This window comes from Periplaneta americana, chromosome 1 (assembly GCF_040183065.1).
Source record: "Periplaneta americana isolate PAMFEO1 chromosome 1, P.americana_PAMFEO1_priV1, whole genome shotgun sequence".
NCBI classification, from domain to species: Eukaryota; Metazoa; Arthropoda; class Insecta; order Blattodea; family Blattidae; genus Periplaneta; species Periplaneta americana.
Genome location: NC_091117.1, coordinates 27,898,233 through 27,970,321, shown reverse-complemented (window position 1 = coordinate 27,970,321; position 72,089 = coordinate 27,898,233). Strand labels below are relative to the sequence as shown.

The 72,089-nt window shown below is 35.9% G+C and overlaps 2 protein-coding genes across 2 annotated transcripts in view; one reads left to right on the top strand and one right to left on the bottom strand.

The window, feature by feature from the left end:
• Nucleotides 1-19,289, bottom strand: part of Nup107 (nuclear pore complex protein Nup107) — a 47,529-nt gene extending 28,240 nt beyond the window's left edge. Inside the window, exons 1-7 of the mRNA XM_069817409.1 lie at nt 18,969-19,289; nt 14,603-14,767; nt 11,196-11,362; nt 7,505-7,702; nt 3,785-3,904; nt 2,698-2,802; nt 1-120 (exon numbers count right to left, since the gene is read on the bottom strand). The exon at nt 1-120 is cut by the window's left edge and continues 83 nt beyond it. Of these exons, the coding sequence (XP_069673510.1) occupies nt 1-120; nt 2,698-2,802; nt 3,785-3,904; nt 7,505-7,702; nt 11,196-11,362; nt 14,603-14,767; nt 18,969-19,125 (1,032 nt within the window). The 5' untranslated portion in view covers nt 19,126-19,289. The remainder of the gene's footprint in view (nt 121-2,697; nt 2,803-3,784; nt 3,905-7,504; nt 7,703-11,195; nt 11,363-14,602; nt 14,768-18,968) is intronic.
• A 5,638-nt stretch (nt 19,290-24,927) lies between these two features.
• Nucleotides 24,928-42,398, top strand: LOC138708972 (uncharacterized). Its single transcript, XM_069839385.1, has 6 exons — nt 24,928-25,177; nt 25,919-26,007; nt 32,141-32,729; nt 36,224-36,352; nt 37,078-37,283; nt 41,976-42,398. The coding sequence occupies exons 1-6, from the start codon at nt 25,043-25,045 to the stop codon at nt 42,166-42,168; spliced, it is 1,341 nt and encodes a 446-aa protein (XP_069695486.1). The 5' UTR covers nt 24,928-25,042; the 3' UTR covers nt 42,169-42,398.
• The last annotated feature ends 29,691 nt before the right edge of the window (nt 42,399-72,089 follow it).

The window sequence follows — 72,089 nt, the reverse complement described above, 5'->3', positions numbered from 1 at the left end:
ACCCTCCAGAGCAGCTGCCCTCCATTCTTGTCCCGTGTGCATGCACAACAACTGAGCTTGCTCTAGGCGTCCACAGCGAATCTGAACAAACACTTCCTTCTCAAGACGAACTTCATCTTCCTGCAGAATAAACAGAGCCAAATATCACACTTTTTATTCAACAGCAGAGAACAAGAATTCAAAACAGAAAATGAAGTGAACTCATGCCTCAGCTAGCCAGTGATAATCCTCCCTTGATAATATGCTAAACTGCTCAGTCTGAACACATTCCCAGGCCCGCTCATTCCAGGTCTTCGTAAACAACACTTTCTTCTGTCAGTAAAAACCCAACACTTTTCTCCCACATACTCTATAGTAAATCCTTATTTTTCATCTCGAAATTTCTTATCAGACTATTATAAAATATCCATCATCTCTCTGGCACAAACTCTCTACAGCAAACAATCCTTTCTTCTCATCCCGAAATTTCTCTCAAGTAGATTCTTCTCAAAGATCTATTTCTCCTGGCACTCCCCAAACACGCATACAACATAACAAACACACACTATATGAAAAATATATAGTATTATTAGAGACATCCTAGATTGCGCAAACCAAGGTTTGTGAAATACAGTGTTTTCGCTGATAAAAGCAAAGCAATTTTATGTCTCAAGACTTTCAAGATCAAAATATGTTTAAACCCGCGAAATTTTTGTTTTTAACATAAATTTATTCGAAATTAGTGCATTTGAAGATATACTTTTATTATTATTTTTTTTACGAAATTTTAATTGAAAGTGTCCAAAAGATATATTTATGTTGTTGTTTTCTAATGCCAGGCGTTTGACAATAAAATCATTTGACCTGTTGCACTCCAATATGTTTCAAAGATATTATCATGGCCAGCCACTGAAGCACAGATTTTGAGGTGTTCCAAATCCATTTCTTGGTTTGAGTTGCACAATGGGCAGTTAGGGGACTGATATATTCCAATTCTATGCAGGTGTTTGGCCAAACAATCATGGCCTGTTGCCAATCTAAATGCAGCTACAGACGATTTTCGTGGTAGATCGGGAATTAACTGTGGATTATGATGCAGAGAGTTCCATTTTTTCCCTTGAGATTGTGTTATCAAATTTTGTTTGTTGAAGTCTAAGTATGTAGATTTAATAAATCTTTTTACAGAGTAACAGGTCTGTAAGTAGCAGTGCTGCCCTTCTTTGCTAAAGAAGTCACATAAATATGTGTGTGAATTAATACAATAAGTTATGATAAAGCTAAGTTCTCTGCCTGCTGTACTGTTGGCAGGCAAGGCAGTGATTAGAGGTAACTGGATTTACGATTTTGTTTCAATTGTGTAGTGGAATTGTCTTAAAAATTGTGATTAATAGAGATACCTAGTTTTCACAAACCATGAATTCACAAAATACAGATATTTCAGCTAATAAAGGCAAAAATGGTACGTTTCAAACCCTTCCTGGTCAAAATATCTCAAGTTTAAACCCGCAAAATTTTGTTTATGCACGACATTTTTGTTCTTAGCTCGAATTTTTTCGAAATTTGTGTTTTTCAAGATAACTTTTCATGAACCTTTAATTTAAATTGCCCAAAAGATATGTTTCTTGGAAGTCAAATATGTATATTGGTGAAGCAAAGTTCTCTCAGAGCTGTACTATTGGCAGACATGGCAGTAATTGAAGTTAGCAGGATTTACGATTTTGTTTTAATTAGGTAGCGGAATTTCCTTAAAAATTGTAAGTGATTAAAATATAATCTCGTGTGCATTTGTGATATTTATGTGCAAAATTTTGAATTCAATATTCAAACGCTATTTCAATACAGAATTTCGAATATAATATTCAAATCGTATTTCGAGTGACTTTATTTTTAAATACAAAGCAGAAACAGCCTGAATGTTTTGTGCTGCTTATTATATTATTCACACACAAGCTGAGAAACTTGTACAAATTTCTCTACACAATTGGTAAGTTCCAACAGAAAACTAAGTATTGTTAAAATATACAAATATCATTGAGTTTCCCTTCATGATACAGACCTAAAGCCTTTGTAGAAATATTCAGTTAAAAAGTTATTATTTTTCTTTTAATGTGAAATAACACCGAATTTGTTTGTTTTTTTTTTTTTCTTTTTTGGTGAGAAATAATACTAAAATTAACCAAATTTTATACCGAAATTTAAGATATAAAATAGAAACCTTACATATATTATCTGTTTCAGTTCCTCTGTAACATTCCAACAAATCCCAATTATCATCTCATTGCAGGTTTAGTGTAGCCCAGACTCCTATGGCACAACCTGGTCAACGACTCTGTCTGTAAGTTGGTCTACACAACTGGCTTCCTATGGATCAATGACGAACCATCAAGTACCCACAATTAGTAAATGTGTGTGTGTGTATATGTGTATGTGTGTATATATATATATATATATATATATATATATATATATATATATAAAATTTATCACGCTGACTGTTAGCAAGTAGAAATAACCTACATTAGATTTCCCCCAGCTTAAATTCAAAATGAAATCAGGTATAAAACACTGGACGAAATCTATGTAGACGGATTATTTCGAAGGCCAATTGTTTCCCTTTATATTTTACATGTAACACTAAAGTATTATACATGATGTTAATGACCATATATTATCAATGAAATTACGTATTCATAACTATATGAAAGAGAATTACCTTACCATATCAATATCATGAAGAGGTTTGTTTTCTCTCAATGGTGCATCTGGATCAATTTTCGACACTATTGGGCGACTGCTTCCGTATGGTATTTTATGTGATTTGTTCTGAAAGAATGATTGTCAAATATCTTAATTAAAATATGGAAATACAACAAACGAAAAGATCAGATCAAATACAATGATCAGGATGTATGCAGCGGTGTCCTCAAGAATACATTGAATCCAAAATTCTTTGTATGAGAAGACAGCTACATGCAAGATTTTACTGCAGTATCTTAAAAACTTACTGGGTTATGACAAAAATGTTTTTGAAAAATACAAGTTACGGGAAATGGGCATTTATCATACCTTATGTACGGAGAGCTAAATATATGGACGCTCTTACATTTATGGTCATTTCTATCAAAATATTGTATCATAAAAATTCCTTCACTTACATAAAGATAAATGTCCAATTTTTATATAATAAAAAAACTGAATTAAAAAATATATTTTTTTTTGACCCTCAAACCTGCATATACCCCTTTCAGTGGGCATCTCAGCTCACTTACTTCATTACTCATTTATGGATGAGGGCAACTAGGAATACAAAATGAATTTGAGTGCTGATGTAAGTATCATTCACTACGAATTTGGTCCTAAATCTAGTTTTCTATTGCCATCATTCCACCATTATCTTCTTTTACCACCAACATCAATCTTGATGCAACCTAGATACAGCTCCCCACATCCACATGGTGTACTGAGTAACATCTGAGTGAATAACATACAGATTTCACAAATTATTATTTGAAAGGAACACGTAGTTCAAAGCTGTAATTATTTCAAACATTCAGGGTGCTATTCATAGACATTTCGCTAGCCTGCATTACGAGCATGCTAAACTAGCCCCGGCTATCGACTGGTTACTTGTACAGGATACTTATCATATCATATCGCTAACACTGGTTCATGAATACGAAAAATGTTAGTCCGCTGATCATCCACCGGAAGCCAGCGCTAAGAATGTCTATGAATGCAGCCCTTAGAGATAATCTCCAATCTAAGAAACATTACTGCCATTTTCATTGTCATTCTTATAAGCTACCTGTAACTGGTGAAGAGTATTTTCCCAAGCTATAGTCTTGTCTGTGAAGTGTTGAAGGCAAGCTTCATCTCGCATACTGTCCAATGCATTTTGTTCCAACCAATCAATTACCAATTGACACTGCAACAAAAAAGAATGCTTTCACAAGATATTCAAATACAAACATATCTACTGTGTAACTGTAGTAAACTGCATTTGTACGTTTTTATTTATTTATTCTGGTGTAGTTAAGGCCATCAGGCCTTCTCTTCCATACCACCAGAAATACAAATACAATAATAGAAATAAAAAGGAAATAAATACATTATAAACAAAGTAAAGCCACACAAAAATATACGCAGGTTGCAGTCACACAAACTTTAAATGAATGATTAAGTATCATAATTAATTGTATCCTAACTAATTAATTAACATAAACAAGAAACTTGCAATCTTAATCTAGAGTAACAAATCAACACTTCTAGCAATACCTAAAAGCATTAGTTAAATAAATAAATAAAGTCTTGATGTGAGTCCGAAGAAAAAAATAAAATAGGCTACGTGAGAAAAACATGTAATTGAAATAACGTTTAATAACACCTGAAATAGTATTTCAAGACCACATGGGGAGAAGAAATTAAGTCAATTTAGTGAAATTTTCACAAGAGAAATTAATGTCTGAGATTCAAATTAGGAAGATATAATTGTAAAGTATGTGTTCATACAAATTATTAAATAGACATTCTATGTTTCTAAATACAAACAAAAATCACTCATTTTGGTTTGAAACACTTTTCATGTCTTCACATACTACTCACAATCCAACAATATTACTGTACCAATAATCATGCACAACTATTGCTTGGAAATAAAATTACTTTTAAATGAAACAGAGACAGCTAGAGGTTTGAATTATTTGCTTCATTGTCACATTTCTAAAGACATTATGTTCATAATTCTACAACATGATATTCGTACAAAAAGTAAAGGAAAAGAGTAACAGTGAAATAAAAACCACTGGCCATCTGACAATATCTGTAAATGTGGGATTTTTGAATTCCCATGTGGATTTCATATGGAACAAGTTTTTCAGGCCTCAAATATGGGACATCCCTTACAATATGGGATACATGGCAACTCTACTGTAAGGAATATGCAATTTCAATGGCCCACTCATGAATTAAGGACTTCAGAATACGACAAACTTCATGATATGTATGGAATGGATTTTTATGTAAATAAATAAATATAGGATATATATATATATATATATATTTTTTTTTGCTTATAGATAAAAGATTGCAACTAAGACAAAAATTCCGAATCAGAACACAATAATTTGTATAAGAAATTTTATTTCACATAAAAAAATACATATTTTTGTAATATTTTTATGTAAATACATATTTTAAATAATTTGGCTATAACTACATAAATTGTCATTTTCTCTTTGTTCTCTTTGTTTTCTCTTTTAAATTCAATCCAAAAACTTGTACATACTACATATTAATGAAACACAAGAATGGCCACTTCACATGCAACCTCTAGAAAAGTTCTTTTAGGTGAAACAGCTGTCTCTTCACATACCCTATTTTCAAAAAATTCTGATTATTACGTATATTTATAGAAATTTTTTTTATATAATATTCCTTTATATGAATTTAAAAGTCCAAAGCTCAGAACGTTTCTTACAAAATACACAAATTTTGAAACACCAGAAGAATCAACAGTAAGAAAAATCTATGTCCCTGCGTGTTATGAAGAAATGTTAGGAAAGATCAGAGCAGAATGTGAAAATAAAAATTTGGGTGAGCATGGATAAATCACCGAACTCTATCAGTAGGAAAGTGGAAAGCGTTGTGGTAGGTGTGCTACAAAATAATGAAATAGTTTCCAAGCAGTGTTTTCCATTAGAATGTAGTGAAAGATCAGCATCAATTCATGTAATGATGCCGCGCTTATTCAATAAATATCTCTTTTCCCGGCAATGTGCATTCTTCCAAGACAACGAACATCGGTTTGTGAAGAAAAACTTGGAGAAAGTCTTCATTGTTCAATGCAACAGCGAACCACCACTGTCTCAACATGACTGGTGAATGATTTTTTATAATACAAACTTAAAATTTTGTAATATTGAAATACAATATTTTTACACATTTTCTATATTTTATACATATTTTCCATTTTTTTAACACATAAGAAAATGAATATTTTCAAGTTTTATAGTACATAAAAATCCGTTCACTTATAATATGTCACTGATTGAAGTCAAAGTTCTCTCCTGTCACTACAATAATTAACTGACAACATATAAAGGCAATGAAAAAACAAGTAACAGCAATTCTGTTAAACAAATGACTATATTAGCTATAATAATAACCAGTTAAATTAGACTCAAAAGAACTCAAGGGATTACTAATTTGTGTGTAGTGTAGTGCAAGCTATTGAGTTTTTTCTGTTTCAGAATAGTGTAACAAGTTTTTGTAGATTTAAGTTATGCAAAAAATGGAATAAAATATCCGACAAGTCATTTTTGAACCCTTTGCAAGTCGAGTATTCCAGAATAATCATCAGAGACGTCAAAAATGTATTGAAACAGAAGGAGAACACTTTGAACATCTTTCGTAACTCTTGTATTAATTTTTAAGTTCTTTTTAAACATTTTTCCCATTAAACAGATTTTAAAAATTAAAGTTACTAACATAAAAATGTCTGTCAATTTTACAGTAAATGCTACTGAGCTTGCAGTGTGAGGGAAGTGTCATATATAGAGGATCCTATATCTGCTAGAAGCCAGTTTGAACAAGTTAGAACCGATTCTAAAGTGAGGTGAAACTAACGGATTTCATTTAATCACATTTTACTTGTTTGATTTATGCTGTGTAGACAGAAGTCTATACTTTGTATTACAAAGAAAGGTACGGTCACACATCGCTACTTTTGCTGCGCAACTTTTGTACTGCAGCTTGTGTTCACATGTAAGCCAAAAGTAGTATGCTGCATGCTACTTTTCGTGCTGCACAACCCAAGTGCAGCAAAAGTTGCAACTGAAAGTTGCGAGTCTGTTCACACACAAGGCGCTACTTTTGCAGCTGCAGTCATGCTGCAGGTTTCCATCTCCGTGTTGACTTCTCAATATACATTTTGTGGTTATGTTCGCATTATTAAGAAACTCATGCGAAAGCTTACTTATCTGTTATTTCCTTTTCTGTCCTAACTAGTATTCAGAAATTGGCATTATTTTTACTATAAAGCTTTTAAAAACGCCTATATACTTAAATGATAACCAACAGCATATTCACGTAATCCTGTTTGAAACTACGCTACAGAAAATTAAAAAAGTGAATTATATCGTCAGCAAATATGCTCAGACTGTGTTGTGCATTTAATAACTGTTACAAATAATTTATTTTCATCACATCTAACATTAAAATACATCCAAACAATAAAAGTATCATTGGAACATATGGGTAGCAACACTGGTCGCAACCGCAGCAAAAGTTTCAACAAAACCGATATCAAAAATGCTGCGGCTACAACCCTGAGAACCCTGTTCACACGTCGCTACTTCTAAGCTGCGCGCAGCATGGAAAAGTAGTGAGCAGCAGGTTCGGCAGCCGCTACTTTTCGGGTTGCACCGTTGTTCACACGTCGCAATACGAGAGTTGCGCAGTTTTTTGTACTGTAGCGCTGCAAAAGTAGCGACATGTGACCGTACCTTTAGAACTCTTAGTAACTCACCTCTCTTGTAATGTTATCATTCTTATACAACTGCTGTACTATTTCCTTCTCACTCTGTTGGACCTGTGCTATATCCATTATTTCTTCACCTGTTTGCCGATGACCATCCGCAGATATCAAATGTGAGCTAATACGATTCTGATACAAGCAGTATACCAACCGCCATGTATTTCTCTCTTCTTGAAGCCAATCTTCACTCTATAGAAATATAATAAATGTCTATTAACCTGTATCATTTTAACACAGTCACGTTAATTGAAGTACAATGTTGATTATTATCATTAATTTGTATGATGGTTATCAAAATACGATAATGAAAACACTGAAAGTTATGTTATAGCAACAATTTTATCTGAAAATGAAACCCTAACCCATAAAATAGTCATTCTTTAACACTATGACAATGAGTAAATTTAATGGAAAAGAAAAGTAAGTATATTTCTCATAGGACTTCAACAGAGAAACTAGTATTACCTGTAAAATTCAATAAACACCGAATTGCATATTTTGATAGTAAATACCACGATTTAACTCGATGCAAGATGTGTCACTATACAAGTTTCTTAGTTTGCACAATGTCAGCGTGTCTGGCCGCGAAACCAGGTGGCCCGGGTCGGGGCAAGTTACCCGGTTGAGGTTTATTCCAGGATTTTCCCTCAACCCAATATGAGCAAATGCTGGGTAACTTTTGGTGCTGGACCCCGGACTCATTTCACCGGCATTATCACCTTCATTTCATTCAGATGCTAAACAACCTAGATGTTGATACAGCGTCGTAAAATAACCCAATAAAATAAAAATAAAAAATAGTTTGCACAGTGGGCACGGAGAGTTGCTCTCTGTGTTCTAATGGAAAAGATGGAGGGAAAAATTGGTTATTTACAGGATTTTCTAGTTTTATAGCATTCATGTAATTATTGGAGAATAAAATCGTCTTTTCGTATTAACCAATCTAGAATTTCTGTCAGATACAAAGTAGCAATATTAGTCACTTTTATTCAGCTGCTCAGCGATTAAAGTTGGCAATCCTGTTATGTTTCAATGCAAGCGTTGTTGTGAACAGATTGGGTAGCACAGGAAATGTGTTGTCAATGGTTTTCAGTTACATTTTCAACAACAACAATAAATAAAAATTAACAACAATAATAATAATAATAATAATAATAATAATAAAATCTATGGCATTATAGCACTTTAGGAGCCCAGATTGATCATGTCCACATGTCGAAGCAGAAGTGGACGATCATCCGACCAGAATGGAGGTATCATATGGTTAACACGATTCTCTCAGCAGTTATAGCCGGTTTTTGTAACCAAATTTCACTATCTATCATAACTCCTCAACTGCATCACGAAACTGGGTAGGCATCGATCATATACACTGGCCCAAACTTCAAGAGAATATTTCTTCCCCCATGAGGACTCGAATCAGCATGCATTCCGTAATGCAATTCCTAGGCAGGATACCCAAATATCTTACTATAATAATACCGGACAGCTGTATACTAGCAGCACTGGCGTGAGTGCGAAATATCGCGGGCCTGACATCTAGTGGAGAGGGATGGAATTACGTCCACATATACAAATATTAACATAGAGATTCGGACTATTATTTAAAACGTGAGTTACTAATTGGAATTATATATGAAACACTTAAGAAATGTTGAATAATATTTAATGTAAAATTATTATCTTATATCAAAGCTGCATATTATGAGAAATATTGCATACTTCATATTACTTTCCGTAATTAATTGTTACATATTTTTTCTTTGGTTTATCGAGACAAAATCAATAATGTAATCAGTAATGTTTTATATACACATTGCTGACAACTGCATTTATATACACATTGCTGACAACTGCAAAGATAAAATTGATAGTAATCTGATGCTTGTAATAATTAGTAAAGGCATGTGGACAACAATAAAACTTAATTTGATAAAAACCTTAAAATCCAATACATTTTAACTTCTATTCATTTATTAGGTCTAAATAAAAAAGCTAATTTGTATTTTTCTATCAACACAAAGACGAAGCAATTAGGTCTACTAAACAATGTTGTTGACTCACGTTTTATGATCCCTCAGAAATCGACGATTTGGAGCAATTTGTAATGCTGCAATTGTCACAATTATAAACAGCACATAGACACCCTGGCATTTTAACACAGCACTAATTAATAAAGCTATTAACTAGCCCAGCAACAATATACATTGCAGTTGATTACAGCTTGTTTTGCGAGTATCTCCACACCGGCAGGTAGGTAGCAGCACCAGCGTCGTTCGCACGCAAAACTGCTAGCTGTCCGGTATTATTATAGTAAGGTATTTGGGATGCCTTAGACAATGATGCCACAGTGCAAGAGATTATATTCATATATATATAGCCTAGTTAAACCAAAAACCATATATGGTAGGCATGGTTACCCCTACAGCATGCAGAGGCCACCAGACCATTGGTTGAGCAATGGCATTTAGTCTCATCCACCCAGCAGATGATTTTCCTTGGAGCACTCCTACTTCCCTCTTCAATTTCACAAACTCTCCAATTCCTTTTATTTCACCTATGAACTACATCAGTTAAAAATAGGCTAGGGTAAAATCTTGGGGGTAATACGGGTTTCTGATGATGAAATAGAAAGAGTTTTGGTTCCTGGCCCTGGGGTTTATTAAGTACTCCTCTGAGGAAGGGACCTATGACCCACCTGTTAGCATCAGATACATGAATGTCACCGAGGCTACCTATTGGTCTTGGATAATCACTGTATATATAGGGCACACAATGTTTAGAGGCGAGGATTGGAAGAGACAGTCAGATAGTGGTTACAATGAGGTCGGAAATCGCATTTTAAAAAAGGCTTAGGCAGTAGATTATTTAGGAAGCAGGATTTCATACACAGGAAAAATTCAACAAGAAATTACTAATAGGATTGGACTGGGTGCTAAATTTTATAACACATTTTGTAGAACTGAGAGGTGTCAAAAGACATCAAAATTATGATGTGCAAATGTTATTACATGCCTATGTAAGGTGCTGAGACCTGAATTGTGGCTACGGAGGACATAGCCTAAGTAGAATCTAGGCAGGAGAAGTGAAGTTTTTACAAAGCACAGAAAATAAAACAAGAAGGGGACAAAATTAGAAATGAAGTTATTAGACAGACATTAGTGAAAATGAGATTAAAATGGTGTGACCATTTGAAAAGGATGAATAAAAGAAGAATACCAAGAAGGGCATTGGAAATGAAAATCAAAGGTGTAAAAACATTAGGAAGACCCCAGATTATATGATTATATTAAGTACGCATAGATTTAAAAGGGAGAGGCTATGATTGGGAAATAATTCAAGAGGAGAAATTGTGGCAAGACAGGACTTTATGGAGGAGGCTATGTTCAGAGACGACTCACAACTGAGTGAAAATGTCTACTAATGATGATGATGATGATGATGAATGGAACAATGTAAGTGCAAGTGCACGGATTCGTCCGAGATTAGGTCCTCAAAAAGCCATCCCAAAGAAATGCTCCAGGAGAAAATCCGACAAATATAGCCATTAGTAGAATTTACATAAGTTAACAATCGAATTTAATGGTATTAAAAAGCAAACTAGAATTATTAGAAATGGTGACAGTTGAAGATGGTCATAATCGAAGCTTCACTGTACAGTATGTATTATTTTTATACTTACTTGGGGCAATGAATGTATCCTTTGAGCCATTTTCCTTTCCATATTTCTTAGTACTTCTAAAGTATCTGTACAGTTTTGAATGAAATCGGCCACTGTATCAAATACCTGACGTTCTGTACCATGAGATTGCAGTGACTCCAAGAATTCCACATACAACTTGTTTGTTACTGAAATACAATAAACACACGTACATCTATAAACTTTACTTCAAAACAAAATTAACAAGAACAGTTCAAACATTAGCTCCCAATAAAATGATCAAGTTCAATCATTAGACCCCAATAAAACGATCAAAACTGGAAATGCAACATTTTAATACAAACTGTACAAAGACTTCAAGAGTAGATTTAAAAACATCTCAGTTACAGGGGCCTATAGTCAACCATAAGGAAATCAGTGTCATACATGAGAAAGAATTTTTTTCTTAAATTTTGAGTAAAACCACTATTGCTTCCACATTTGCAAATGTTATTATTGATTCTATAAATGTAAAGAAAGCAAACAAATATACAGGCCATTCATTATCTCGTGAAACCAAATGCATGAGTGCGCTGTAGCTCATAGCAAGAATCTTATGGTGGGGATTAGTTTATACCTAGCTGCAAGTGGAAGTGTAGTGAGAGAGGGAAGTTTCCCAGAATACTTTCTTCTTCCCTTCACGCACAAGATGGTTTCACAAAATAAGGAATGGCCTGTATTAAATGAAAATTTATTAAAAGGTACTTAAAAAAAATAAAACACTGAAGCATTTTTACTTTCTCGTTAGATGAAATAGTAAATATTAGAATAATACAACACACCTATTTCGAGATTTTTGCAGAAATACAATTTTTCAGCACCCCCCAATACTTACTTGCAAATGGCTTTTAAGGAACTCGAAGGTTCATTGCCGCCCTCACATAAGCCCACCATCGGTCCCTATCCAGAACAAGATTAATCCAGTCCCTACCATCATATCTCAACTCCCTAAAATCCATTTTAATATTATCCTCCCATCTACGTTCGGCCTCTCCAAAGGTCTTTTTCCCTCTGGCCTCCCAACTAACACTCTATATGCATTTCTGGGTTTGCCCATCCTGCCCATCTCAAACGTCTGGATTTAATGTTCCTAATTATGTCAGGTGAAGAATAGAATGTATGCAGTTCTGCATTGTGTAACTTTTTTATTCCCCTGTAACTTCATCCCTCTTAGTCCCAAATATTTTCCTAAAAACCTTACTCTTGAACACCCTTAACCTCTGTTCCTCTATCAAAGTAAGAGTTCAAGTTTCACAGCCATACAGAACAGGTAATAAAACTGTTTTATAAATTCTAACTTTCAGATTTTTTGAAAGCAGACTGGATGACAAAAGCTTCTCAACCGAATAATAACAGGCATTTGCCACATTTATTCTGCATTTAATTTCCTCTCTAGTGTTATTTATCTATTGCTCCTAGGTACTTGCCTTTTCCCATCTTTTCAAAGGATAAATTTCCAATTTTTATATTTCCATTTCGTACTATGTTCTGGTCCCGAGACATAATCATATACCTTGTTTTTTTTCGAGGTTTACTTCGAAACCTAACTCATTACTTGCTTCAAGTAAAACTCCCGTGTTTTCCCTAATCATTTGTGGATTTTATTGTAACATATTCACATCATCATGATATATCACATCTTCAATCACCAATATCATAAACATTAATCAAAATCTAAATCAGTTAGCCTACATTTACATAAGCCAACTATAAAACATGACAATAAAAACAACAACTCAATAATAGTAAAAACAGCCTATTGATTAACCCAAGGATCTACGCTATTACCACGATGTTAAAGTATGTATAAATAAACTTATATTATATAAAATTTATTGCTGTTCCTAATGAAAAAGTAGGAAAGGATGACTGTATCCATGGTGATAATTCTCCTTTACCAGTTTTAATGAGAAAAACACACAAATTTTGCAGTAATAGGGCTATACTGAATTAGATGACATCACCTTAAGAGAATTGTGACGCTAGACTCTTCATATAAATATAAATATATATATATGATGATACATATGATATATATTTCTTCACAGCACTTCTTTACATGTAATGGTGTACCTCACATTTCTGTATCCGGTGACACCATTAACATATTATTACAATAACACATTATTTGCAGTACACGTCTACACACATACTCCCAATTCCGCTATGTACGTTTTTTTATTACTTGGTCAATCTCCCCTTCATTATTTCCCTACATTTCATTTGCTATTCTCTATTTGTTCATTAATCCTAATATATCTAATATTATATACTCCTTTCACACCCCCCTTTTCCTCTAACTACTATTCACTAAAATCTCAATTTCAATTTTTCTCTATAAAATAAATTATCATATTGAATTATTTGCCTATTTGTTCTTTGACCTTTTATTCAATTACTGTTCCCACATTCAAATGTTAGTACTAATTTTATGCTGACACTTGTTCATTTCTCTAAACCCTTTCTCACTATTTTCACTCATTTCTATTTGCGCTCACTTTCGCTTTCACACTATTCTGCGTACACCTAATCCATTGTCACTATTCTCACTTCCTATAAATACTTATATTTTATTTTACACATCTGCTTATACACTTTCTCTCTTCCCTATACTTCTCGATCTTTTCCAGTTTCACTATACTTGCACTTTCTGACCACAACCCCACTATAAATATATATATAACTTTGAGTATAAAAATTTGCTCAAATTGGGATCTTCTGGGTAATGAAAATATCGCTACACAACTGGACAGCACTTACAGAAGAATGCCACAGAACAAATATTTTTGTTTAGATAGATATGCTGTAGGTCTGTTAATTTTTATTAATTTATTTTTTTTATTTTAATAGGTTATTTTACGACGCTTTATCAACAGCTTAGGTTATTTAGCGTCTGAATGAGATGAAGGTGATAATGCCGGTGAAATGAGTCCGGGGGTCCATTTGCTCATATTGAGTTGAGGGAAAACCCCGGAAAAAACCTCAACCAGGTAACTTGCTCTGACCGGGAATCGAACCCGGGCCACCTGGTTTCGTGGCTAGACGCGCTAACCATTACACCACAGGTGTGGACGCCTATTAATTGTGTAAGATCTGTATGAGTGAGTGACTCTGTATGTGCTTGCGCATGCAAGCACTTGTTTGTATGTGCATGTGCAGATTGACAAGGATTTGAATGGTGCTCTAATGCAATCTTTCTGCATGTGAACACATCAATTATTACTATTATTATTATTATTATTATTATTATTATGATCATAATAATAATAATAATAATAATAATAATAATAATAATAACAATAATATCAGTGACTATTGAAAATCATATAATTTAGAATGGATATGCAATATATCACAAAATAAAATACATTTGTAAACTGTGTACTTACCATTTTTCCATGGTGCTTGTTCACGAAGTAAAACTCCTGTTGTTTGGTCGTGAAATAATGCGTTCATGTCGTCAGGTCCACATGTAATGGACAAATCATGAATATTCCTGGCCCACCTAACAGATGTATTCCCAGTACTATAGCGGTCTGAACCATAGTTACCACCTGCAATAGAAAAGCAAAGTATTTTGAAGGTTCAAAGGGAAACGTAAATATACAGGAACAAACTCCTTGTTAATTCAGAATATAAGATGCAAGAATCATTAACAGAAGATCAAAAATAACAGAAGCATTTAAGTGGGGAACATACCAAGCGAGGTGCCTCATGCGTTACACATTGGACTCGCATTCGGAAGGTCCGTGGTTCAATTCCCGGACCGACCAACTTGACTATGGCTTTCCACAGTTACTTAGGCAAATGTCGGGTTGGAATTTTCATTACCATGGTCCATTTCCCTTCCCCTCCCGTGTAGAAAAATAATTTTGATTTCGTATCATTTATCTTCATCTCATACCATAGACATATTCAGGTCAAGACGCATGTCTTCATCTGCTTATGGGACGGTGGGGAGTCTTCTCCACAATCGTTTCTGGTTCCCAGCCTTCCACAATATCTGTACGTGTCCAGGTCATTTGGTTTCTTTTGTACAGACTGTAAAATTTTTCCTTTGTCAGAAGAGAGCCAATTGTTGAGCCATAGGTTTGTAAAATGAGACTTTACTGAAGCAAAAGCAATATCTGTTAAAATCATCAGTACCAGTTGCAGCAGACACAGCCCTGCAGTATATATTGACTACACCCCACCTCTGGCTACTAGCAACAGGCATCTATAATGAACACCAGGGGCGGATGCAAGGGGGGGATTAAGGGGATATATCCCCTCCCGAAATTTTGAGAAAAATACGAAACAAGAAACAAAAATAATATTAATTTTAATTCATACTGCTAATGGCTTCATTGCCAGATGCAAGGCACTAGACAACAACAATTCGTGAATGTACATAGGAATTAGAGGGTTTTCCACGTAAATTCTCTTTGCTAAAATGTTAAATTACAAGAACTTCAGGAAGACAAACACAGCATTCTTACTTCAAGAAGAGAGTCATGAAGAGTATTTTAGGCTCTTAATTTTCCTTCTCTTCTTAGACTATTTCATTAGTCAGCTCAAAGACAGGTTTTTAAATCATAAGGGAATCCTAAAGTCCATACAAACTTTTCTGCCTAAAAACATAGTGCGAGCATCAGATGAAGATTTAGAAACTGCTGTTGAGGCTATAGTAAATCAGTGGCCCAATGATGTTGATGCATCACCAGAGTCTTTCTCCAGTGAATTGAAGATGTGGAGAAGAAATTTCCTTGATCAGAAAAATCTTCGCCTAATACCTACTGATTTTATATCATCTTTGAACAGGTGCAATGAAATTATTTTTCCCTGCACTCTCAAGGCACTGAAACTTTTCTGCACATTGCCTGTAACTACAGCAACACCAGAACGGTCGTTCTCAACATTGCGGTATTTGAAGACTTACTTGAGGAGCACGATGGGAGCAGACAGATTAAATGCACTGGCCTTGATGTATATACATAAAAATGTAAAAGTAAAAGCTCATGAAGTACTGGATGAAATGTTTAAGAAGCCTCGTCACCTTCTTCTGTAAATGTCATTCTGTCATTGTTTTTGTACTGCAGTCATTATAAATGTTAAAATTAAAAAAATTATGGTTTATTTAACAACGCTCGCAATTGCCGAGGTTATATCAGCGTCGCCGGTGTGCCGGAATTTTTTCCCTCAGACTTCTTTTACATGCCAGTAAATCGACTGATATGAGGCCTGTCGCATTTAAACACACTTAAATAGGCTACCATCGAGCTGGGTTGGGGTAGAACCCGCAACTTCGAGCACAGAAGGCTATACAGACTACGCTATTCAGGCCAACTTGTAAATACGATGAAAGAGTAATGGAACGGAGAAAAATTCTCTCTTTCATCGTATGATGACGCAGAATATCTGAATGGAAATATCATATGTACTTCGGTACATTAAAATAATATATACAACTTGTAAATGTTTGTGACTCGGAAACAAATTGTGAGTATATAAACTTATTTCTCATTACTCCATTTTTACTATCTCCACAAATCCCTCCCTGAAAAAAAATCCTGCGTCCGCCCCTGATGAACACCAATCAAAATACCCCTCATTTCTCGTGAAAAACAACAACTGAATAGACTACAGTGGACTTTATGTTGTCACCAAACAGCTGGATACATTAAGAAGATTGATTGATATTGGTTCCACAATATTTGTCAGGATTCATTCTTTAAGAGCACTTTCAAGGGCACAACACTTTGGAAGGGCCATTGGAATTAATCCTGTGCTGCTTTGTCACCTTAGTGACATGAACTTAGGGTAGGAGGGTTTGGGAGCCGCCATTGGGTGAGGGTCATATGCGGCCGGTGGGTTGGTACATTCATCCTCATTCATCCCATAAATTCGGAGTGCACAATAGGCCTCAGTATGGCAGACGTGCATAGGATTGTCCCTAACTCGCCCCTAGCCATCGTTGCCTAACCTAAGTGCAGAACAGAACAGTTTAGAAAAGGTGAATATCAGACAATGTATTTACTTCTCAGCAAATAACAGAAAAAAGGCGAGAATACAATTTACAAATACATATATTGCTTCTATTGACGCTGAGAAGGCTTTTGTTAAAGTAATGGGAACATGCTATGAACTACACTGGACGAAGAACACTACCCTAAACAATCCAAGGGTATGATCGAAAAAGGGGATGAGTCAGATTTTTTGAGAAAAGGAGTTATTGACGATTTCATGCATTTCTAGGGTGTACTCACCGGCTAGTACAGAAATAACACGAGTCTCACTGTCCATTTTTAAGATAACAATACTTGCGACTTCATGATGTAGTAGTGAAGCGTGCTTCTCTATTTGGAAGCATAACAAGTTTTTATGCTTTACCAATAGTATGATATTCTGTGTGTTCAGTAGGCCTACTGGTGCAGCCACCAGTTGTATGGTTGAATTCATTCTGCTATTGAGACTGTATGTGAAGATATGGAAAAAGACCTAGTGAACTACGTCAGGTTTAACTTTGTCAAACAAAACTACTGAATTCCAGACTTACATGTCTACTTTCTAACCTACCATCCCATTGCTGTGCCCACGTTGAAAGGCATGCAAAAGTTGAACAAAATTGTTCCAGCTCTTTACCACCTAGTCTATGACTCTTGATCAGCAAGGTTGGTAAGCAGAACTCTGCATCGGAAGAATCAAAATAAAAAAAACAGTACAAGTCAGACGCAGATTGTTCGATAGGTACTGGTTTGGACAATGTGCAACATCCTAGAAGTTTGTAATAAAACAGACTGTTAAACTCATGTCGCATCTGGCGACACTGAAAGCACCGTCACAGTCAGGAGAATATGGCCGATTTTTTAATTCACGCACGACGAATTTGGTATAGCCTATAAGCAAACTACATATTTAGGGTGAGTTGGGTGGCATACAGCTCTTCCAGTGATCACATCCTACGCATTACAATTTTATCTAGTGCCAGGGACATAAGTAATCTTCACCACAACCTAACCTATCACTCATTCCACCTTACGAAAACTCGCCTTTTTTCTGTGATCAATAAGGTAACGTACGACAATTAGATGTATGTGCTGCCCCTTCCTACCGTCTTCATCTTCCATCTCGACGGAGCAATCCTGCCTGCCCATACCTGTACGCCAGCCACAGCAACTTTTTACCCTTATTTCGGTGCGAAATTGGTGTCGACACTCGATTTTTCTTTCGTTTACGGTACATATGACTCGACTAGAAGTCAAGTAGGTACGTATAAATATCTACATAACGTGGGAACGCAAATTTAGAGACATACCCCTATATTTCGAAAGTAAAAACCGTTGAATTTATAAGGGATTTTTTTCTTTTCGTGGATATTCAGTTGATACTAGGTTAAACGAGCATTGAGAGACTTCCGCCGATCTTGGAATAAACACCGACCCACTTAGGTTAATTTCAATTAAGAAACACGCCAAAAGAATTATCTTTGCACCAAAAAACGGATGCTCCCTGGACCAAATTATCGTATTTTATAATTATTTGAATGCAACAGAAGTCAGAAGTCTTGCTAAAAGTCCCTCAACGCTCGTTTCACCTTGATACTACATGCAAGGCATAACATTCCGAAAACCTAAACGAACCAAACCTAACCTATCACGAAGCAAGGTATAAACGATTACAAAGGGAACTAACTCAGCGCTAGTTTAACCTACACATATGCAATATTCTTTGCTGGAAATGTTTACATTCTATGTCCCATAATATGTATGAACTAACCTCTCCTCCTGCTGATGGGAGTTCTTCTCAGTGGGCTGTTTCTGGAAGTACGTAATAAACTTTTTCCTTCCGAACTCAAAGCTTCGTCCAATAGACGTACAGATTTTTCAAGATCATCTGTAGCTATGTTGGATATTGAACTCAATGAAAACTCCATTTGTTCAATAAGAAAGAATCTTAAATGTAAAATACAATACTGCTAAACATTAATACTGAAAACACGTTCTTTACGTTAATACAAAACAATCACACTTGCTTTTCATTACAAACAGCCAACAAACTACAAATAAACGCAACGGACACACAAACCACGCCGGTTGAATGGAATAAAAGACGAATGAAGATGTACATTCACAAATCCTTCTTTATCCAAGTTACTCCACGCTCAACGGTTCAGTATGCTCCCAACAACAAATCAGTTACAGAACACAGCTAACCAAACGAAATGTTTAAAATTGAGTCAACGCCATCTGTTCCAGATATGTAGACCTACATGTTGGAGCGGCAATAAAATTGAAAACGTCTTTGCGACAATAAACGACACTTTTTTTAATTGGTTATTTTACGACGTTTATCAACTGCTAAAGTTAGTTTAGTTTATTTAGCTAGTAGGCAAAGTGAGTGATGAAAAATAAAGAAGGTGAACTTGCGAAGTCTAAATGAGGCAATAGAGCAAGTGGACAACTTCAAATATTTGGGGTGTACTATAAGCAGTAACATGAGCTGCAGTCAGGAAGTCAAAAAGAGGATAACAATGGCCAAGGAAGCTTTTAATAGAAAAAAGAGCATCTTCTGCGGACCTCTGAGAAAATAACTAAGGAAGAGACTAGTGAAGTGCTTTGTATAGAGTGTGGCATTGTATGGGGCAGAAATATGGATATTACGACGGAGTGAAGAAAAGCGAATAGAAGCATTTAAAATGTGGATATGAAGAAGAATGGAACGTGTGAAGTGGATAGAGAGAGTAAGAAATGAATTTGTGTTGGAAAGAGTGGATGAAGAAATAATGATGCTGAAACTGATCAGGAAGAGGAAAAGGAATTTGTTGGGTCACAGGCTGAGAAGAAACTGCCTACTGAAGTATGCACTGGAAGGAATGGTGAACGGGAGAAGAGTTCGGGGTAGAAGAAGATATCAGATCATAGACGACATTAAGATATATGGATCATATGAGGAAACGAAGAGGAAGGCAGAAAATAGGAAAGATTGGAAAAAGCTGGGTTTGCAGTGAAAGACATGCCCTTGGGCAGAACACTAAATGAAATGAAAAGATGAAATCTCGACCAAATGTTCGTAGTATCGTTTATTTGTGTTTACTTTTCCTTACTACTAACTAATTTAGGGAGCGCCACAACCGTAGAAATTCAAGTAGCTGCAGAACTCTGGAGACTTATCTCAACGCCGAAAGCCTCAATACTTTTCGCCCATATTCGAGGCGATTTGCCTAAGAATTTATTCATTCATTCATTTCATTCATTCATTTTATTCCATAGATCTTACATGAGCAATGAAGCTTTAAGATGTGGAACATGTCAACATTTTACAATATTACAATTACAATTTTTACAAATTTTTATAGTTTTACAATTTAGTAATTTTCTACAATTTTTACAATTTTGTACAATTTTTTTTACATTTTTTTTACATTTTGGCGAGATGAGATGAGGTCCGAGGATTCGCCAAAATATTACCCGGCATTTGCCTTTTCGGTGGGGGAAACCTCGGAAAAACCCAACCAGGTAATCAAATCAAAAGGGTTGATGCCAAGGACTCGCCATAGACCATCCGGCTTCAGTCCCACGGCTGGGGAAAACCTCCGAAGAAACCAAAGTCCAAAGGGGGATCCAACCCAAGCCCGAACGCAGCTCCGGATCAGCAGCCCAGCGACTCTGTCGACTGAGCAACATCGATGGCTCTACTAAAAGTATACAATACATAGCCAATCAGATTATTAAATTTACAAACGCAAACGATCATTCATAAGTTGAGCTATATTATAATACAAAACAATTTAATTAAATTTAAGGCATAAACAATTTAGATTTGTACAGACTTACCTTCAGGTAAATCTTTGCGTGTAAGGGGCCCTTCACGGTTCGCAACTGAGATCTCGTACAAGTCTGTCACTATATAGTACTACGCAGCCTGAAAATGACGTGTAGTGTGCGCTGTCTACATTGGTGATATTCTGCCCCTACGTTTTCGAGAATGAGGAAGGACGAACAACAACGATAATATTAGTTAGGTATATGCCAACATGATAGACATTCCTCACATCAGAATAAATTAGCAAGATTCTTTATAGAGAAGCCATTTTGGTTCCAGCAAAACGGAGCTTCATCGCAAATATCGAGAATTTATAGTCAATTTGGAAGTGCGCCATCTTCTGCTTGGCCCTCCAGGTATCCTGACATAATTTTTTGTGATTGATTACTTCCTATGGGGGCACCTGAATAGCCATCCATTTGGAAATCAGTGTCATTCCTATAGATATGTTGGAATGTGTCATTGTCGATCTCCGTCGCAGACTGTCTTAGTGTGAACCTCGTTAAGATGGTTAACTGTAGGACATAATTTTCAAAACATGAACGTGACTTAGATTATTTCACACAATCTCCTGAGTCCTGACAGTATAGTATACTATACTATACTTCATACAGGATTATGATATAAGGCAGGAGTTCCCAACCGGTGTGTCGCGAAATTTTGAAATTGAAAAATAAATTTTATGTCATCCAGAAAATCTCTTTACAACGCATTTTTTTTTATTTACAACGAAGTCTTTGATATGGTACATTTTATTTTGAGACAGACTTTACCAATGAAACGTGAACACTTGCAAAAATCTCAGTTTAATTTTTTTGCCTGACGATAATTCGAATTAAAGTGAACACTGCAACAATGCTTAGTAAATTCGTTTACTTTTCCCACTTCGTAATAAACAGGGTTTAGAATCGTCAGAACATATCGGCTAGTTTCAGTAGCCTAGATGCGTGTGAGCAGGTGATAGTGCGATTATTTTATCACAATTGTTTTTGTTTTTTTTTTTTTTTTTTTTTTTTTATCATGGACAAATTTTTAATTCGAATAAGATACTCTGAATCAAGTTCTAGGTGGGATGACAGCGGTGCTAATTCAAATAATGTGAGTGAAAATTCCCTTCAGGATTCACAAAAACGTACTGCGTTTCGTAAATACAGTAATGAATATTAGAAATATGGTTTTATGTGCTTGGCGATGAATATAAACAAAATCCCGAGTGTCTTATATGCGGAAATGTTTTGTCAAATCAGTCGATGGTGCCGAATAAACAGCTAAATATATGAATCAACATTTTCTACCATGAAAATAGTGAAATCTAAATAAAGAAACATACTGTTGCATCTTGAAGATATATACGTGTTGGTCTGTCAACCATAAGGTCACGTATAGGGAAACTCTGTGCAAGATTATAAATTATGTTCTCTTGCTCTACAAATTGTCAAAGCCGGCTAATTATTAAATATAGCGCATTGATTAAGTTGTTATTTCTTGCTTTTATATATACGTACATAGATTTCTTGTGGCAATGTTAAATTCTTATGTCCTATACTCAGAAAAACATATGGAACGTTGGCGAGAACAGCTATAAATCTTGAAGACGGAACAGATCAAAGGATTCAATCCATGAAGCTTAATAATAATAATAATAATAATAATAATAATAATAATAATAATAATAATAATAATAATAATAATACGAGGATGTTATCGGAAAGTAACGCATAATAATTTTTTTCTGCGTTGGTATTGCGGCCGAGATGTTGACAGCTCACAGAGATATACGAGTAGTTTGAAGTTTTCACTACAGACACAATTTGTTTTGCATGTGCAGTTCTAGCGAGAGAAGCGTGAACTACGCAACAAAGATGGCGCGCATGTTACTGTCGTCAACTTGTGAAAAGCAGCGAAGTGTTGTGCGAGCTAAAGAACATAACCCGAGTGAAATTCACAGGGACATATTGTGTGGCGTGTACGGGGAAGACTGTATGGATCATAGCAACATCTCCAGGTGGTGCACATTCTTCGCTGCAACCCAGCGGAATGTCACAGGCATTGAGGTGGCAATTATGAACAACCGGCGGATCCAACTGTGAACCTTATCTCAGTAGTTCAACATTTCATACGGTGCTGTGTACGATATCGTGCATGACACATTGAAATTTGATAAAGTTGGTGCCCACTGTGTGCCTAAGAATCTGACAGACAACCACAAGGGCCAGCGAATGATGACATGCTTGGACTACTTAAGGCGTTACGCTGTAGAAGGGCATGACTTTCTGAAAGGAATTGTCACTGGCGATGTGTCCTGGGCGTACCACTACACGCCCGAAATAAAGCAGGTCTCTATGGAGTGGAAACATACTGCTTCCTCAGTAAATAAAATAATTCAAAGTGACGCAATATGCTAAGAAAGTGCTTGTGACAAAGTTCTGGGATATGCATGGTGTTTTTTGTTGGTGGACTTTGCTAAACACGAGACCACTATAAATGCTGAAGCCTACATTCAAACTTTGGTAAAGTTGCGTCTTATTCTTCGTGACAAACGCCGTAACATTAATGCTGACGATGTCAAACTTCATGACAATGCTCGCCCGCATGTTGCGGCTTCTGTTCGTGAGAAAATCAACACATTTGGGTGGGAGGTGCTCCAGCATTCACTACACAGTCCAGACCTTGCACCGTCGGACTTTCATTTGTGTGGTCCCATCACAGTCTAGTATATGTATACAGTCACGAAGCTTGAGTTTATGTGGGTACTAGGAACAATAGACTGTGCAGGTACTATTTCGCATTGTCTGTAATGAAGCGATAGTAGCGATTCTAGTGGTTAGCAACTATCTATGGACGCATATTTACTACGTATTGATCTTCGTGACTGCATATACAGATGCCTCAAACCAGCAAGCTGTCTCGTTCGCGCAGGCGCATAGAGCACTTCTCCCCTACCACTGTCCGCCTACTGCTGTGCACTGTGGACTAGAACGGTACAGCTCAGTTCTAATAACAGTTGAGAAGGCTGCATAGGGAGGGTACATCTTGAATACATTGTCAAGAGGTAACTTTTTAGATAATATCACTATACCTGGGGATCGGAGCCTAGGTGGGCCCTCTCCGTTAGCTCTACTACTTCCCCTCTCCAGGCAGCTTCCTAGTTTGAGACATCTGTACTAGACTGTGGTCCCATGAAGAAATTCCTGGCCGACCATCACTTTGCGACCGATGCAGAAGTGCAACCAACTGTCCGCAGATGACTGTACTTCAACCGAACGGACTTCTATGAACAGGGTATACTGAAACTGGTACCACGATGGGAGAAATGTGTTGAGAAACTTGGTGCCGTCCACACCTGTGGAGTAACGGTCAGCGCGTCTGGCCGCGAAACCAGGTGGCCCGGGTTCGAATCCCGGTCGGGGTAAGCTATCTGGTTGAGGTTTTTTCCGGGGTTTTCCCTCAACCCAATACGAGCAAATGCTGGGTAACTTTCGGTGCTGGACCCCGGACCCATTTCACCGGCATTATTACCTTCATTTCATTCAGAAGCTAAATAACCCAGATGTTGATGCAGCGTCGTAAAATAACCCAATAAAAAAAACTTGGTGCCTATGTAGAAAAGTAGCTAAAAGATGTGAGTTCATTTGTTTATTTTTTGTTTTTGTTTAACTGTTAAACTTTTTTTTTTAATTATTGTGCTTTACTTTCCGATCCACCCTCTTAACAACAACAAATATACCCATAATTGTTACATTTATTCTTTATAGTTATTTAGTCCATAAAAGTACAGGTAACTTTATTCAGTGGCTTTAATGATGACGCAACAAAAGGCTGTATATTTTAAACATGGAATAAAAAAAGAACGTTAGGAATAGCAACTGAAATAGAAGTAGGCCTACCATATTACTTATTATAGCTGAACAGTTCCTTAGACAACATAATTATTATACTGATTGTACTGGAATTACTTTATGCAATTTTGTTTACAGTTTTCATTTATGTTTAATGAATTAGTGTCTTACAAAAAAGAATAGGCGGCAATGCATCACATCCGTATGAACGAATCTGGATTGTTTTATATTGACGAATCATATTATAATAATAACAATTCAATGAACTCCGATTCAAAGGAAGATCGCGAATATTTAGATCTGGATAAACTGAAGAGAGAACAGGTTAGCAACAAGTGTAAATAAGTATTTATATTGCTTTTTGTGTAAGATATATGTGTTAATTTAGTTTAAAACTATTTATAACTAGGGATGATACTGTCGGAATATATTGTTATGAATCCGAATTCATATTAATGCAATAATTATGACATTAACTTGTTAGAATATAGCCTATTTCTATACGATATATTTTCCATAAATGATGTAAAAGAACATTATTGCACTATACTCTTTATCTTCATTGGAATCATTTTAAGCTAATGTACTCTTACTGTAACAATTGCATTCATTGTGAATTAGGACAGGAACCCATTTCGTAACATAACCTAGAAAATGACACGGAACAGCTGCAATGAATCACAATAATATGTACTTACGCCGTTTTATCACAAATTTGGGTCACGTAAAATACTAATTTTTACTCAATTTGTATTTTATTTTTAGTTCGAGCAAAGTACAATGGAGTAAAAATGAGTAGGCCCATTTTTACGTAGAGCTCACAGGAGCTATTCCTTTTCATTTTCTATATAGCCTAAGTTATCCGTGTGATTTTACAAAGTACCACGAAATGGCATTACTATGCTTATCAAGTTATCATATTTAAGCCAGTCGTGCGACTGATTTATTAGTGGTAGACTACATACTGCCATTATTATTGAATGAGAAAATATTTTGTTACATGTTTTAACACGTAATATTTCACCATTCTTAATTATTGTACTTCATCTGTTTGTTACATTTCAGGTTCAGTTTTCATGGCAGAACAAAGAAAAGGTATTCGCTTATGACACAAACGTTCCTAACAGTGATCGCTATGGATTCAACTTACTTAGGTATTGTAGCTAAAATTGCTATTATATTTTAGTATCTAAATATCTGGAAGCATAAAACTAGAACATCTACACAAACTTGAGAAATCTTCCTAGACTTTTATATTTCACCTAAATCCGAACATAGTTTGTCAATCCATGGGTGCTGGCACATGATCTCGAGCGGAGTATAGATGAATCTTTGAAATCTTATGTTTGCAAACTGAAAGTACGTGTAATGAATACTTACCTACTTTTTGTTTTCTAAATTTCGGATACCTTTCATCTGGATATTTATGTTTATTATTGCTGAGGTCAAATATTTTATTTTTACAACATTTCAAAGGGGAAAAAAAGTACTATTTTACATAGCAACAATTTATTAGATTTTATTATGAGGCTAACATAAAATTATGAGGTATCCTCCGGGAACTCCGGTTTCCCTGTGGTATCCCAATAAATCCCCGTCTCATCGCGGATGTAGAGTAGACCAGCCTCCAATGGCGCACCCGGAGCAACGACTCTGTCGGTAAATTGGGTGATTGAAGAGCATTCAAGTACTCGCTATTGGTATAATAATAATAATAATAATAATAATAATAATAATAATAATAATAATAATACCGGTACTACTACTACTACTACTACTACTACTACTACTACTACTACTACTACTACTACTACTACTACTACATCATGTTCGATCCTTAATTGCAACTGCTTTAAGAAAAAAGTTTTGGACAGTAGAAGAGGAAGTTTTTTGCCTTGCTACTAATGGCTCCTCTAGACGTATTGACATCATAGCGTATTCCCAGACTACCAAGAAAGGATATATAATTGATCCTACCATAAGGATTGAAACGGGGAGTAGCCAGCCGGAGGATGTCAATCAAGAAAAGATCAACATTTATCTGCCAACAGTTGATTACTTCAAAGCAAAATACCAGCTTGAAGACATTGAGGTGATTGGTCTTCTTATTGGAGCTCGTGGTGTGATTCCCAAGTTCTTTGAACGCTTCAGGAAGACTTTTGAATTACCACAAACACTTACTGCTGACATCATAACTTCAGTTTTGAAACGCTCTTGCCAAATTCTGAGTCATCATATTCACTCTGTTTAATTTTTTTATTCACTTTCTATTCATATATGTTTATTTTAATTTTCTTTCTACAAAATTTATGTAAACATTTAATATTGCAAAATTCATGTAGGAGAGTATACTGAGTCCTTCTGGGCTACCTCCAATGGGAGACAGTTATTACCTTACCTAATAATAATAATGATAATAATAATAATAATAATAATAATAATAATAATAATAATAATAATAATAATACCGTAAACTGGGGTTACTTTGAACACAGAGGAAACTTTGACCATTTTTTCAGAAAATCATATTTAGGTTTCTACATGCTGCACTTGTTATAGATGGACGTAAATTTGGTATGAGAATGGTTTTACGATAATTTACCACCATCTATAACAAATGTAGCATGTAGAAACCTAAATATGATTTTCTGAAAAAATGGTCAAAGATTCTTCTGTGTTCAAAGTAACCCCATTTTACGGTACTACTACTACTGCTACTACTACTACTACTATTACTACTACTACTACTAGTAATAATAATAATAATAATAATAATAATAATAATAATAGTCCACACCTGTGGAGTAACGGTCAGCACTTCTGGCCGCGAAACCAGGTGGCCCGGGTTCGAATCCGGTCGGGGCAAGTTACCTGGTTGAGGTTTTTTCCGGGGTTTTCCCTCAACCCAATACGAGTAAATGCTGGGTAACTTTCGGTGCTGGACCTCGGACTCATTTCACCGGCATTATCACCTTCATTTCATTCAGAAGCTAAATAACCTAGATGTTGATACAGCGTCGTAAAATAACCCAATAAAATAAAAAATAAATAATAATAATAATAATAATAATAATAATAATAATAATAATAATAATCCATGTATTGTGCAGTGGCGTAGCCTATTTATTTTGGGTGGTGAGCCAGATATACAGGGTTTAGAAAGTACCTGACCCATCTCCTGTCAATGCCGCTGCCGTCAACTCTCTTGAAACTCATTCTTGGAAGTCTTATTTAATAACATGCAAAATTATGATAAACAATCATGCAAGGTGTATCTATACAAACGCTTCATAAGGTGAACTGGAGCTGTCGAGATTTTCTAGCAACGAATCTGTCGATCGCTGATGATCGGTCCTTCAACAAATCCCAACTTTTCTCCCTCTCAATGGATAGAATTACTAGATTACAAAGCTTTGTGCTTGACATGATTGTCAAATTTTTCGTTTCAGAGCTTTGAAAAGTTTTATGTCATTGCCTTAATGAAGGACGAACATTTACTAATATCCATTTTTGGAGACTGAGGTGCTTCCAATAATGAATTTGCATCAGCAAGAATATCGTCTAAACATACTGTAGCAAATAAAATAAGATGCCAAATTTTTCTAGCTGATGTAACAATTCAGTAGCCTCCATGGCTTCCTTCTTTTTATCGCTGCCAGACAATTTGTTAGGCCCAATCAAACACAGTTAAATTGGCTCTTGAAGAAATGAACCCATTTTTTACTTCTTACCTTAATGCTATCGACTGTAACAATTGCTCTGGTTCATGGTTAGTTTTAATGTTGAGTGTTTTCCGTAAAAAAGCAAAACTGCGCATATTTTTTGGGTGGGCCTGGGCCACTCGCTGGCTACGCCACCGGCATGCTGACCCCAGTGCAAAAGAAATTTAGAAAATAAAATTAATTACCGGTACAGAATATTGTAACTTAAACTTATATTTCATTGTTAAATGATTTATTCACATTGAACATTCATGGTACCATATATACGTAATAACTCCGGACATTTTTATAATGACCATTTAATGACTGTGAACATTTTTGATACTGGACATTTAATGACAGTGGGCATTTATGATAATGGCCATTTAATGACTGTGGACATATTCTATACTGGACATTTGATGACGGGAGGCATTTTTCGTACTGGGAATTGATGATAACGGACATTTTTGTAGTAGACATTTCGCAGTGGACTAATTGACTGATAATGCCAGTAATGGAAACATTGTACTTACCAGTGATGTTATGAAATGTATAATAACGAAGAATCACTCAGCTGCTAAAGATTTTTTGTCAGGTATTACACAACTCTGAGTTATAGACTATAAAAACTGTCTTCTGATTGAGGTTCTGGCTGATGTGTATATATACAGGGACATCATTTTATTTTTACTAACATTTTTAATATTAACCTGTCTATACCTTTAGAGAACCGGAAACACCGCTTGCTCCCCCCTCCAAGACTGGAGTTCGATGATACTGGCGTAAAACACAAATCACTCTACTAGGTATAGGAAGGAAGAAAAGTAGTTCATCCATTTACGTAAACTAGGAAATATCGCGATTTTGAGTTTGATAATTTTCATTAGGTTTTTATTTAATCAAAGTACAGTACTGTATTAAGAATAAGTGTTTTTACTCACGAAGTGAGTTATCCATGCGAATGTATTCATTATGCAATGTATATTATACTGTCTACAGCACATTAGCGTACAATATAGAGAAAGAAGTTAAATTGAAAAATAATCATAATATGAATATTTAAACACAATTTTGAAAATGGTGGCCGTTCATTTCGATACAGGCTTCAGTTCTTTTGTGCATATTATCACACTATAGACTATTGCATCTAATTCCAATTGCGAGTTTCGTCCTTCGTACTAGTAACTCATGTTGAAATAATTCTGTACCTACTCTACGTACTGTAAATTCAATCTTCACTTCTGCCCGACCCGAAAATATAAAATTACTCAGACATGCTATCTACTGTCCGTCCAAGTGGTTATGCCGCAGGATTGTAGAAAGGGAGGAAATCACGTGACAGTTAATTACTTAACGAGGCCCTTTTATTTAAGTTAAATTAAACAGCTGTATAATATTACGTAAACTTCCAATTCCTAAGGTAAATTAATGTTTTCAGAAAAGAGCTAAGACAGCCCAGCTATTACAGAGGGGCGATCAGAAGCAGGTGGGGGAAACCGGGATGTGACGTAGGCAAACGGACAGTACCTGTGCGAAAATATGATTCAATATTGAAAGCTCTTTCGTCACTGGAAAACGCGAAGATATTTCTGGAACGTACTATACTCAGTAACTCAGTACTGCTTACTATCTGCGGTCTTGGTTCTGTGTGGAGTTGGAACTTCCTTAGTAGAAGGGGTGGGAGTGAAGTACATTAAAAAACTCAGGTACAATAAAAATTGAAGTAAAAATAAAATGATGTCCCTGTATTATCGGACAGTACATCTCACTTGACGATATGTGTCAGAGGAAGAACAATTGTTTGTATGCATCTGAATTCTGATTAGTGGAATATGTAGCTAATCGGCGATGTATGCATTGGAGGAGGAAAGGAACTAGCCACTCTACCCCATTATCTCCTGGTCTAGTTGCCTCATGAGTGATGCCTTATTGGTGTTACCCTAGATCATATATATATATATATATATATATATATATATATATATATATATATGTTTCCGGGCCGGTGTTACAAACTTTCAGGGATGATGGGGAAGGGCACATGTATCAATTTGAGATAAGGAACCCTGATCCGGAAATGACTGAGTCGAAAGTTATAAGCAAAAACCTGTCTTGGCAGTTGACTAAATAACATCCAGTACCCTTATCCCTACAAGAGCGGCTGTTTTCACCACTGCCTCCATCCACCAGGGTCGCAGATTTCAGTCATGTACAACATGTAGCCTATCATTTACGGCAGTGATGTCAAAGCAAAGGCATTTTTCTGACCTTGACGTCGTGCGCGGGCATCAAGCGCTAAGTTTGGAAAGAGGAGGGGTTGTGTGTATGAATAAGCACCCTGTTGGATTAAGAAAACAGTGGTGCACAAACTCCAAACGGAATGTGAAATTTTATGTCGTTATTTTTATATGGCTTTTTTTCTGTTTGATATTATCTATATTGTCTGTAAAACAAAATACTAACACCAATTTCTTAATATTGCAGTTGTGTTTTAAATGTTAATAACATAATAAAAAGTTAAGAAGGAATATTCACATAAATTCCTGGATGAAACACATCATTCATAAAGAAAGTGATGTCCCCCCCCCCAAAAAAAAAGAGATTGAGTATGACATGATAAGTTGGAATTGATATTGATGGTATCTTTAGCCTTATAAAAGTAATCAATAAACTAATCAAAACAATATTACAGTAAAAGCAAAGTTACCTAGGTGCTGTATATGTTTTAAGTGTAACTAATATTCCATAACAAAACTCTTATCGCATTATCCTTTTAAGGTGATATTTGTGAGCAACTTCCTATCATCAGAATATTAAATTGTTTTCTCGAAATCTGCTGAAGCTATAGAGCTGACATTTTTACAACACATGGGCACATATCTTTTGCTTATGATGTAACAGTAGTTGCTTTGTTAATTCATTTCCTTACAAACAATTTCCATGCGAATATTTTCAAAATTTTCAATACACTATCTTCAGTAATACGTATATACGGTAATTATATTAGATTTACGAAAACATTCTGTAAGGCTACTAAATAAATAGGCCTATACCTGAAAATTTCACTTTTCTATACGAAAAGTTGAGAAAATATTTCTTTTGAATAAAAAAATCAAACTTGTGAAAAATGAGCATTAAAATTAAAACTTACATTCTTATAATGCACTTATACTTCTCAGGCAAATCTAAAAATTAACATGGATACAGTTTTAATAAGTTTTCTTCCCTTTATCTATTGAATCAGTTCTGACCATCCTTGAATATAGCTCGATCAAGCGGCATATACTACCTCTTTCGTCTGTCTCTTTCCTTTCCGCTGTAAAGCGCTCAGGCTCTCCTGGGCTCTAAAGCGCGCGCTTGCTCCTGTAGGCATCAATTGATATGCCTGATCTAGGGTGTTACTTATGAGGTTGAAATCTGTCTTCGGACAGTTGACTAAACAACAACATCAAGTACCCTTATCCCTACAAGAGCGGCTGTTCTCACCACTGCCTCCATCCACCAGGGTTGCAGATTTCAGTCATGTACGACATGTAGCCTATCATTTACAGTGAAAATGACATCGTTAATTTTTATGTTGCAGTGACAGTCAACAGCTTTGCAGGTACAAATCCCTGCCTCCAACATCTATAATCAATTATCAAATGTGGAAGTCTGAGAACAACCATACTCAAAACATGCCATTAACCAATGACACACAATTAAATGATACAACGGCATATAGTGAATGCAGTTCACTTATTTATGACGCAACATCCGATCATTTGCGAAGTTCTAACGAAGGGTTTGAATGGAAGTCAACCAAATCAAAAGGCTTGGAGCAAAACATGCAGTGTTACACGTCACGAGCAGAAAGACAGAACAACGTCAGCAAGTACATAACAGAAGCCACAAAGCCAGAAGAAGGAATTCTTACAGAAGGCAAGAAATCATACAAGATTCTCTCAACCAACAGACCTGAACCCAAACGAACTACATTTCACTCTGGGAGAAAGAATCGCTTTGAGAACAATGTTCATAACCAACATGATAAAAAATTAAAAACGAAAAGAATTGGATATTTTTGTGAAGCAGGAGATGCCACTTCTGACTCAGAAAATACAGGAAAAACACACTACGTAGTGCCAAGAAATGACTTGACTGAGACTCGCAGGAAAGGAAGATCAAATGTGGTTAAGTATGGTTGTCAGAGTAACATTTTTTCCTTCCTATAGCTGAAATTTAATATATAGAATCTGTTTACTTGAATTAAGTAGGGCACAGTTGCCGTTCGTGGTTTTAAAATTGGGGAAGATTGTAAATGGACACATAATTATCATTATCTGTAAATTGTCCAGTGTCTTGGGGGTTATATATTCATTTATTAGTTCACTCGCGTATTTATATTTTTGTAAGTACGTTTAGATAGACCACTGATGTTATTTAATTGTAATTTGAGCACTGGCCACACCTTAATTTAGTGGTTTCCCATTGATTATAGATTTATTATAGATTTAGTAATTTGTCATACAGAATATGTAATATTGACAATTAATATTTGAGGAGAAAAATTCGCTCCGGCGCCGGGCATCGAACCCGGGTCCTTGGTTCTACGTACCAAGCGCTCTGACCACTGAGCTACGCCGAATTCAATCCACAGTACCGGACTGAATCCTCCTCCTTCAATGTTTCCCTTTGTGGCCTGACTCCAAGTTAGGCATATATACGTTGTTGTTTTCTAATGCCAGGCATTTGACAATAAAGTCATTTGACCTCTTGCACTCCAATATTTTTCAAAGATATTATCATGACTAGCCACTGAAGCACAGATTTTGAGGTGTTCCGAATCCATTTCTTGGTTTGAGTTGCACAATGGGCAGTTAGGGGACTGATATATTCCAATTCTATGCAGGTGTTTGGCCAAACAATCATGGCCTGTTGCCAATCTAAATGCAGCTACAGACGATTTTCGTGGTAAATCGGGAATTAACTGTGGATTTTGATGCAGAGAGTTCCATTTTTTCCCTTGGGATTGAGTTATCAAAGGCATATATACGTCAACATATATGCCTAACTTGACCAGACTCATGGTCTAGTGGTCAGAGCTTCTGGCTATAGTTCATGAGGTCCCGGGTTCGATTCCCGGTTAGAGCACAGGAAGTTTTCCTTAAAGGGGATTATTCCTGTATTCGTCCATGGTCTGGAATTTAGGTTAAGTTTAGATTTAAGACATCTCCTGGCACCACATTATCATAATCATCCTATCACATCATCGGGGTAATGTAACTCCGCCTTCCAGGCGCCCCAACCTCAGAAGTGGGTTACAATTAAGCCACGGCCAGGAGAGAAGACCAGAAATGTCGAAAAGACAACCTGGTGGCATTGGATTTAAAAATGCCCAACTTGGAGTCAGGTCACAAAGCAAAACATTGAAGGAGGAGGATTCAGTCCGGTACTGTGGATTGAATTCGGCGTAGCTCTGTGATCAGAGCGCTTGGTACGTAGAACCAAGGAGCCGGATTCGATCCCCGGCGCCGGAGCGAATTTTTCTCCTCAAATATTAAATATTAAATAGCTAAAAAATGCGGATCCCCTGTTTTCAAAAACCAAGCGAGGCTTTTGAAAGTTTTTATATATGCATGATAATTATTATTAGAGGCTGGACAAAATATATCCCGTTGCTTGCAATGTATGTGCGTTGCGAGCATAGCTTGTTTGGGAAGAGTGTTGGAGGACGCAATCCAGGTAAACTGGAACTGTGAGCAATATGGACAGGGGTGTGTAAGTAGCTAAATATCGTACATTTAGAGTACAAGTATTAACTAGTGATGTGAAACAAAATTTATAATATAGAATATAGTAAATAATAATGTAGTTTACATTGTAATAAAGTCCGCCGAGTTAGCTCTGTGGTAGCGCGTCTGCCTCCAGATTAGCCGGCCCGAGTTAGATTCCCGACGGAGTCAGAAATTTTCATGTAAAATTCCCAAATTTCTCCGCAGTGCATATGAAGAGAAGGCATATGTCACTGTTGATAGTGACTCGTCCGTCGGATGGGGACGTTAAACCTGGCAGCCCCCTTGGTACTATTCGACAGGAGTAGGCTACGTGCCGGCACCAGGTATCCCCTTCTCCCTTTCTTACCTTCATCATTATCCTCACCCATTCCCTACACTACATTTACACATACACTCACCCTAGTACATGACATAACTCTTGACAGATACACATCATTCACAACGTGGCCCGCCGAAGTGGTATGCAACTTGAAAATGGGTCACAGTCCTGCCATCTATCTGCTTCGACAAATTGGAAGGGCTGTTGGAATGGATCCTGTGCTGCTTGGTCACCTTGACGGAGAGCGGAGGAGGGTAGGAGGCCCCCATTGGGTGAGCGAGGAGGGGTCACATGCGGCCGGTGAGCTGGTATACTCTCATCTTCATTCATCCCATAACATTCGGGTTGCACAATAGGCTTCAATATGACCGACGTGCAAAGGGTCGTCCTAACTCGCTCGTAGCCACCGTGATCTAACCTAACCCTAACCCTATTATATGTTTATACAGAGTTTTTCCTTTAGAATCGCCTCTACTATGACTCCTCAACGTATACTCTTTCTTCTGCATCACCCTGTATGTCCTGCATCTAAACCTAAATATAACAGGAGAAATTAATTTTTATAGAACAAGTTTTAAAAATTATTATTTTGTTCGCGGTGCCCCAGTAACTGCTTTTCGGAACCCCAGAGAACCGCCATCCCCCGGTTGAGAATCATTGTAGAATGTAGAGACTAAATACTGAAAAGATGTATTATGAAGTGAGGTAAATTTGATAATATAGAAGTCCACACGGGCAAATCGCAATATAGCGAACGTAGAAGCTCCGCCCACGATCCCTTTCACTTTTCCCCTACTAGCTCATCAGACACACTACGTGATAGGCGAGTGTTGTGTCGAATGTACATTTCATGTGGATGGGGATAACTTCCCCTACTGACGTTCGCTATATTGCGATTTATCCGTCCACACCTGTGGAGTAACGGTCAGCGCGTCTGGCCGCGAAACCAGGTGACCCGGGTTCGAATCCCGGTCGGGACAAGTTACCTGGTTGAGGTTTTTTCCGGGGTTTTCCCTCAACCCAATACGAGCAAATGCTGGGTAACTTTCGGTGCTGGACCCCGGACTCATTTCACCGGCATTATCACTCCTTCATATCATTCAGACGCTAAATAACCTGGAATGTTGAAACAGCGTCGTAAAATAACCCAATAAAATAAAAAAAATAAATAATATAGGAGAAGAGGGCTCCAAGCTACTGTGACTTCAGATACTAAATAGGAAATTAGAACGCTACAATGAAAACATCGTTTATTCATATCCTAAGAAGTTTTAAATTCAAAATTTGAATCAACGGATTTGGCTTATAACGACTACCTGGTATTGAAAGATATTGGCTGTAGTGTCATAAAGATGTTTTCAGTGCAAGTGAATTTCAACTTTAATGATGAAACGGTAATCTATTTTAGTATCTACTGTAACTGTTAATGGGTTTCATAAACAATGTTTTGTGGTTTACTGATTACAATGAATGAAGCAAAACTCTTTCCCAATAATTACAATAATGGTATTAATAAGCGTTAACATTACTATGGAAATCTTTCACTAATACGTTCTTTCTCTTCCTGCAGGCCTTTATGAAAATTCTGTTACATGAAGAAAACAAGGTTCACCCAAATACGTATCAGGAAAATGTCGTTAAACGCTACCAAGTGCTATTGCCATCTCTGACACAGTTACAGGAACGGAAAATTAAGCAGGTGAATGTAAAAATTATACATTTGGCAGGGTAGAAAGCAACACACACAATAGTGCGATGTCTCGGATAGAGTGACCGTAATTCGTTTGAATGAAAGTGGGACAATAATCACTCACTTTCTTTAGGGAAAAAGTGAGTTACCATGTTTTTCTAAAATCTAATATTTATTTGGTTTAAATTTATATAAGACGTATACACATACCAAATGAAACATAAATAACAGTAAAAGAAGGAACAAATGTTAATAATTTCTACTTGTCTTGTTAAAAATTCTGATACAATATTAATTGAAATTACATTTCTTTGTATGAATTGAAAATTCCTATTGTTATTTGTATGTATGTATGTATTTATTTACACTGCAAGTGGGCAAGCACCCGGTGGCAGTGGTATATACAATATTAACAATACACAGTTAAAATGATCAGCAATACACAATAAAATTTACAATACATAATACAATTTACAACACATATACAATTTTATACACAATACAATAAGAATACACAATACAATTTAACACAATAATAATAAAACATAAAATAAAACACCTAATTTTACAACACAACCTTTCATCATCTGTCAAAATTTCAAACAGATTTTTCTTGTTGATCCGATCAAATTCTTTCTTGTAACCCACAAATGCTATATGAGTTTCTTTGTAGATTACAAAAAAGCATTTGATGGGATCAATAGGAATAGATGAATACCCGTCATTCCCCACAGGAACAACAGCTGGAATACGCGATTTCACAGCCATCCAAACGAGTCATACTGAGTCGTGGTAAGATGGGAGTAACTGGGGCCGAAACATCTCCAACACTGACAAGTTCACGAAAGCTGCAATTTCGATGCCAAGTTTGTGGAGAGCGTCTGGCTACTAGAAATTCACTCTCTACGCATATCAAGAGTCACAGAAGACCGTACTGCAGGTGAGTTATTTTAATGATTTTAGTTCTAGTTTTCATTCGGGCTAAAACAATCGAATGAAACTACTTATGCCATAAAAAAATCATTTAAAATTACGTTCTTTTCCCAACTGACGATGAAGATTCAGTGCATGTGAAGAGGAGATAATATTATTCTCTCTGCTATATAAAAACACTTAATAGGGGTAACATAGTTCTTCAAAAATACGAACAGCAATAGTTTCCATCCAGGTATTTAAAGTGTAAATAGGATAAATGTTAAGTTTATTTCGAATTTTCAGTGCAGATTTTCTTCGACCATATCCTGTTCGTATGATAAAAGATAAATTTTATAATACTTTTAATACTTGTGGAATCCTGGGAAACGAGAATGCGGATGCTTTAGCAAAGAAGGGCAGCACTGCTACTTACAGACCTGTTACTAAATCTACGTTTTACTCTGTGAAAAGATTTATTAAATCTACATACTTAGACTTTAACAAACAAAATTTGATAACACAATCTCAAGGGAAAAAATAGAACTCTCTGCATCAAAATCCACAGTTAATTCCCGATTTACCACGAAAATCGTCTGTAGCTGCATTTAGATTGGCAACAGGCCATGATTGTTTGGCCAAACACCTGCATAGAATTGGAATATATCAGTCCCCTAACTGCCCATTGTGCAACTCAAACCAAGAAATGGATTCGGAACACCTCAAAATCTGTGCTTCAGTGGCTGGCCATGATAATATCTTTGAAAAATATTGGAGTGCAGCTGGCCTTCTATGCCCAAGGTTGCGGGTTCGATCCCGGGCCAGGTCGATGGCATTTAAGTGTGCTTAAATGCGACAGGCTCATGTCAGTAGATTTACTGGCATGTAAAAGAACTCCTGCGGGACAAAATTCCGGCTCATCCGGCGACGCTGATATAACCTCTGCAGTTGCGAGCGTCGTTAAATAAAACATAACATTTTATTGGAGTGCAAGAGGTCAAATGACTTTATTGTCAAACGCCTGGCATTAGAAAACAACAACAACATAATACTTTTAATCTCAAATGTTCGGTATTAATTGGTATTCTTTACATAACGCCGAGGTTATCTTCTCCTAGTTATATCATGTCTGAAAGAAGTACCATGCGAGTGAATTATCTCTCGTTCACGAAAACGGCAACTTGACCCTCAGCCGATGCGTTCCTTGGCACTTATTACAATAAGAGCGTGTTATTGCTGATTGGACAAACCACAAACTATTAATGTAAATATTATTATTAATATAAGTACTGGTAGTTAAAACCTCATTTACCTAACCCTATTAAGAAGATGGTACCGTCTTTCTCCAAACATATGTGGCACTTGCTTAAGATATGACACCGCTCACTGCAGTTCTGTTTCAGAAATGGCGGTGATATTTTCACGGATTTTATGCAGTTCGTGTTTTCAAGTTTCCCAGAGGTAAAAGTCACAGAGGTTAAGTCAGGGGATTGAGGAGGCCTACATTCCTACTGACATTCCATATTCAACTTTATCTTTTTCAACAGTTAAAAGATTAACCAACTCTAAATATGAAGATATAATATCCTATCATTTCCACGAAATTTCAAATAATATGAGATAGGAGTATCTCAGTGTACAACAAAATATAATTCCTGAGTATCCAAGGTAAAGTGCAGTCCTGTCGACTACACACGGGGCATGACTGTTTATCAAAATACTTGAACAATATTGAAATTATTTCTTCACCACTTTGTCCATTGTGGAGTCTTCAGGAAGAAATGGATCAGAATCATCTTCAGGGATGTCCAGTTCTTTCCTCTAAACCCACTGTGTGAGAAATATTGGAGAGCAAGAGAGTTAATGTCTTTATTGTTAAGAACTCAGCATTAGTTAACAACAATTCCATATTTATGTACTATGTAAAATTCGTCCATAAAAGAGAGCTGTATGTGCTGTTGCAGGATACTATCAACACAAGTAAAACGCGTAACTATGCTTCCATTCAGTTAATTCACATAAAAAGAACTAAGCAAAAATATTTCCACGTACTTACTTTGGTTAACCATTAGTGAAAATATTTACTGATCTCCTGTAATGCTATTTTACGGGATTTTTTGCCTCTTTCTTGCGTACTAGTTACCAAATATTATACACTATGCTATTAATCTAAATAATTAAACGAGAAAGTTCACACCTGTGGAGTAACGATCAGCGCGTCTGGCCGCGATACCAGGTGGCCCGGGTTCGAATCCCGGGGCAAGTTACCTGGTTGAGGTTTTTTCCGGGGATTCCCTGAACCCAATACGAGCAAATGCTGACTTTCGGTGTTGGACCCCGGACTCATTTCACCGGCATTATCACCTTCATTTCATTCAGACGCTAAATAACCTAGATGTTGTTACAGCGTCATAAAATAACCCCATCCAAAAAAAAAAAAAAAAACGAGAAAGGGCATCTAATACTGCAAACAAGAAATACAGAAAAAGACTGTAATCGACACATCTAGTAACTTATCAATAACTAATTTCATTAGACAAAAATTACCTTAATTTTGAATTTCGATAGCGTCCGGCAATCCCTGATGTCACTGGGTAGAGAATTCCATAGACGAGGTAATGATACTGTATAGGAAGATGAATATAATGACGTTTGTGATGAGGGATAGAAAGAAGTGCTTGACTCTGCATACTGTTGTGAGAAACTGAAAACGTGTCTAGTAAGCGGGAGTAGAGGTAAGCAAGACTTTAAATAGCAGTGTCAGTGAATGCATGATTCTTCGTTCCTTCAGGCGAACCCATGCTATAAGCTCGAGGGATGGTGTTACATGATCAAATTTGCGCGTGTTGCAGATGAATCTTATTCACATATTATGAGCACGCTACAATCTCTCAGCTAGGTTATGGTTACATTTGTCAGTAAGGAATTACAATAATCAAAATGAGGCATCACAAACGTCCGAATAAGAATCTTCTTTAGGGTAAATGGTAGGAATGTTCTCATGTGGTTTAAAGAATGGAACAACGAGAATATTTTCTTTCATATGTATGTTATCTAATATCTGACTATTCCAATTTAGGTCATCTATACTAATAATAAATCTGTAGCCGAAATTTTTCTGGTAATTTTCGATTTTCCAAAAATAATTGGTCCTAACATATATAATTAACCACCCTGAAACCGAAAATAGCTTTTTTGAAATTTTTGTTTGTATGTCTGTCTGTCTGTATGTTTGTTACCTTTTCACGCGATAATGGCTGAACCGATTTCGATGAAAATTGGAATATAAATTAAGTTCGTTGTAACTTAGATTATAGGCTATATGGCATTCAAAATACATTATTTAAAAGGGGGGGGGGTTATAAGGGGGCCTGAATTAAATAAATCGAAATATCTCGCTTATTATTGATTTTTGTGAAATATGTTACATAACAAAAGTTTCTTTAAAAATAATTTGCGATACGTTTTATTCCTTGAAAAATTTTGATAGGACTGATATTTAATGAGATAAATGAGTTTTAAAATTAAAATAACTGCCATCTAAGGCCGTGTAATGAATTAAAAAACAAATGACTTCGTCTATAAGAGACCTTGGACAGCAACAATCGAAAGCTATGAAAGCCTACAGAGAATGTTTCTGTGTTTATATGAAGTAATATCGGAAGCTAAATTAACCGATTTGTATAATTAATTATTATTTCATCATTGGAAAGTGTAGTTTCTCTGGATGGACATAATGCTATCATGTTATTACAGTAACTTGTGAGTGAATTGAGGACAGGTGAGATTAAAATAGCTTCTTATGCACAGAAAAGTTGATAGGTTATTCTGTATATTCATTTCCTGTATTTCTTATAATAATGTTTATGAACATATTCATTTTTATCTCAGAGAATTAACGAACAAAGAGAGTGTATTGATTTAGTATGCAGTAATAGTACGTTAGCTTAGCAATCCATTATTTTATAATTCAAAATTTTAACTATGCTCAATTGAATCGTGTTAAAATACATAAAATACATATGCAATAAATGCAATGCAAAAAAATTGGGTAATGAGCCAAGCAGATTATGTTGCCCTGTTGTAAAAGTTGTTCCTCCTGAGATTCAAGAGCTCCCACAACAAATAAAAAACTTTCTAATTCAAGTACATCCATTATCAACACACTTTTTCATAATATAATATAAACATAATAATAAATCTGTAGCCAACATTTTTCTGTTAATTTTCGCTTTTCCAAAAATAATTGGTAATAACAATTAAGAAACATGTTAAAGGAATTGTCATTGCACCAAATGATTGCTCTCTGGATCAAAATGATCGCATTTTAATATTTTAAATACAATTTAAATTAAGTAACATATTAAACGATTTATCCTTCTATCAAACACGAATGTTCCCTGGATCAAACGTCCTATTTTAATTATGTAATTACTTTATATTTATTTCTAACGGGTGCAGCGGAGCGCACGGGTACGGCTAGTTATTCATAAAGAAACCAAGATTCTATTGATTTATCATTTAGCTTTGTGTGTGGTAGATTATCGAGGTTAAGTGTTCTAGGCAGACGTTTATGTATGTCTATTCCTTTTTGATTGGTCTTTAATACTACAATGTTTCGTAAATTTATTTTGTAGAAACTGTATACAGTGTTTTATAATAATTCATATATCACAAGTAGGCCTGTTTAAAATGTATTTCAACTTATTTTTAATTTCAGATATTGCCTCGCTGTTATGAAAACCAATGAACAACTTAAAATGCACGTCAATAGACTACATCCACCGAAGTCCCCACACCAACATGTTACTGTCACGTCCAAGTACGGGAGGAAGCGACAGGTTCTTTCTACGCTTTCTTTAATGAAAAGAAGGCAAAATGACTCTGAGAAGTTGAAGCGACGCACAATGTAATGAATATATAAACACACACACACATTTGCAAATTTTGCCTGTTCATTTTAATGGTAACGTAAGTTCAAGTACGTAGTTGTAACAAGAATGAAAACTACGAATTTCTGCAGTATTAAACACATATTATACATAGTAACTATTTCAATATTCATAATTGACATGTTTTATAACAGTGCTACATGTTTAATTGAATTTCTGTAAATTGCATAGTATTATTGAAATATATTTTAAAATTCTTCACTTTCATGGGTTTATTTACAGTCACTTTAATTGTGAGGTCATATTGCGACTGTATGTCGTGAATGATACATTGTTGATACTAGTAGTGGCTGGGTAACTTTCGGTGCTGGACCCCGGACTCATTTCACCGGCATTATCACCTTCATTTCATTCAGACGCTAAATAACCTAAGCTGTTGATAAAGCGTCGTAAAATAACCTACTAAAATAATTAAAAAATAATAATAATAATAATTTATACTAGTATTACAGCTGTATCAGCTACAGAAGCGAATTTTGACATCTCCAGTGAAGCACGTGGAAGGTACAGGACAGAGTGCGACGTTGCAGCTAATAGCATTCCCTTCCCCTCCAGCAGAAGTAGCCAGCAGGCGGTCATTACTGTTAAGAGAGGAAGGAAATATTTACATTATGATGACAACTGAACTAAGGTTCTATATGGCAATTCCATCTTCACTTTACCTACTGGCGTCTGAAATACGAGTGACGAATCAGTTTTTATTGGCCGATACATGCGAGCAGCGGGCAGGACGGAGCTCAAAAATAGGCGTTACGGAATTGTCAGAAGTCAATTGTTTGCTTGTCACAGTTTTAGTACAAATAATAGCAATACTACTTTTTATTTAACGACTTTTCTATTCCGAATGCACCACAGTCTGAAAGTTCATTTTTCTTTTCTGTGGGATTTCGGAAATTATATTTCGCGAAATAAGTCCAAACATAGGCCACAGGATTACCAGACATTGGCCTTTTTTCCCTTGATACGAAGGGGCCCGAAGGCTAGTACTGCAGCCTCTTGTGGACTTATTGTGCATCATTTTCCCTTGATACGAAGGGCCCGAAGGCTAGTACTGCAGCCTCTTGTGGACTTATTGTGCATCATTTTCCCTTGATACGAAGGGGCCGAAGGCTAGTACTGCAGCCTCTTGTGGACTTATTGTGCATCATTTTCCCTTGATACGAAGGGGCCGAAGGCTAGTATTGCAGCCTCTTGTGGACTTATTGTGCATCATTTTCCCTTGATACGAAGGGCCCGAAGGCTAGTACTGCAGCCTCTTGTGGACTTATTGTGCATCATTTTCCCTTGATACGAAGGGCCCGAAGGCTAGTACTGCAGCCTCTTGTGGACTTATTGTGCATCATTTTCCCTTGATACGAAGGGCCCGAAGGCTAGTACTGCAGCCTCTTGTGGACTTATTGTACATCATTTTCCCTTGATACAAAGGGCCCGAAGGCTAGTACTGCATCCTCTTGTGGACTTATTGTGCATCATTTTCCCTTGATACAAAGGGCCCGAAGGCTAGTACTGCAGCCTCTTGTGGACTTATTGTGCTCCTACATTGGAAACAAGTTTTGAAGTTCGACGGTCGCACTATTGTAGATATCGTGACTGAGCTGAGTGGTGCCATCTATCGGTTCGGCCTGCACGTCTTAAGGTTCTGGCCGAGTCTCACTAGTTCCTTCCATTCTCTCCCCCCAACCCCTAAAGAGTATGGTCGTCGCGGTCATTTAGTTCCCTACCGGCAAGCTTCATGTTGGTTATATCTTTTGAGCAGGAATTACTCTTGTAATGTCTAGCGGTGTTGTCACGTTTTCGTTGTAAATATTATCCCTAGTTACACTGAAGACCTCCCCGGAATAAGGTGTAACCAACAAATCTATAATACATATTTCAGGAGGAAGGAAAATAATTTCAGAGAGCTATTTCATTAGACCTATATTTACTAGCAGAACCATTTGACTAATCAAGGATACAAGTTTATTGAGCAGTCATTTATTATTATAAATGAATGATTCAAAATTAATTTTTCCACATATAATTTGAAGTTAAACCCTACATCTTTTTTCCGAAGCGGTCTTCAATTACAGTCTAACTTCTATATCTCGAATTTTCGATATCTCGAAGTAATTTTAATTTCATCGTATATAATTTATGTGTAAAATTTATTCCGTAGCTGGAAGTTCCGTTACTCGAATTTTTCGATATCTCGAAGGATATTTTATTCCCAAGTCGTAAAACATTTATCTTTGACTCGAAGTTCGAGTGAAAATCTTCATTACTGTACAATAAAATGAAAGAGATGAAGTACCGTTACTTTAGCGAGAGTAGTAAATAGGCCCTACTATACTTGTTTTTTGAAAGATGGGACATGACAGGAGCATTCGATCGGAAAAACAACTGAATGTCACATAGCCTGTGCTATGGTAACAACGGTTGAGTTGCCAAACTTACCGTTCCCACGTGGCGAGTGCTTAATAGCTCTCCAGGCGACATTTATTGTGCACACAATGTTAGCGTTGGTACGTGTCGTCTTTGATTCTCTGTCGATTTTTGTATTGTTTTCTTCACCTTCGCGTCAATTGTCAATGAATGTTTTAACGTCAGCCATCTTAACGACAATTCGATGGCCCAGAACCAGACTGTTCCAAGTCCATTTTACTATTTTTTTTTCAGGATAGCTATTTTAAGCTCCTGACATTCAAAGCTTCATGAAACAATTTGGAATAGCTTCATAGCAACCTTATGGAGAGGAATATTTACAATTTTGTTCGATTCATATATGCAGACAACAACTGGAACACAATGAAACACAGATTTCTTTCTTATAAAAGGTTGGACTTAGAACAGCCTGGTTCTCAGCCATCGAATTGCTAGATTCCATCAGCTGGCAACGTGGTACTCCATATTGGCAACATGGCACTGTAGTTCCAAGCTCGGCCGCTTAACTGTCATGTCCCATCTTTAAAAAAAAAACAATTATAGGTATGCACTATCACCTTTACTTTTTAACTTCGCTCTAGAATATGCCATTAGGAAAGTTCAGGATAACAGGCAGGGTTTGGAATTGAACGGGTTACATCAGCTTCTTGTCTATGCAGATAACGTGAATATGTTAGGAGAAAATACACAAACGATTAGGGAAAACACGGAAATTTTACTTGAAGCAAGTAAAGCGATCGGTTTGGAAGTAAATCCCGAAAAGACTAAGTATATGATTATGTCTCGTGACCAGAATATTGTACGAAATGGAAATATAAAAACTGGAGATTTATCCTTCGAAGGGGTGGAAAAATTCAAATATCTTGGAGCAACAGTAACAAATATAAATGACACTCGGGAGGAAATTAAACGCAAAATAAATATGGGAAATGCGTGTTATTATTCGGTTGAGAAGCTCTTATCATCCAGTCTGCTGTCCAAAAATCTGAAAGAATTTATAAAACATTTATATTACCGGTTCTTCTGTATGGTTGTGAAACTTGGACTCTCACTCTGAGAGAGGAACATAGGTTAAGGGTGTTTGAGAATAAGGTGCTTAGGAAAATATTTGGGGCTAAGCGGGATGAAGTTACAGGAGAATGGAGAAAGTTACACAACACAGAACTGCACGCATTGTATTCTTCACCTAACGTAATTAGGAACTTAAAATCCAGACGTCTGAGATGGGCAGAGCATGTAGCACGTATGGGCGAATCCAGAAATGCATATAGAGTGTTAGTTGGGAGACCGGAGGGAAAAAGACTTATAGGGAGGCCGAGACGTAGATGGGAAGATAATATTAAAATGGATTTGAGGGAGGTGGGGTATGATGATAGAGACTGGATTAATCTTGCACAGGATGGCGGGCTTATGTGAGGGCGGCAATGAATCTTCGGGTTCCTTAAAAGCCATTTGTAAGTAAGTAAGTAATAGGTACATTCCTTTCAATACAAACTTCCTCAAGAAGTGAACAATATCAATGTTCCTATATTGTAAGCTGGGGACACAACTTATTGCCTGTCCCATTTCAGAAATCCTACTTCTTCTTTTAATACAGTTAGCTAGGAGTAGAATAACTGCAGTATACGCAACGGGATTCACCATTGCAGTGGGTGAGAAGGACGTTAAGAATTCCTCAACATTATTCTTTTAGAGCGATTTGCTTTGAAAATTAGAGTTGAGTTCGTCTGTGTTAATAAAAAGATAAAATCGTGTCTGAAAAGCAGATATGCAGTCTATAGACAATCTTGAAGTTCCACTGTTAAGACATGCTACAACATGATACCTAGGCAAGTTTTACTGTCTAAAATAGCCGCGGCGAAAATGCGACTCACGAGCACATTGTGGCTCGCAGTGCTTTTCTCTCGCTTCCTACCTACAACCCCCACCCTCTTACTCACTGGAGTCAAACTCCGTTCTATTTGTATTTGTCTCGGACCTGCGAGTGGCGTATCGTCGCAATATCTCTCTCGAAACCATGTACCTCTAAAAAAAACGAAAGTTTCAAGTAGGATGGGAGGATGCATTCTTTTGCTTACAATATGATGAAAATATTAAATGTATGATTTGTTCACAAATATTACTAGGAAAACGGTTGTATAACATAAAACGGCATTAGAAGTTACTACATGTTACTGATGAAACATTAAAAGGTTAAGTGTTATTATTATTATTATTATTATTATCATCATTATCATTATCATTATCATCTCTGTACGTCGATTCTTTTACAGCAGATGTACGAATAATGCGGTTAGATTTTCAATTTAAACTCGATTTACAATGTGACGTTAAATGAAAGCTAGATGTAAGGACTTGACAGATATTGAACTTTTCAAATCTTTGGAAAAAAATAAATATTTGAAGCTTCGTTCTTTCGCTTGCTGTGTTGAAGCCATGTTCGCTGTATCTTACGTTTGTGAAAAATTATTTTCAACAATGAAAATAGTAAAAATCAAATTTAGATCACGACTGACAGACAAATACCTTCGTGATCAACTACGACTGGAAGTAAGTGACATAATTCCTGATTTTGAAACTTTGTCGCAGAGACATTCTGAAGACAGTTAATTTTAGGTTGTGATAATGTGTCCTATGTTTTCTTGTTCATTTCTTTCTTCGTTACACGTACTAAACATGAACTTCCTCTTCGGTTGTCCGCCTCCCTCCATAGGTGCTACGCACGTTGCAGCTTACACAGTGGCTCGGCGCACCATGGCCTTTTCGCCACGGCTGGTCTAAACCTTTGTTACTATAGTCCAAGTAACTGCAAAGATAGTACTGTGGGTATGTGATAAGAAGTCATAGTCATAACATTTTAGATTAGTACAGTGCATTTAAATTTAAAAAAAAGAAAATGTGCACGAAAACATTAAATTTGTCCACAAATAGGACTCTATCATCGCCGTTTTTCGGAAGGAGAAATATTTAGACCTAACAAATTAACGTTACTTTTAATTTACTCTTATTTATTCTTCTGCTTCGGTACATATTTTAGGAAAATAACCGTCATGTAGGCTATGTGGATATATTTGGTGTTTTTTACTACATATGCTGACCAGTCTTGAGATAAACATATGCATGATAATTGATAAGTGGCACGTGTCCAGAATATGTGCTTTCTGAACGACAGTTCCATTTGTCTAACTGATGATTGAAACAGTACGATTTCTGAATAATTTCGAGGGAAAAATTGTTCCGGGGCCGGGTATCGAACCCGGGACATTTGGTTAAACGTACCAACGCTCTCCCACTGAGCTACCCGGGAACTCTACCCGACATCGATCCAATTTTTCCCTCTATATCCACAGACCTCAAAGTGGGCTGACAATCGTCAAGCAACCAACATTTGAGTGCACACTAACTCCGTGTGACTTTTAAATTGTGGTTTTCTGTTACGTACAGTGACGTGTATTATGCAAATTAAGCTTTCAGGAATAACTCCCTGTAAAGTTAATTTGAATAATTTCGAGGGAAAAATTGTTCCGGGGCCGGGTATCGAACCCGGGACCTTTGGTTAAACGTACCAACGCTCTCCCACTGAGCTACCCGGGAACTCTACTCGACATCGATCCAATTTTTCCCTCTATATCCACAGACCTCAAAGTGGGCTGACAATCGTCAAGCAACCAACATTTGAGTGCACACTAACTCTGTGTGACTTTTAAATTGTGGTTTTCTGTTACGTACAGTGACGTGTATTATGCAAATTAAGCTTTCAGGAATAACTCCCTGTAAAGTTAATTTGAATAATTTCGAGGGAAAAATTGTTCCGGGGTCGGGTATCGAACCCGAGACCTTTGGTTAAACGTACCAACGCTCTCCCACTGAGCTACCCGGGAACTCTACTCGACATCGATCCAATTTTTCCCTCTATATCCACAGACCTCAAAGTGGGCTGACAATCGTCAAGCAACCAACATTTGAGTGCACACTAACTCTGTGTGACTTTTAAATTGTGGTTTTCTGTTACGTACAGTGACGTGTATTATGCAAATTAAGCTTTCAGGAATAACTCCCTGTAAAGTTAATTTGAATAATTTCGAGGGAAAAATTGTTCCGGGGTCGGGTATCGAACCCGAGACCTTTGGTTAAACGTACCAACGCTCTCCCACTGAGCTACCCGGGAACTCTACTCGACATCGATCCAATTTTTCCCTCTATATCCACAGACCTCAAAGTGGGCTGACAATCGTCAAGCAACCAACATTTGAATGCACACTAACTCTGTGTGACTTTTAAATTGTGGTTTTCTGTTACGTACAGTGACGTGTATTATGCAAATTAAGCTTTCAGGAATAACTCCCTGTAAAGTTAATTTGAATAATTTCGAGGGAAAAATTGTTCCGGGGCCGGGTATAATTCGCAGTACGATTTCTGATATCGAAAGAAGTAAGGAAATGATAATCGCTAGGGGTAGGATTTTGATGACCTATAAATCATGAAAAAGTCTTAAAACAATGCATTTATTACCTAAAAAACCTAAAAAAAAATGGCCTTAAAATGCCCTAAAATTGATCTCACATAATTAGCTTAGTAGAAAAAGACGTTTTGTACTACTTAATATTCAGTAATTAAATTAAACTCTGGTACCAACATTTAGGTTTATTTAATTTTACATATTTTTTTCTAAGTAGAACACTTTAATTAATTATTTTATCTGATGTAGTTTCCATGTACTACACCACAAGGCCACTCTTATCCGGAACTAGCATGCATAGATGAGTCTATATTGAATGGGTGGTTGGACTGATCCATTACAAGGGGTGTACTACGTTAAAATGGCAATATTTGTGCAGGAAAATTATTAAAATATTATACAAAATAATGGGTATTAATGGACAAAATATGTAGAGAAAATATCAAAGGAAATAAACATTATTTTACATTAATAATGGGGACTTATGGCCAAAATTAAATGAAAATGCCTAAAAAATGACCGAATAAAACAAAAAATGCTCTTATGAGTTGAAACACGCAAAAAATGTAAAAAATGCCCTAACAAATATGTCTTAAAACACTCAGTTTATCACATAACATATAAATACTAAAGCAGCTATGTTTCTGGCTTACTAGAAAAAAGATGCAGTTTCAACAAAATCCTGGCCCTAATAAATAATCGCTTTAGTCTTTTTTCACATACTTCTGATCCTCTCAGCAAACACTCTGTATTTATTAACTTCCATTAAATATCTTCTTCTTCTTCTTCTTCTTCTTCTTCTTATTATTATTATTATTATTATTATTATTATTACAGTCAAAACTCAAGCAGATTATCAGTCTAAGCGGGATTCAAACCCACATCTTATGACAGCCTGGAATCAATCCGTAAATAACGCTACCGTCTGAACTACGCCAATGGCTAATGAACAATGAATTGCGTTATTGAAGATCTGAGAGCATGCAGTGCTCGTTTTCGGAAATTATCCAATGAAGATCTTGGTTAGTATTTCTAATGCTTCTATTCGAAAATGGAATTCACTGAAAAAGTAATTCCTTTGCATACGTTGCACGTTCGAGGAATCGACCTTCAGGATAATGACAGTAAAGTTACTATCATCTTGACATTTGCACCATTTAATTAAGTGACGAGATATAAAAATACATAAACAAGTTATTTGCTCGTAGTTTCATAACGACTCTATTTTGTAGGCCTATCTGGAGAATGGGAATGTCGCTTAATGTGTGTCAGAGATGCTCTTACATCACCCTATTAGTAATTATAAACCAGAAGTGATACAAAGACAAAAGAATAGAACACATCACTTGATATAATCCTCAATAGCACACCCCTATTATATTTTATTGGCTCACCTTTGCATGAAAAGTATATCATTGGCTTTGAACGCGGAAGACCTGAGTTCATATTTCGTAAAGTCTAACGAGGATCAGGCATGATCTAGAATAGTACATTATGCAACGAGCCTATAATGATAGTAATTAAGAAGCGAGTATGGATGTTTATGAAACGAGCGCGAGTTTCATAATTTTCATACGAGCTTCTTAATTACCATTATAGGCGAGTTTCATACGACTTTTTATGCTCGACCATATTTCTAACTTGAAATTATTCAGATGTATACATTTTATTTGTATCTGACAAGATCGGAAGTGACCTTGTTCTAGGTCGTGAATTGTGAGATGTGCGCAGACGCGAAAGTATTGATTTTTTTCCGAGGAACAATAATGTCATTGACCTTGTGTAATCCCGTTAAACTTGGTATAACCTTGATTATTGAATTCGACATTGAAAAACGAGGTGACAAATTGAATCTATTTGAATATTATTTACAATTAACGCTAATTATTATAGTAACAGAACATAACCTTCTGCGACAGTATTGGATTTCCAGCCTCCGTGACTTTTCGCTAATTCTCTTTCGATTGCATATCCGAGAATAATCGATACTTGCGGTTTTATAACGGTACAAAGCTGACTTGTCATTGGCTGAACACCTGTAAGCTGAGTTGTCATTGGCTGAAAACACCTGTACTTTAATGAGTAGGTGTACTTTAATGACATGCATTAAAGGACTGCTACCAGGTGTATAATTACTACACTTCGGCATGGTCGAGCATAAAATCTATTATAGGTTATTCGTTATCTCGTGAAACAAAATGCTTGTGTGCGCCGTAGCTTACAGTAAGAACTTTATGGTGGGGATAAGGAAGCTGCGAGTAGCTTCTCAGTTCACTTTCTGTTTTCCCTGACGCGCAGGTAGGTTTCTAGGTAGCGTATAGTCTATATTAATTAAATCAAGTTGTAGAGTTTGACCACAACCGTGTTTTACGGTGATTATTATTACTATTATTATTATTATTATTATTATTATTATTATTATTATTATTATTATTATTATTATTTTAATTTCGCGTGTCATTTTTAAATTTCGTTTTTTGGTATCGAATAAAGTATCAAATTTTCGCGATAATGTCACAAAATAATAACTGTGTCATCGAGTAATAACACACATCTCCTGGTAACAAATTTGCTTGGACGCGAAAATCAAGTGAAATTAAACACATCCAGTCATTTCAAAATAAAGTCTTACGAATTTCACTCAGTTCTCCTTGGTTTGTCCGTAACAGCCAACTACACAGAGAAACTGGTATTGACACAGTCAAACAGTTTATTCATTCACAAGATAAGAAGTTCTATAACAACCTAGAAAATGTTCCAGTCGCCATCCACTACTCTCTCGGAAGGAAGTCCACATTTCCCACCAGAATCAAGAGCCGACTTCCAATGGACCTCATATTATAATCAAAATTTATCATCACACCAACGTATGTAAATAATTATTTATTAACAATTATTTTTGTTCATTGAGGAGCCCAATCTAGGCTGCCCTCAATTCAGTGTCATGTATTGCATTTATATTTTATTTAGAAATGATCTGTATAGCGCTAAATGCGCTGATCGATCAATGAATTATTTACAAAAAAATTAAAATATAACTCACTAATTATACAGCTATATTTGTCTTACATTATTATTGCAAATGGCTTTTAGAGAACCCATACTCTCCATTTGTAAACCAAAAACTAAAACATTCGAATCGACACAACTGTAGTTTCATTTCCGAAACTGGATGACGTATTTGACGACGTGCTGGTGTATCACTAATACAGCGTAGAATTTTTTTTCTGTTACGAATTTGCAGAAAAAAAAATCCTCGAATATACCTTCAATTGCTTTTTATTTATTTTATTTGTCGTAGGAACAATAGTAAAACAATTAAAATATAAATTTCTGTGACAATAAAATAATCTTCCCTGACTTTTGAATAATCCTTTTTGCATATCGTCGTTGTTCCTGCAATAACTCCTATGCGACATATTTATCGATTTTCATATTTTTGCTTTATTAAATAGCTTAAATAGTGATACAGCAAATAATAAAATCTCCTGTATGTAATTATATTTCTTTGTTTCGAAAATGTAGGAATTCACAGTCTCCTATGTACGGCTGCCATAGGATGAATAAAATATGTGTTTTTTCTTCCTACTGAAAAGTTTTATGTTTTGCACATATTGCAGGAACAACGACGATATCCAGGACAAGATAAACTTAGAGAGGTTCGAACTACAGACGCGTTCTCGAACGCCTGTTCCCTTATGTGCGTAGTCATAAACAGACACCTGAACGATACGTACTTGTTTTGAACATTAAATTAGGGTGTCAGAAAGTTGTGATGTAACCGTTTAATAGTTATTGCATCACGTTCTCAGCTGTTTATTCAGGCAGGTCAGAAGCGACTTGGCTGTTCCGGAGATTGCTTGTCCTTCATGACCTCCGCACCGGAATGATCTGGTTTCCCAGTAAACCTTTCAACCTCGCAATCATGCTCGTTAATGCTACGATATCTACAGCAGTTGAAGCTGATGAGTTGCACTTTCATGCTTATTTTCACTATTTTAACTTACATTCTAAAAATCGTCTGCACGTGACAGCATTTTAAATCTCCAGTACAAATTCTGCAGAGTGGATAGCGTGTGCACTTTCCACGACGGAGTCTTGAGTTTAAATCTCGATGAGTCTAAGTCAGCCGTGGCGAGAATGCGACTCGCGAACACATTGTGGCTCGCAGTGAAAGCTAAGCATTTCTCTTGCTTCTAACCTTCCCCAACCCCCACCCTCTCACTCACTGGAGACAAACTCCGTTTCATTTGTGTCTCTGACCTGCGAGTGGCATATGTCTCTCTCGAAACCATGTACCTCTACAAAAACGAAAGTTTTAAATAGGCTGGGAGGACGCATTTTTTGCTGTCAATATGATGAGAATATTAAATGTATGATTTGTTCACGAGTATTACGAGGAAAACGGTTGTATAACATAAAACGGCATTATAAGTTACTACATGTTACTCATGAAACATTAAAATTTAGGTGTTAATAATAATAATAATAATAATAATAATAATAATAATAATAATAATAATAATATCGTCGTCGTCATCATTATCATCATCATCTCTGTACGTCGAATCTTTTTCAGCAGATGTACGAATAATGCGGTTAGCTCTTCAATTTGAACTCACTGATTTACTATGTGATGTGATGACAAATGAAAGCTAGATGTAAGGACTTGACAAATGTTGATCTTTCAAATCTTTGCCAAAAAATAAATATCCGAAGCTTCGTTCTTTCGCTTGCTCTGGTGAAGCCATGTTCGCTACAACTTACGTTTGTGGAAAGTTATTTTCAACAATTAAAATGGTGAAAACCAAATTTAGATCACGACTCACAGACAAATACATTCGTGATCAACTACGACTGGCAGTAAGTGACATAATTCCTGATTTTGAAACTTTGTCGCAGAGACATTCTGAAGACAGTTAATTTTAGGTTGTGATATTGTTCATTTCTTGTTCATTTCTTTCTTCATTACACGTACTAAACATTAGTTTGTAGCCTTGTACGGTATAAAATTATATTTAAGTGCTTGACGTAAGGAAAATGAAAATCCGTTAATAAGTCAGACAGTTGCTTCACTTCCCCTTCGGGTGTCCGCCTCCCTCCATACGTGCTATGCACGTTGCAGGTTACACAGTGGCTCGGCGCACGATTACATTTTCGCCACCGCTGGTCTAAGTGAAACGCATTGTGCAACTCGTATATCCATGCAGAAAACCAAGTGGTATTTGTGATAGAGCAAGGGCGTATGCAAGGCGGGGTTACCGGTTTGAACCCCCCTTGTACTTTTTGATAAAATTACATATTTAGATTTGAGTATTTCTTTTATTCATAATACTTTTCCCTTCTCTAATTTTTCACTGTCAGAGTAACAAAATCTACATCGACATAAGGCATAGTCCTCCTACCTCTCCTTCAATATAATCCACTCCTATAACATAGGCCTATGGTGTTTTTTTCCACTAACTAATTCAGTAGATGGCCGCTACAACATGCTCACCATATGCTTAATATCTCAAATTTGAATTTTTTAAACTATGGTTCTTTAAAACAAATCTTCAATTGCTTGTATACATTCGAAGACTGATTCATTCATTCATTCATTCATTCATTCATTCATTCATTCATTCATTCATTCATTCATTCATTCATTCATTCATTCATTCATTCATTTATTTTATTCCATAGATCTTACATGATCAATGAAGCTTTAAGATGTGGAACAAGTCAACATTTTACAATACTACAATTACAATTTTTACAAATTTTTATAGTTTTACAATTTAGCAATTTTCTACAATTTTTACAGTTTTGTGCAATTTTTTACAATATTTTGGCGAGATGTAGTGAGATGAGGTGAGGTCCGAGGATTCGCCAAAATATTACCCGGCATTTGCCTTTTGGTTTGGGGAAAACCTCGGAAAAACCCAACCAGGTAATCAAATCAAAGGGGGGTAATCTAATCAGAGGGGTTGATGCCAAGAACTCGCCATACACCATCCGGCTTCAGTCCCACGGCTGTGGAAAACCTCGGAAGAAACCAAAGACCAAAGGGGGATCCAACCCAAGCCCGAACGCAGCTCTGGTTCAGCAGCCCAGCGAGTTTGCCGACTGAGCTACATCGATGGCTCTACTAAAAGTATACAATACATAGCCAATCAGATTATTAAATTTACAAACGCAAACGATCATTCATCAGTTGAGCTATATGTATAATAGAAAACAAGCAAGTTCATTAAATTTAAGGCATAAACAATTCAACCAGTTGTGATACACAGAAATTGATAATACATATCATGCAAACTACTTCAAATTACAAACACAAACAATTTATCAATAGAGATATATAGATTACTATTCAATTTAAAGCATATACAATTCATCGGCCAAAACTATACAAATATATACAATACAAAGTAGCATACTTTCATTAAATCAATTTATAAGCTTAAACAATTCATCAGTTGACCTATACAGTATACTATTCAATTTACAGCACATACAATTCATCAGTTATGCTAACAAATATATACAATGCATAGTAAACAGATTAAGTCAATATAAAAACATATTTTGGTTGTAGAATATTGTAAAAATTTGTAAAAATTGTAATTGTAATATTGTAAAATTTTGACTTGTTCCACATCTTAAAGCTTCATTGCTCATGTAAGATCTATGGAATAAAATAAATGAATGAATGAATCAGTCTTCGAATGTATACAAACAACTGAAGATTTGTTTTAAAGAACCATAATTTAAAAAATGCAAATTTGAGATATTAAGCATATGGTGAGCATGTTGTAGCGGCCATCTACTGAATTAGTTAGTGGAAAAAACATCATAGGCCTATGTTATAGGAGAGGTAGGAGGACTATGCCTTATGTCGATGTAGATTTTGTTACTCTGACAGTGAAAAATTAGAGAAGGGAAAACTTGCATGTACATGATGAGTGTAATATGTAACTAGTCAGCGATGTATGCAATGGAGGGGGAAAGGAACTGGACATCCTACCCCATCATATCCTGGCCTAGTTGCCTCATGAGTAACGTCTTGTGTTACTTACGGGGTTTAATCATGTCTTTCGACAGTTGCACAAATGATTTATGTCTGCACACTAAAAAAAAAGAAACCTGTAAATAGTCTTACGGGCGAAAGAAAAACGAAAGCCCTAAAATATACTAAAAAACGTAAAACTTGCGGGAAAATCGTAAGACCTGACAACCCTACTTCCATCATAGTGGCGTACGCAGAATTTTTTCAAGGATGGTTCATTATTAAAATTGTTTACAATTTACAATAACACAATAAAATAAAATAGCTTCCTCAAATTAGAGGCTGCCATTAGACAAAGCATACAAAACAATACAAGAACAAATAGATGATGAGAGCTAAAAGAGTAAGAAAAAAGGCAAACAAATACACAAACAAATAATGGCAGTTTACAGAAGAAAAAAAATTCAAGTAAAGAATCAATGAAAGCTAAGAAGGTAGGCCTGTCTTATACAGTATGAAATATATGATATTCATGCTCAAAATAACTTGAAAGCCGTTCAATGATATTACTGTTTAAGGACAAAATATCGTCGGTTTACAAGCAAAATACATTGTGAAAAATATTATACGTCTGAGAAAAAGGGGTATACAGTGTGTTAATTAAGTACGGAATATTGCTAAAAACTCTTTATATATATTCATTTTATCAAAAAATAACAAAAATAAAAGTTGTTGGAGATATCTAACTAAACCTTATGGCTGTGGTCTCACAAAAGTATTGATTCATGTACAGGGTGTGGCAAAAAATAACACTTTTAATGGGATCCTATATTAAATTTTACATATTAATCCCCATTCAAAGGCATATATATAGAGCTAAGTTTTGTTAAGAACACATTAAAAAACCTCTACAAAAATTATGCATGTAGTACAAAATTTGTAGAAAGAGTAGCATTTCTAGCAATGCAAAATTTACAGAAAATTAAAGTGGAGAAAATTGACTTCAAAGTTTGGGATGATAGTAATGAATTAGGTCTCTGTCCTTTTTATTTTCTAGGCATTTTGAAACATACAGGCCTAGCTTATTATATGCAGAACTTACTCTTATATACACTACCACACTGTGTACACCTGACCTACACTAGTAAATAAAGATGACGACTAAAAAAAACTATGTAAACTTGTGAAAACAGTAGCCTATATTAGATAACTATTATTTACAAATCACTATAGACTGTAGGCATTATTATAACACTAATAATTAAACTGTTAGAAACTTGCAAATATTTCTTGTATCACAAACAAAAACCAAGCATGAGAAACACGTTGTTATGGCTACTAGCAACGGTGGAATTTTTCTTTAGACAAGAGTTCTGCTCTATTTTGTAACTGAATATCTTTCAAAGGAAAGCAGCCTTTGAAGTGACAACTGTTGGATTCTATGAAGAACTATTTCGAGACGTCGAGAAGCTATAGTGGCTCAATCGGAAATGTAATATAATAAATAATGTATGAAATACAGCGTAATTTCCAAAATGGTCGCAGAATTCAGAGTGGACGGGGCATTTAAATTACCAGGATGAGCGCGCAGACTTTTAAAAATATGGCCCTAAATAACTGATAGACCGGTCGTATAGCCATGAAAATTGGAAGGGGGCATCTTTAGACCATAAACAATTTTTTAAAGATAAAACAAAACATCAATTTCTTTGACCAAAAAATAAATGACAAAATCTCATATCAGTGTACCCTTAAATACAGACGTTTGAGATAGTCGCCCTGGTTGGCAAGTTGGTATAGCGCTGGCCTTCTATGCCCAAGGTTGCGGGTTCGATCCCGGGCCAGGTCGATGGCATTTAAGTGTGCTTAAATGCGACAGGCTCATGTCAGTACATTTACTGGCATGTAAAAGGACTCCTGCGGGACAAAATTCCGGCACATCCGGCGACGCTGATATAACCTCTGCAGTTGCGAGCGTCGTTAAATAAACCATAACATTCCTTAACACGTTTGAGATGGGCAGGGCATATAGCATGTAGCACGTATAGGCGAATCCAGAAATGCATATAGAATGTCAGTTGAAAGATCTGAGAGAAAAAGACATTTGGGGAGGCCGAGACGTAGATGAGAGCATAATATTAAAATGGATTTGAGGGAGGAGGGATATGATGATAGAGACTGGATTACTCTTGCTCAGGATAGGGACCGATGGCGGGCTTATGTAAGGGCGGCAATGAACCCCCGGGTTAAGTAAGCAAGATGGAGTGAAGGACTGGAACAGAAAATTCAATCAGCAGTGGTTTTGAACTTCCACTCGAAAACTAAATCGACATGTTTCCCTCAAAAATCGTGTCCCTTGCACATCTAAAATTATTCAGGGTGGGAAGTTTCGAAATAAACACGCGATAGAATTTATTTGAAAATGTGGATATTTATATCGTAAAAAAGTATAATGCTGTAAATTCATTTTAACGAGTTTTATTTCTTTCCTCTTAGCTGAGTTAAATATAAAACACGAAACGTGTCAGTCAAGAGGATGATTATAAAGCATGAAAAGACAGATACAATAATACAAACTAGATTTATCTAGTAAATAAACATAAAAAGGCAATGCAGAGATTTGCTTTTATCTAGGATCCTCAGGTTATCATACTGGAAACCAGTTCGTATTGGATAACAGCATAAAAACTGCTTAATAATGTTTTATTGTTGTCATAAACAAACTATATTTATGTTATTTATGATAAGTAATACAGAAACTCTGTAGACATGTGTCTCCTCAGTCAAGTTTCAATGCGTTGTTTGCTACAAATACTACAAATCTACGAAAAGTATGAAGTCAAAGTTACGGATATACAGAAAGTCAAACAAAAAGTGTGAGATAAGATGACCTTCTTAGCTATCAACATTGTGAGTGCCAAATATACAGAATGTCCGGAAAGTCCCGCACCATAGGACTAATCACGGTATGTGTTCTATGTGTATTCCACCAGCGTCCAGATACGTCTGGAGGCGAAAGTGCATTTTGTTTAAATCACGGGTCACAAAGCTAGGTGATATGGCACGACAATCATCCTTGATACTTTGGCGTAGATGTTCCAGATCTCGAATCTTGACGCTATAAAACCGTGACTTAACATAGACCCAGAAAGCAAAGTCCAAGGGATTTAAGTCTGGAGAACGTGAAGTCCATTATACGGGACCTCTGCGACCAATCCAACGGGAAAAATTATCGTCAAAGTAAGTGCGGATTGCTGTGGCATAAAGTGGAAGGACATCATCTTCGATCACAAAAGAAGTCTAATTCCGGCATTAGCCCATCGCCCAATATATGCAGTTATGACTCATCAGTCATATTTCCGTTCAAAAAGTAATAGCCAATCATACGGTCCTTCCGCATGCTACACTAGCCCCTAATGCGCGCAATTCTTGTTAGTTGGTAGGAGAGCATCGGTGCGGGCTTTTTGTTGACCAATAACGCATGTTCTGTTTGTTCCTTTCACCATAGGGTCAAGTAGGGCTAATATGATACAGTAAAAAAAAGTCGGGCTAATTTGATACAGACTTTAAATTGTACCAAAGGTTCAGTTTGAAAATGTTTAAAACTGCGATTATGGAAGTATATTTTATGCTTTTTAAGGAGCAATACCGAACAAAGTTTAAATAAATCATTATCAGCCTCATAAATGTATTAAAAGAAAAGGGAATTTTGCAGTATTGTTTCTTGAAAAAACTTTGATGTGATACTCGCTTACTTTTGTTATTGCTCTTGAATGAATAACGACAGAATAATTTTTTTTAATTTTCCTTTTACTCAGAATAGTGTCAGCTTCATTTGTCTCCAAAGAAAAGCTGTAAATGTTGAGCAGTCTAGTAGAAACTGGTGTATGAATGAGAGGGGCTATTATGAACGCTAGAAGGGCTATTAAGATATTATGTTTACAATGAAAAAATTGATCAAATTGATCAATTTTCTAACTTAAAGTAATTTATTATCTCTTGAAGGGTATTTAATAATTTCTCAGCTCTTTAGAGATGTTCGGATTGACATATTGCAACCTACAATACAGTATGTTAAAAATTTCACACATAGGCTATACTTATTTTTAATTATTTACCTAACAATTTTAGTCCTTCTTCTTACTGCTAAAGTTTAACGCAACTTTGAAAAATATATTCATCATTATTTAAAAACGTATTTTAATTTATTTTAGCAATGCAAGCTGTATAATAATTTTCTCAGTCTATAACTTACACACAAATTGTATAGCCCACACAGAAGACTATTACAGTACACTGATTTTGTTTACTCCTTCATATACACGTATGTCTAAAGTAGCTCGTCTTAATTTTTTTTTAATTTGTATACGATCTGATAGAAAAATTACAGCAAAAGATTAATTTTTTGTATCATATTAGCCCTACTTGATCCTATATGTAAAAGTTAGCTTTAAAGGAGAATAAAAATGTTGTATATGAAATTGTCCTCCTCAGCCGTCTTGCCTAGGGACCACAGCCAGCAAGGCGAGTTTATAAAACATACTATATACTTCATGAAAATAATAAATAAAACGTATGTATTTAATATTTCAATAATGAAGGAAGATGTTAATTTAAAAAAAAAAAATACGATAACGAAAGTATAATACATTTTGTCGTCTGCTAGGGAAGGGGTCTGTGATGAGGCGATAGTAGCGATCCTAGTGGCTAGCAACTAGCAAGTTCAACCACAGTCTAGTATATACAGTCACGAAGCTCAATACGTAGGGAATATGCATCCACAGATAGTTGCTAACCACTAGGATCGCTACTATCGCCTCATCACAGACAATGCGAAATAGTACCGGCACAGTCTATTGTTCCTAGCCAAGCCCCTACAGTCTCGGCTGCGCGAAACGAGGAAACCGGGGCAAATTGAACGCTGCGCTTGCCGCCATATTGTTGGAGAGCAGGCAAATAATAGCAGTGCGTAAGTCACGCAATTTAACGCTGTGATGATCTAAAATTGACATATTATGGCCATTTTCGACGTTTAACGTAAAATTAGGACGAAATAAACATATTCAAAGTTTCATTGATATGTGTTAGAACATTAAAGAAAAGAAAATACGTATGCAGCAATTTATAGAAAACATACTGATACATCCATAAATAGGCCTACACAATACACATTATAGATTGTATAATTTTACGATAATAAGCAAATTGTTAGGTTTCAGAGAATCTAAAATTATATTAACATATTAACTCTTAGATCACAAGACATAAATATATGCACCTTGATTACACAAGTTCTTGTTATAATCAAATTCCTAAGTGAAATAAATATGCGATAATCAGTATAGACTTGTTGTTAAGTTTTAGAGAATCAAAAATAAATTATATTGCCGGTACTTTTAGACCACAGGACGTAAGTAACCACGCAAAATATAATGTGCGAAGGTAGCCAAATTACATTGAATTCATTCTTCAATTAATAAAGGGAATGCTATCAATTATAAAAAGTATCGGTACCTAATACATTGCAAACAATAGGTAACGTGAAGACCTAAAAACTAAACAATCACTTTATGCAAGATAAAAAAACCACATACTTTTTATGTGTGGATTTTTTACATATTGTATTTTTATTTTAAATAAATAAAATAGATATAATATCATTGCTTGTGGAGTGATGGTACATAATTTTTATGCACATATACAATATCAATAAGATGTCATTCCTTGCTTTTGTTAATAAAATATATCCGGCAAAATGTAAAAGAGTTATTTATAGGTGAACTCTGAATCATAAATTCACAAAGGAGGCTTAACTATTATAGCTATTTATTTATTTATTATCTGTATATTTATTTATCCATATATGGATCTTGAATGAAAGTTTATCATCTTGCAGATAAATTCATTTACATAATAAAAACAAAAAGTTATCGTTCCACTAATGTTTTAACATCTGATGTGTAAGTCTAAATAATTCACTCAGTGGGATTTCTCTACAATCTGATATACCTGTACTAACAATTAAGTATTCTTTATTGTCGTAAACTACTGATTGATTTTTAATGATATTGATATTGTAACAACAGAGATAATATATAATTGCAAATAGCTTGGAAAATTAAACAGGGATGGTATTATCGCCGCGCTCTCATGGTTAACATTCGGCAGGTCTTTGAGCGGCCTCATGCGTTCGGCAGGTCTTTGAAATTTAATTGTATTATTGTTTTCAATTTCTTGTGTCGCCGCTCCAATCACTCCCCTCAATTTCAATAATGCAACCAATAAGCTGCTTTAATTATTATTAAATGACACTTACTTGTCTAATCCACGTAGACTTAACCCGAGGTTGCAATGTCTTGTGCTGAGGACGAACATTAAGGTATGTGATTAAAAATTATTATTAAAGAGTTATTATTAAGAGTTAAGAAAGCCAACGTACTCGTATATGAAATAATAATAATAATAATAATAATAATAATAATAATAATAATAATAATAATAATAATAATAATAATAATAATAGCCATTTAACAATATAACAAACTATCGAGAAAGTAGACGTGACAACGTGACGCTTAGGGTGAAACCTACAGAGCAACAATCGGTCGGCAAAATTATTTTTTTAAACCACACCGCACGTTATTGTATGATGCCGACATGTTAAGCATGTGTCCGCGGCGATAATATATCATCTTTCAAAATTATATTGCCATTACTTTCACACTATTCACTAAAAACACCCGAGACAAAACAAAGGACAAGTATGACAATCGTGTTTACCGCTCTATTTCTACCAGCAGCATGGCGGCGTAAACATGCGCAGACTGGTTTCAATTTTGGACAGCACACCAGCGCTCTGTGTGAGTCTAGTATACTATTATAACGTCTTTGTTCCTAGCACCCTCAACAACTCAAACTTCGTGATTGTATATACTAGACCAGACGTCTCCAAAAGCGTACTCGCGAGTAAGCCCCTGAACGGAACCTTAGCCAGTACGTAATGAGCGCGCTCCGCCTCACCCATCCCACCTGTACTGTACTCAATGTTTATGCGCAAACGAAGAGCAGTGGCGGACTGCATTATCACTGTGTTGGTCGGAGTGTTCGACCGTTTCACAATGTCTTCTAATCATGGACGTTGTACATTCAAGGATGAATAGGAAATGTTTCGTGTTAGTTGGGAGAATGTGAAATGCTTAATATGTTCGAAAATTCTTAAGCGTGTGTTAAAATTCAACATGCGACGACAATACTCGACTCTTCACAAAGAATATCATATAATTACAGGTATGCTGGATATGTGAAAATAATTTATTTTGAGGCTATCTGTATAACTGTTGGTTATACATAATAATCAGTGTATTACAATACGTTTGCACTCAGTTCCGCATGACAAACATAAACTTTTTTGTTTAATTTTAGGTGAAATGCTTAGGCCTACAAATATTTTGATAAATATAAAACAAGAAAATACAAACACAAATCAAACAAGTGTTCTCAGTCTTAAACAAAAAACGTTTCTTGCTAGCTATGTTCTAGCTCGGAATATTGGAAAATCAATGAAGCCCTTTACAGATACAGAAGCATCATTTGTAAAATCGTACATACAGAACGCTACTAAAATACTGTGTCCAAAACAAAGTCAAAGTTTAGGAAAATTAAATTGTTTCCAATTACACTTCAGAGAAGGAATTTCAAGATTGTAAATGCAATGTAATGTTAGACCCTATTATTACATGCTGTATTATTTTACCATTTATTAATATTATTGTGCTCAATGAACTCTCTTAATTCTGTGATATATTTTGTATAACTGATCTCAACTGCGCCCGAGCACGAGCTTCTGCTCTTTCTGGGTTGCAATGCCTAATGTAGCTCAAGTGTAAAGTATTAAATAAATAAATAGAATCTGAAGTCGAAACCACAATTAGCCAGTTTGTAGCTTACTCACTTGCATTGGACTAAAGCACAGATAGAAATGACAAAGTTCACCTAGCCATTTTCATCCGAGGACTTAATGAACATTTTACTGTGTCTGAATGTCTTCTAGATGTAATTACAAAATACAACTGGAGAAGATCTTTTCCAGGCACTGAAAGGCACCATAGAACAGAAGAGGTTGCATTTGCAATGACTTGTGTCAATAGTAACAGAAGGGGCTCCAGCTTCATAGTATGTCTTTTGACATAAACCACAATCTACTATATACAGTCGCGAAGCTCAATATGTAGTAAAAATGCAAACATGGGTAGTTGCCCACCACTAGGATCGCTACTATCGCCTCATCATCACAGATCTCTCCTAGCAGATAAAATATGTTACACTTTCGTTGTCGTGTTCTTTTGAAAAAATTAACACTTTCCTTCCATTATTGAAATATTAAATGGATAAAGTTCATTTATTATTTGAATGAAGTATATTAAATTTCACCATAAACTCGAAGATACCTGCAAGAAATAGGTTAATATTATTTTTGTTTGTGCAAAACGAACTGACATTTACTATAATCGCTTCACTCATTCAAGATTATAGCGATAATGAACTATGAAACCAATAAATATTAATTTGCATTTCCCTTTACAACAATAATATAATAACAATAATAATGGAAATATGAATTAATGGGAGTAACTTACGTTTACCCGTACTTGTAGTGTAGGCTTACGTAGTTAACAAAGTGGGATGAGGTTAAGCAATAATAATCACACCAGAATTGGAAATAAAACGTGATCAATAAATTTTATTGCAACCGACTTACTTTTTCTACGTCTCTAGTAAAGTAACAAATAAAAATAACAACAAAATTAACAGCTATAATTAAAAACATATCCTTTGAATAAAAAGTAGGCCTAAGTTGTCTGAAAATGTACAATTATTCAAGGAATCAGCTGATACAGACGGTATAGAATTAGTGCAAAGCTTTTGTTTCTCAGCTGCAGGTAATAACAGAACAGGTTTATGTGAAACATCAAATAAAGTTGGAACTGCATTCCAGATTAATTAATTTTTGTTTTCATTCATAAATTGTGTGTTTTCGAAATGAAGAGAGCAAAAGTTTATATTATTATAAAGATATGCTTCATTCTTTGTCATTAGATCTTCCCTCCTGCTGTTTATTAACCACTTTTTGGATCTAGAAGTAAAATAAGAAATAGATGTTAGGATTTTTCTTCACGAGCATCAGTGCGAAATACGCAACGACCTAGCACTCGATGGAAATACGACTCAGTCCACTCTAAATCCAAAGTCGACCGTGAACAGTCTATTGTTTCTAGTTGTTTATCGCGAGATTTGCAAAAAATCACCTCAGTAGACTGTGTACAAACTATGATATTTCTTATTCTTTTGATAATATTATTTGTAAACATAAGCAGACCGTTGCCGCGATCCCCCACTGACCGCTCCCATCTGTTGAGGTACGAGTCACTTGCCCTTCTCTAGTCTTACAGCACACTGTGTTCGGCGGGCAGCATCGAGAGCACGAATGACGATACGCTTTTTGGAGACCGCTGTACTAGACTGTGGTCCAACTGTCAATGGATGCATATTCCCTGCGTATGAGCTTCGTGACTGTATGTACTAGACTGTGATTGTATTGAGAGCATGTTAACTGCCTAGTACAAAACAAAACGAACAAAGTTGTTGACAAACTTGTTGCTGTGGAGATGAGAATGGATTTGGAGAAGATACAGCAATGAACATGTGTGCATTGACCCTGACGGAGAACATGTAAAACATGTACTATGATTTGTCCTATAGTATGGAACCTTTCAGATAATCTATACATTTATACACAATCGAGGCCATTGTGAGAGAGTGGAGATGATATGAAATTATGTTATCAGAAGCGCTAAAATATCTACTTAATATGAGCATCATATTGCAAAAATTGCTCCTTAATTTTTAATTAAAATTAATGCTACTTTTTGTATTCTAAATGAATTGTTCGATATAAATTTAGCTTATTGCTTCCAAAAGTGTTATTTCATAAAAAAAGATGTTCAAGGTTTCTGATATCTGTGATATAAGAATCTCAAGGAAGTAACGTGTTATGTAAAACTTCAAGTACTTCCTTATAAACATCTACGCAGCATCTATTAGATATTTATTTTATAAAAATCCTTGACAAACAAATGATGCTCATATGAATGTATGCAACCTTAAACAGCAAAAATATAAAACAATAATAGCAATAATATAGTAATATTAATAGTAACTATAGCTAATATTTTCTTACTTTCTATTTCTTCATATTTACAATATTAATAACATCTTCTGACTAATCAAATACAAATCAAATTTCTATACTTCTGTTAATCATTGCTAACTTTTATATTGAAGGTGATTTCTTGTAACAGTGAAATACTATTCTGCCCGATATATTCAAGAGCCATCCACAGCAATAAATTTATTTCCTTCATAGTCTCTAAAATACTTCCTCTCTTGTTCGTGGTCGGCTTTTTAACGATGAGGTTCACTAAGATGAAATCGTGGCTAACGAGAATTACAGGCTACGGTGCGACGTCATATTCTTAGTCATAACTAGAGTTCGAAGTTGAGGCACATTTACTCTGAAGTTAAGTACACACAGAATAATACAGTGTTTACAAAGCAGCTGGCAAGGTGGTCCCTCCCCTCATACACAAATCATGTTAGTTGGATGGAGCAATACAGCCCAAGCAAGGAAAAAATTAAATGTTCGCCTGAAGGACAAACGTAAATATTACGTTGGTTAGAATATATCGCAATTCTAGAATGGTGGAGCTTTATCCAATATTAAATGAAGGCAGAAATCTAAACATACACACAGCTCTAACTTTGTATAAAGCATTAATTAGATCAGTAATATTATATGCTTGTCCTGCTTGGGGACATGCACCTATTACAGTCCGTAAAAAATTACAAGTCTTCCAAAACAAAATTTTAAGATTCATTACAGGACTACCTAGAGTAACTCCTGTTAGATTGATTCATGAAGAACTAGAAATCTCGACAATTCAAGAATTTATTTCAAATCAAGCCTTCTGCACGTACACCAAGTCGTACAGCAGCACAAACCCACTAATTTCTTCACTAGGAAATTACAATCCTGCATTAGATAAACATAAAAGACCTAAGAGAGTACTCCACCCTCTAGTTTGGAACGACAACGTACAAGACGAATACCAACTTGAACTCTAAACAACCATTTGACTCCTCAGACATACATGTCAATTAATGCACTAATAATGTTATTTCTCTTTTCCAGGGTCATCACGTTATTGGCTGCATAGATGCTTTGAATTCTTTGTAACTAATTAATATGTATTTTAATGTTTGAGTACTTCAAATGATGATTAAATGACACCCTCCCACCACAACATATTCATGACCCCATTGTAGCCAATTGGCTTGTCGTCAGCACGACACCTCATCCTGCTCAAGGTTTTTTCCGTGGTTTCCCTTGAGTAATAAGACAAATGTCGGGATGAGCCCTAAAAGAAACGGGCCACGGACCACTTCCCTTCCCCCACTCTTTCTCTTCTACTATCACAAAGAACTTGCTAATTTCTTAGATAACAAACCCGTATTATGATAATAGGGGAAAATAATTATACTGTAAGTTCACAGGGCTAACGGCTTCGAAGCTGGGTACCTGGTTCTAATGAAGTGCACTGGTAGCAATATAACATGGGGGCATGAGATAGTTACTCTGCCTGCCTTAAAAAATTCACTTCAATTAATCCCCAAGGTAAAAAAAAATCGCATTATCGTTTTAGGCTGTAGAAACGTAATATTATTCTTAGGCCTATAAACAGTTCTACAGAACAATACTATTTACAAAGGTGTATACTTTGTAACAATTTTAATAATAATAATAATAATAATAATAATAATAATAATAATAATAATAATAATAATAATAATAATAATATTGGGTTAAGAACTGCTTATAATACAGATTTAAGATTATGTACAGCACACATTTACCGTTATTAAATGTTAAGAAGCGCTTTTAATACACATTTAAGATTGAATAATTTCAAGGAAAAATTGTCCCGGGGCCGGGTATCGATCCCGGGACTCTTCGCTTAGCGCGCGAACGCTCTACCGACTGAGCTACTCCAGGAAATATACACGACACCGCCACAATTTTTCCTTTGTATCCACACGACTCAAATGAGCCGACAAGACGCCAGAACTGAACTATGAGTGCACACAAATACTTGTGTGACTTAAATTGTGGCTCTGGAAGTTTGTCCGTGGAGTTCGTATTCACCCTGCATAATTCACAGCGCTAATGATGAAGGTTAACATCGCAATTTATTGATGCAAAATTAATTATCAACAGTAATATCGATAGAGGTTTCGATTTTATCCATAAATCTGCGAGTGGAACACGAGCAGATTTATCTAGAGAAAATCAATATTCGAGTGAGATTTGACTATTACACGATTAGAAGAAAGTATATAAAGATTAGAAGAAATAAAGTACTCTAATATCTACAATAAAATATTAATTGAATTACTGAAATTCTATTTCACTAACGTTAGCTTCACCAAAGCGTTTGAACGGTGCCGCCATTTTCAGTTGACTGTCTATGCGATAAACAAATGACGATCGCAAAGCATGTTTTATAGTATAGAATTTGTAGTTTTAAATGTTGGCAAACAAAGAAACGAATGGTAGAGAAGTGATGAAAACAGAAGAAATTATATAAAGATTAGAAGAAATAAAGTACTCTAATATAATAATATAGATATTAATTGACTTACTAAAATTATATTTCACTAATGTTACCTTCACCAAAACGTTTGAACGGAGCCGCCATTTTCAGTCGACTATCTATGCGGGAAACAAATGACAATCGCAAAGCATGTTTTATAATACCGTAAATAATTTGCAGTTGGAAAACAAAGAAACAAATTCTAGGGAAATGATAAAAACAAACAAAAGCTAGGGAGGTGATGAAAATAAACAAATTATAGGGAAATAATAAAACGATTGGTTGAAAGACGTCCTTTCGTACTGTTTTATTGGTCAAAAGTAGTATGACGTACTAAAAGTGTAATAGTCTACTTAACCACAGCTGGAATAATTGAATGAAATGAAATACCCTACATTTATGAATGTTAAATGTTATGTTTTATTTAACGACGCTCGCAACTGCAGAGGTTATATCAGCGTCGCCGGATGTGCCGCATTTTGTCCCGCAGGAGTTCTTTTACATGCCAGTAAATCTACTGACATGAGCCTGTCGCATTTAAGCACACTTAAATGCCATCGACCTGGCCCGGGATCGAACCCGCAACCTTGGGCATAGAAGGCCAGCGCTATACCAACTCGCCAACCAGCTCGACTACATTCATGATTATGAAGAATGTCTTTCGTGTTACTTACTTACATACTGGCTTTTAAGGAACCCGGAGGTTCATTGCCGCCCTCACATAAGCACGCCATTGGTCCCTATCCTGAGCAAGATTAATCCATTCTCTATCACCATATCCCACTTCCTTCAAATCCATTTTAATATTATCTTCCCATCTACGTCTCGGCCTCCCTAAAGGCCTTTTTCCCTCCTGCCTCCCAACTAACACTCTATATGCATTTCTGGATTCGCCCATATGTGCTACATGCCCTGCCCATCTCAAACGTCTGGATTTAATGTTCCTAATTATGTCAGGTGAAGGATACAATGCATGCAGTTCTGCGTTGTGTAACTTTCTCCATTCTCCTGTAACTTCATCCCTCTTAGCCCCAAATATTTTCCTAAGCACCTTATTCTCAAACACCCTTAATATATGTTCCTCTCTCAAAGTGAGAACCCAAGTTTCACAACCATAAAGAACAACCGGTAATATAACTGTTTTATAAATTCTAACTTTCAGATTTTTTGACAGCAGACTGGATGATAAAAGCTTCTCAACCGAATAATAACAGGCATTTCTCATATTTATTCTGCGTTTAATTTCCTCCCGAGTGTCATTTATATTTGTTACTGTTGCTCCCAGATATTTGAACTTCTCCACCTCTTCAAAAGATAAATTTGCAATTTTTATATTTTCATTTCGTACAATATTCCCGTCACGAGACATAATCATATACTTTGTCTTTTCGGGATTTACTTCTAAACCTATCTCTTTACTTGCTTACAGTAAAATTCCCGTGTTTTCCCTAATCGTTTGTGGATTTTCTCCTAACATATTCACGTCATCCGCATAGACAAGAAACTGATGTAACCCGTTCAATTCCAAACCCTCTCTGTTATTCTCGACTTTCCTAAATGAAAATTCGCATTATTTCGGTGGATAGTAAAATAATTTTATGCATGTATGTGTTATAAAGAAACTGAATTTAATGGATAAGCGTAAAATGTAAAAGAGAAAGTATTTTCATCTTCTTCTCAGCCACTTTTACTCGCGGTATTTTTCTTCCCTATCTTAGCCGGAATTGATAAAGCTTACAAATACGACGCAAAAAAATCCCCTCCCCGTTCCTGCAAGTGAAGCATCCACTGTCGTCTGGCGGAAACTTCTATAATAAACCAGAAATATCGCGGCGGGTAGGAATGTGCCCTGTGCCAGCAAGTCCATCATTGTACACGACCATTAAATTGTAAATAAATTACTTTGAATAATATTAAGTTATTTGTTTGCGAGATCGTACTGATGCGGCTGATGCAACATGCAGAGATCTTTGTTAAGATCTTCCATCCGCATCTGCTCGCTGATAAACCCAGACTGACGTTTCGTATGGTGTGACGTTTGTAATGGGCTTCTCTGACGTCGGTGCTGATAATGCAACACCTAAGGTCAGAGCGAATTACAAAATAAGGTTATATTTCGGCCTTTGATACCCACTATGCATGCACTGAGTCATGTTTTTCCCCGGCCTACCTCTTGTTTACGTCTCGGCTCATTCACTGGCTATTTTTTTGTGTTTAGATAACAGTAATGAATAGGCCACCAATTAAATAACGATTTTGGAGACAGATTTCATACGATGAGTTTGAGGAAAGAAACATTCAATTATAATACACGGATCTCTTAAAGTAGTTAATGGCTCTCAACTAGAGTAACGGGTTCTATGAATATTTCGACTGCCTGTGAGGGTTCGATTCCCGGTTCTGATTTCCGTTCTCTTTAATTTCCAACTACGGTTCCCGGAAATTCTAGAACGTTATAGTTAAATAGTATATTATGCAACGAGCCTATAATGGCAGTAATTAAGACGCGAGTATGTTTTTGTTTATGAAACGAGCGCAAGGTCCACACCTGTGGAGTAACGGTCAGCGCGTCTGGCCACGAAACCAGGTGGCCCGGGTTCGAATCCCGGTCGGGGCAAGTTACCCGGTTGAGGTTTTTTTCGGGGTTTTCCCTCAACCCAATACGAGAAAATGCTGGGTAACTTTCGGTGCTGGACCCTGGACTCATTTCACCGGCATTATCACCGTCATATCATTCAGACGCTAAATAACCTGAGATGTTGATACAGCGTCGTAAAATAACCCAATAAAATAAAAAAATAAAAACGAGCGCAAGCGAGTTTCATAATTTTCATACGAGCGTCTTAATTACCATTATAGGTAAGTTTTATGCGACTTTTTATACCCGACCATATTTCTAACTTGAAATTATTCATAAGTTTTCATCTTATGGTTATGTGACGAACGGAACTGACCTGAATTGTGAGATGTGCGCAGACGCGAAGGTATTGATTTTTCCGAGGCACGAATATCATTGACCTTGATATAACCTAGAGAACATTAGTCTTGATATAACCTGTAAATTGATATAGAATTGAAAAACGAGATGACAAATTGAATTTATTTGAATATTATTTACAATTAACGCTAATTATTATAGTAACAGAGCATAACCTTCTGCGACAGTATTGGATTTCCAGCCTCCGTGCCTTTTCGCTAATTGTCTTTCGATTGCATATCCGAGAATAATCGATACTTGCGGTTTCATAATGGTACAATGGTGATTTATCATTGGCTGAACAACTGAATTATAATGAATAGGTGT

Coding starts and splice junctions, on each gene's coding strand:
- LOC138708972 (XM_069839385.1), top strand. CDS start 25,043: ATGCATCACATCCGTATGAACGAATCTGGATTGTTTTATATTGACGAA. Junction 25,178..25,918: donor ATAAACTGAAGAGAGAACAG/GTTAGCAACAAG, acceptor GTTACATTTCAG/GTTCAGTTTTCATGGCAGAA. Junction 36,353..37,077: donor AGGAACGGAAAATTAAGCAG/GTGAATGTAAAA, acceptor CATTCCCCACAG/GAACAACAGCTGGAATACGC.